This window comes from Pseudorca crassidens, chromosome 3, assembly GCF_039906515.1.
Source record: "Pseudorca crassidens isolate mPseCra1 chromosome 3, mPseCra1.hap1, whole genome shotgun sequence".
NCBI classification, from domain to species: Eukaryota; Metazoa; Chordata; class Mammalia; order Artiodactyla; family Delphinidae; genus Pseudorca; species Pseudorca crassidens.
Window position 1 is genome coordinate 1,584,942 of NC_090298.1, and position 69,522 is coordinate 1,654,463.

The 69,522-nt window shown below is 54.6% G+C and overlaps 2 protein-coding genes and 1 long non-coding RNA gene across 6 annotated transcripts; 1 reads left to right on the top strand and 2 right to left on the bottom strand.

Annotated features, from left to right (window-relative positions):
- Nucleotides 1-28,318: 28,318 nt before the first annotated feature.
- Nucleotides 28,319-35,507, bottom strand: LOC137221106 (uncharacterized). 2 transcript variants are annotated; one of them, XR_010941870.1, is made up of 4 exons: nt 35,166-35,507; nt 33,962-34,420; nt 31,680-33,444; nt 28,319-28,514 (listed from the first exon to the last, which is right to left on the bottom strand). It is a non-coding gene; the product is annotated as an uncharacterized lncRNA (long non-coding RNA). The 2 variants fall into 2 exon arrangements; XR_010941869.1 differs by having other exon boundaries at nt 28,319-33,444.
- A 13,121-nt stretch (nt 35,508-48,628) lies between these two features.
- MRPL36 (mitochondrial ribosomal protein L36) lies at nt 48,629-51,421 on the bottom strand. 3 transcript variants are annotated; one of them, XM_067730331.1, is made up of 2 exons: nt 51,359-51,421; nt 48,629-49,427 (listed from the first exon to the last, which is right to left on the bottom strand). In XM_067730331.1, the coding sequence occupies exon 2, from the start codon at nt 49,412-49,414 to the stop codon at nt 49,109-49,111; it is 306 nt and encodes a 101-aa protein (XP_067586432.1). In that variant the 5' UTR covers nt 49,415-49,427; nt 51,359-51,421; the 3' UTR covers nt 48,629-49,108. The 3 variants fall into 3 exon arrangements, with proteins under 3 accessions (XP_067586432.1, XP_067586431.1, XP_067586429.1); XM_067730330.1 differs by lacking the exon at nt 51,359-51,421 and adding an exon at nt 51,029-51,300; XM_067730328.1 differs by lacking the exon at nt 51,359-51,421 and adding an exon at nt 49,871-50,000.
- A 54-nt stretch (nt 51,422-51,475) lies between these two features.
- NDUFS6 (NADH:ubiquinone oxidoreductase subunit S6) lies at nt 51,476-57,445 on the top strand. Its single transcript, XM_067730332.1, has 4 exons — nt 51,476-51,642; nt 52,558-52,611; nt 56,481-56,603; nt 57,314-57,445. The coding sequence occupies exons 1-4, from the start codon at nt 51,511-51,513 to the stop codon at nt 57,377-57,379; spliced, it is 375 nt and encodes a 124-aa protein (XP_067586433.1). The 5' UTR covers nt 51,476-51,510; the 3' UTR covers nt 57,380-57,445.
- The last annotated feature ends 12,077 nt before the right edge of the window (nt 57,446-69,522 follow it).

A 69,522-nucleotide genomic window follows, 5' to 3' on the forward strand; every position in this document is an offset into this window, starting at 1 on the left:
AAATTTTTTTTAACAGCTCTGTATTCGGACACAAGCGTCAGTGCATTTCGTACCAGACTATTTGCCCATAGGAGCTCGGGAGCTGGCCTCACCAGGCGGCACCTGTCTCCCTGACCTTTCCTGCAGAGAAGCTCGGGGTAAGGCCAGGGGAGTGCAGGTCCATTGGCTTCTGGCCCCTCAGGTGCTCATGCCAGCAGAGCCATCACCACTTACCCACATTTGGGGTGTGAGTCGTGGCCCTCATAGGGAAGGGCGCCGAAAGACGAGACTATCCGGTCGCAGTTTTTTCTTCCCCTGCCTCAGTTGTACAGGCCATCTGATCTAGGGTTACTAAGCAAAACACAGAACCCCAGTTAAACTGGAATTTCACCTAAACAGCAAATACTTATTGTTGTTGTTTTTAGCATACGTATGTCCCATCGATATCTGGGACACACAGCCTGCAGAACTATTTGCTGCTGGTCTGGGAGACCTGTCTTGTGGCTCTTGCCCTCGTTTGCTTCTGCTGCATCTGCAGCCCCTGGGGATCGCACCTTTGGGGGAGCCTGCAAGCTTAGCCCCACTGTGGAGCATTCAGCCTCCTGCTCAGAGGCACACAAGCGTTCCTTCAGAGCATGTATCTGACATTTCAGAACTGCTTTGACAAGGCCCAGGGTCCCACTGGACGCCCCTGCACAGGAGGGATGAAGGAGGGTTACCTCCTGGGGCCCGACCGCTTCGACCTCACGGGGCTGACCTTCCCAGCATCCCTGTACAGGCGGCACTCACGTTCACTCCATGATCTTGGCCTGGCCCCTCCCTGGGCTTCCAAGTCTCAGCTGAGAAGGGAGGGGCCGACTGGGTGACCCTTAGTGTCCCTTTTTGTTCTACAACCTTCTGCGTAAATAGTCTTCATTTGAGGAGCTGTCCAGAAGCGTGCAGATGTATTAACGGGAACCAAGCGGTTGGAGTGATTTTATTTCGCTGTTGTTTTAATTTATGGATAAAAGGAATTCTAGTTTCTTTACTGTTTTTCCACTTATTATACTTCTGGTCCTTATGGTATTTTGTGGTCTGATCTGGCTTCCCTTTCTGTGGCGTTTAACATCCCCAAAGGCTCAGGGTGTACTCAGTGCTCCGGGGTCTGGGGGGAGCGGCATGGTTCCCTGCGTTCCGTGCTTTCATCTCAGGGTGGACGTGTGATTCTTGTGTCGTTAGTCTCGTTCTCTAACAGAAACACAAGAATCATTAGGGAAACTGATGATGAAATCTGCTTGCCTTATTTTCTAGAAACAAGAATCTTTTCCACTTAGGATCTGAGGACTTGTCGTTCTCCCTTTGTGATTTACTTCTTTTAGTCGCGCCGTCTGAGCAGTCACATGCGTCTCTTGGCCCTTCCTGTGATTCCAACAAGGGTTCTCACAGGTGGGCACAGGTGCCCCTCTCCCTCTCGACGTCCTTGGGTCCCAGGTGAAGAGTAGCTCATCGTGGGCTTGCCTGGCAGCGACCGGCTGTAGCTGCTGCGGAGGGAACTCGGGCATATGCTCCCGGTCCTGTGCGGGCACAGCTGACGTGCCTGGGCATGGCCCTGGCTGGCCCTCGGCCCAGCGGGCTTTGGGGCCAGACCCTGGCAGAAGCGTCCTCGGCGGCGCTCCTCCAAACTCAGCTCAGAACAGGAGAACTTGATGTGCCGCCTGAGTGAGGCTCTCCAACGATGATTCCTGTGGGGACCGACTAGGGTGCTGAGACCCCCATCCCTGCCGGCAGCGGGAACGTGGCCCTGTGGGGACGCACCAGGGTGCTGACTCCTGGGGGAGCCCAGCGCAAGTGTCCACACAGAAAGGACCTGCCCTGCAGGGGAAGAGGGTGCGTTAGGCTGAGCTGCGGCAGATTCCTGAGGGGCACGTGTTTCGGGGCCTGGAGAGATAGGAACGGGGGCAGGGCGGCCCAGAAACCTGTCGCCATGGAGGTGCCCGCTGGCATGACCATCGGGCCCCTGATGCAGCTGTGGAGGGAGACCCCACTGTGCCGGGTGGAATTGTGTCCCCAAAAGACGTGTTGGAGTGCTAACCCCCAGCACCTCGGGTGGGACCTTCTTTGGAGAGGGGTCCTCACAGAGGTGACCAGTTAAAATAAGGTCATGGGGGGGCCTGATCCCACATGACTCATCCAGAGAACATGCAGAGGGGAGAGGATGGAGGCAGAGATGCCCAGGGCCGGCGGGGTCACCATGGCCGGCGGGGCAGGTTCTCTACCTTGGGTCTGTCTGTGCTGGGGGGCCGGGCACAGACCCTCCTCAGCCTCGGAAGGACCAGCCCCGCCCACCTTGGAGAACAAATTTCCGCTGTGCCAGCTGCCCGGCCTGTGGTGCTGACACAGCTGGGGTCTGTGAAAAGGAGAAAGAGCTTCACAGGACGTGCTGAACAAGAGTCAGATGTGAGGCTTGAAGGTCCATTATTGAAATTCTAGTAACGACTCAATTTCTCTTTGCTGTTCCCTTGGAAACAGCTGGTGGTGGGGTCTGGAGTCCCTGCAGAGCCCCTGCCAGTTTCATGGTTCTGGGCCGGGTTGGACCCGCTGCTGCGGCCGAGAGGACCGGACACCCCTATGTCACTGCCCCACTCGAGGCCCTTGCTTGGTCTCCACCTCCATCCCTTGAGGCCAAGACTGTGGTGCGTGGCAGGTCAGAAGCTGCATTTCCTCTGGTTAGCAGAGTCAGATGAGTGCGGCGCTCGGGCCATTAACTTGGCGGCTGCGACATCACCCAGTGGCTTTCCTGGGACCTTCGCAGCTGACCTTGAAAGAGCCGCCAGAGCGAGACTTTTAGCAAACCTGGGGAAGAGAGGGTTTCATTGCCTACCTCTCCCCTGCCCACTCGGGGAGACTCAGGGTGCGGTGGGGACAGGACGTGCTGGGAACCCCAGGAGGCCTTTACCCAGAAGAGGCCCGGCTGGTCCCTGCCTGGAGCAGCTCGGACCAGGAATCCAGGCCGGCCCGGGGCAGCAGCACACAGCTCTCAGGGGCCCCCCGCGCACCCCAGAAGCAGACCCACCACCGTGCGGTGGGGCCAGCCGAGCTGGTGGTGGGATGGCGGCAAGGAGGGTGCGTGTGAGAGCAAGCTGTGTGGATATTAGGATCTGCAGCTCCTCGCAAGGTGCCCAATGCGGGGTGCCCCCCCCGGGGCTCGAGTCCCCCTGGCCAGTTAGGGGGTGCCCATCACGGAGCTGGATCTGCCTCCCGAGGTTAGAGGTCAGGCGTCCCTCCTGGCTTTGGTGTTTGGCATCGCTGTGCAATACAGTCCGTCCTGGAATTTCTCCAGACGCCAGGCCTGAGGGGCCAGCCACAGGTCGCTCTGACTGCTGCGTTCGCGGCCCCGGAGCCAGGCCCTGTCTCCCTGCGGCCCTCACCCCACCCACACCCGGCTAGTCAGGGTCCTGAGCAGGAGAGCAGCCGCTCCTGGGGTTGAAGGAGCCGGGTGTCCAGGGAGATGGGGGCAGAGGCCTCGGGAGGGCAAGTTTGGCCGGGTGACCTGCGGTGGGAAGGACGGCCACTCTGGCGCCCGAGGGCGCGTTGGGAGCTGTGGGCTGGGAAGGACGTGCAGGGTTTTCTCTCTGTTGTGAAACAGCAGGCAGCCTCTGGCCCCCTGAGCCGGGCACCCACAGCTGGCTAGATGGGCCCACTGGATGGTCAGAAATCTTCACCGTCTCTGAGACAGTGGCCATCGCCCACTGGGTGAGGAGGAGGGAACGGCCGACCTGCCGACACGGCCACAGGGGGTGGGACAGCGAGGAAAAGCTGTAGACCCTGGCTCTACTCTGAACCCAGGGTCCCGACCGGACACGGGAGGGCAGGGCAGCCTGAGGCTCCTTCACGGCTGCGAGGTCGGCTTCAGGGGCCTCCCCATGTGGTGGGACCCTAAGACCCTGCCACCCCTGCGCTGGGCGCTGGTCCCCACCTGCCTGCACCTGTGTACGCGGTCACCGTCCTCCCTAACCTGCTGCCCGGGGCCTCCCGAGCCACGGCGGGGTGGGGTGCTGCATCCATCCCAGAACGCCCAGGTGTGAACATGGCCAGGGCCAAAGAGCCAGCGCACCTTCTGTGTCCACGCGACATCGGAGGGAACAAAGCCTGGATGAGCGGAGCTTTCAGAGCAAGAAAGGAGCCCCGTGGTCAGGCGCCTGGGCCAGGACTCAGCGGCTCTGACAGGGCAACGCGGGCAGAGTGGAGGGGACCAGTGGGAGAGGACACAGCTCCCAGGGCAGCTCTCCAGTTCCAAACACTGGACAGCCGGGATGCAGTCTGCCTGGGCGGGGCACACCGCACTCAGCGTGGTTTGTCCCAGTTCCCGACTGAATTTGCACCAGGCATCCCGAGGGCAGCGCCCTCACCCCTCCGTGGGGAGCGCACGGGTCATTAATCACCTCTTGTCAGTGGCGGGGCTCAGAGGCCACACCCACATCAGGTCCGGGGCCCGCATGCCACTCGGAGGCCCTTCTGGGGGTGGACGCGACTGGTCTGTCTTGTCCGGAAGCATTTAAGGCAACCACACTGTCAAATAGGAACAATGAAGGGCACCAGGTGGACAGACGTGTGACAGTCCCCGTAGGCCAGGCCACAGACCCCCACGATTCACACACCCCCCACATACACCCCACGCAGACATAGCTCGTGGGGGACCCACATGCCTGATTTGTACACGCTCCACACTTACAGGACACACACTTCGAACACACAGTTCACACGTGATCCATGCACACGGTTCACACATACACCACGCGGGTCCTCCCCCGACCCCCTCCTGCCCCCTCAGGTCCCCGTTCCAACCTCCCAGCCTTGCCTGGAGACCTCACGGCACTCGTCTGCTTTGCTCCCCTGAGAGAAATCCAGGCCACTTTGAAACGCCACCGTTTTCCTGGGACTTTTTCCATCTCCTGCTCTGATGCCTCTTCTGCACCACACGCACAGAGGCAGGCGAGTACACACGCATGCACACATGCACACACACACGTCCGCCTCTCCCTGCTGCTCTCTGTTTAGCCATCCTTGATTGGGGGTCTTCTGGGCACCTGCACGCCAGCAGCCAGGGCCATCCTCTGAGTCCCCAGCCCAGGGATGCCAGCAGAGCCTGTGTGATGGCAGCCTGGCCCGGCCAGCATCTGGGGGCTGCAGGCTGAGGAGGACGGGGCCTGGGGAGCTGGTGTCTCTTCCCCAACCCGAGCCCTGCGTCCAAGTTAGAGCGTGGGCTGGCCTCTCAGCTCCGCCCTGCAGGACAGGCCCCCTCCTCCCGGCCGCCTCTCTTCATGTCCTGCGTCCATGCGCCCTCCGGTCACTCTGCCCTCAGCAGGGCCTCCACCCACCCTGTGCTCCCCTCCTTGAGATGAGATGATGCAGAATCAGTCTCGGGCTGGAAGGCTGTCGTGTCCGTCCTCATCCCTTGCTCTGCGGGTAAGGAACGGAGACCAGGGCCTGGTGGCCTCAAGCCCATTGCTGTAGAGCTGGGGGTGGAGGGAGGTCAGGGTGGGAGTGCCTCGGGGTCCACAGCTTCCATCAGGGCTGAGGGAACTGAGTCACGCTCTCCCGAGCTCAGGGGCACCTGGGGCCACAGGAGGTATCGCTGGCCTCGAGGCCTGGGCGTCCCGGGGTCCCGCCTGTGTCATCCCAGGAGAGGCAGCGAAGGGGAGGGGCTGGCCTTCCTCGTACCCTGGAACCTCGGCTGCCCTGACCTGGCATCTCCGATCCAGGACAGCCGGCCACCAGCTCGACTCAGCTGGGCAGACCTCACCTCGTGTTCAGTAAAGACAACACGGGAGATTGTAAGAGTAACTGTGTCAGATTAAATGTGTTTGAATGTGTTTAATCTGTGTCAGATTAGATGTGTTTGAATTAAATGTGAATGAGAGCTGGGCCCTTTAGGAACGCCTGCACTTTTCTTTGTCTTGCTGAAAACAATGTTTTCCCCGAAGACCCCAACACGAGGGCCATTACACAATGTGAGTCATCCTGCATGAGCTCCCACGCGCTCGGCACAGAGGACCAAGCGGCTTTAGCGAGGCCTTCGTGCGCTGCTGTGAGCGCAGCAGCTCTAAGTCACGCGGGCCCCAGGGCGCTCGGCCGCCTCCTCAGCGTGGGGGCCTCGCGGCTGAGGCCGGGGAGATCCTGCCCCTCCCCTCACGGCCGCAGCGCTTTGCGGTGACACCGCGCAACAGCCTCAATTAGACCAACGCGCGCTTCACGCCCGCTGCCCCTTCACACAGCACACCTGGCCCTTGTCCAGAGACGGGCTCTCTCATGGTTATCCGGGGATTATAAGAGGGAGGGAAACAAGAGCAGGGCACACTCTCAACATAACAAAGGGTTGTACTCAGAACGTCTGAGAAAAGGACAGACGACCTATTAGAGGGACAAGAAGAAGATGTACAGGGTTTACACAAATATTGAGTCACTGTGTTACGCCTGTGAAACTAGTATAATGTCATGTGCTGACTACACTCAAATTAAAGAAAGACAGGGCATTTCACTGCGGGAGAGATTCAAACGGAAACTAAACACGCAGGAAGGTGCGAGCCCTCCGTGTCTCAGGGAATCCACATCGCAGTGAAACGCGTGCCAGCCCCACAGCGGGCGCAGTGGAGGTGCTGGTGAGGACAGGGGCAGCGACTACCCACTACGAGGCCTGGAGTCACCTCGAGGTGCAGCACGCCCACGCCCAGACTCCCACCCTGGAGAATCGTGGGCCCTTGGGCCAGGATGTCCACTTGTGACGGCCTCACGATGGAGACGGTTCAGACCAGCCCTGGGATAGATAAACAAACCAGGGACAGTCAGGGAGGGAAAGACCACGCAGCCACGAAAATGGACCACGTGGAGCCCCAGGCCACGCCGTGGATGGCTCTCACACCCAAACATGGAACAAAGGAAGTCAGGCCTGAGGAACGCACGGACGACACAAGGCTCAAGATGGGCAAGGCCAAGTTCACACGCTCGTCCCCTTGGCCCAGCAACTCCACTCTCAAAACTCTACTTTAAAGACATGCTGGGAGAAGCCCAAATGACTTGGGTCCAGGGCCATTTGCTGGTACCGTGTGCAAGGGTGGGCAGCCCTGGACAGTCTCTGGTTTCCGTGGTACGGAAAGAGGAAGGCCAGTACAGGGCAGCCCACGGGACACCCCCGGTGTATAACAACCCCCCGTGAGGTGGGGTCCACTTCTCACCCTTTGCCCCCGGGCAAGCCTGAGACTGGGCTAGAGGATGCCGGGCGATTTCCAAAGCTAGGTCACCAAAGCCCACCCTTCAGGGACATTTGCCACGCCTCCAAGAGTCCAACCAGACACAGGGGAAGGCCAGGGAGGGCGGGGCCTCTGGCCACAGCCCCTGCGGGCACTTGGGACACAGCCGCCCAGCGGCCTTGGGCGGAGCAGAGATGCCCGGTCTCCGCCCTGGTCCATCCACGCTGCACGCTCTCCAGCCACGGCCCCCAGGCAACAGGAGACCCGCGTCGTGACTGCAGCACTGCACAATCCATGCACAGGTTGTGAAAGGAAGCGCAAGGAGGTTGAAGCGAAAATCGACCGTCTCCTAACACGTCCTGTTCTATGGTTGCCTCTGGATTCCTTTATGCTTTCTACCAACAAAGAACAAAATTAAGGCAAAAAAAAGAAAATGCAATCCCGAAAATTGAAAACAAGCTAAAACAAAAGAACCTAATTATGTATCAAGTTGGTGACGGGACCCCAGGGAGAAAAGCATTATTTCAAGTAACTCGAGAACACAGCGTTTTGACTGTTTGTCCTCCGTGGAAAACACCTGAAGGAAGTTATCCTTGGAGGGGGCTGTGCGAGGGAGACCAGCCAGCCCCTTCAGAAATAGAGGAGGGAAGGGGGGACACAGAAAGAGAGGGAGAGAGAGGGTAAGCCGGACTTTGCGGGGTGAGCATGGACGCCCCAGGAAAGCGGCAGCCCAGGCGAGCCTTCCTCGCAGGGACCACGGTGCTGGCGCCCTGCCCGCTCACAGAGCTTTGTGCGTGCTTCCAGGCCCTGGCACAGGGCTGCCCTGTTTGCAGCCCCCGTAGCTCTGGGCAGTACCCTCTCACCTCCCTGTGCCTTTCCCTCACCCAGTGCGGCACCCCAAGGCCTCCTTCAGAGCCTGTGCAGGCCCAGTCCCCAGAGGTGCGTCTGCAGCTCTGACCCTGAGAAGCGAAAGGAGGGGCTCTGCTCGGCCGCAGCCCGAGTCACTCCTGCCAGGCTGGCGGCTTTCACGTTTTACTGTGAAACCAGGAGCCTCGGGAATGAGGCTCTCGTGCAGGTTCTCAGGGAAAGTGAGGGAGCGGGTGGAAGTGGGGGGCGAGATCAGGAAACAGCGGAGAAAGAATCTTCTCTCAAGGAAGGTAAACCAACCCAGGACCTGCGAGCTCAGGGCGCCAGCGGTCGCACCCCTGCCCTGGACCGAGGGCATCTCACCAGCGATGCTGCGCCAGTCCCATTGTCCACAAACCTTCACTGGCACTCAGAGACGGGGATGAGCTCTCCAGAACCTTCCGCTGGGTGCGAAGGGGACACACGTGGGCACACGAGATTCCCGTGGAGAAGCCACATGCCCGCCTGTCCTGGGGCAGCTCTCGGCACCGGCCGCAGTGGGAAATCAGGAGCCCCTGCTGGTCTGGGTTGCTCTCCCCGGTGCTGAGTGGCCCTCTGGCTGGTACTTCACCAGCCACATGGCACCCGGTGTCCTCTGAACATTCGTGTCACACTCCAGGTCTCCTGGTCCCGAGGTGTCCCAGCTGCCGACTTATCTCTCCTGGCACCAGACCGCCGTCCCCTCTCCTGAGACGCTGCGCCCTCACAAGGCTGGAAAGTTTATCCCCAAATCAAGCCAATATTCCCAGGAAGCAAGGGCTTTGTTTCCCTTAAAAAAAATAAGTCTGCGCTCTACACTTGGCTTTAGATCCTCATGTTCTGACCTAGCCGTCTAGGCACCATGATGCTTTTCTCACTCCATCTAGTTTTTGCTTTGCTCTGTTTTACTGGATGTCTTAACTACCAAAGCAGCGTATGCTCCTTGTAGCAAGTCAAACAGGATAATGAAAAAGTTAGCCATCTCCGCACCAGCCTTCAGACACATCTCTTTCAGGTATGATGTTAAAATGGGCTATTATCTATGTACATTTCTCTACATGTGTACAAACAAGAACACAATTGAAATTGCACATAGGAGTGGGTTCTTTTTCTGTCTTGTTGCTATTTTAAAACAAACCAGAACCCATGCACCCATTGCTCAGAACATTTTTTTTTTCTCTAATACGCTTCTCGGGCTGCTTCTGAATCCTGCTTTTTGCTGAAAGTAAATATATTAGGAGGACCTTTTGAAAGTGACTGTACATCAAAACTATGAAAACAGGCAATTTCATGTGGTTTAACGCAGTATCTGGAGGGCTGACTGTCAGCCCCGTTCTAATGCTCTACCGGAGGAGGGCTGACTGTCAGCCCCGTTCTAATGCTCTACCGGAGGAGGGCTGACTGTCAGCCCCGTTCTAATGCTCTACCGGAGGAGGGCTGACTGTCAGCCCCGTTCTAATGCTCTACCGGAGGAGGGCTGACTGTCAGCCCCGTTCTAATGCTCTACCGGAGGAGGGCTGACTGTCAGCCCCGTTCTAATGCTCTACCGGAGGAGGGCTGACTGTCAGCCCCGTTCTAATGCTCTACAGGAGTGAAATGGTTATTTCAAGGGCTACTCACCTACTGCAACATTGTCGAGCACTCATCAATACTGAGGCTGCAGCGGACACAGAGCTTTATCCAGGGTCTTGAGGACTGTGGTTCGGGAGACACAGACCCAGGTGAAACCGGAAGAGTGTTTCAGGGAAGAGAAAGAGTCAGGGGGTCGTGAAGACAAAAGCCACAAGGTTGTTCACGTTGCCTGGTGAGAACTGTGATTGACTCTGGCCGGAAACATTTGTCCTTAAGGAAGCACGAATTGCTCTCGGGTAGGGGGTCCCATAAGTACCCTGAGTTTCTGGCAGATGTCCTGGATGCCTTCGTTAGGACAATAAGTGGTCAAAGGTCAGATTCCACCCAGGCTGAGACGTGCCTGGGTCCCCGTCCTCAGTGGCCTCTGGGCTCCATCTGAGAGACTTTGAGCTACCCCAACTCCATTTCCATTTTCCTTCCATAGCCTGGACCACCTATTCTGCATCCAAGGGTGCACGGACCATCTTCTATGCAACATCCAAGGGCACACGGACCATCTATTCCACATCCAAGGACGCATGGACCATTTTCTATTCAACATTTGCCGAGGGTAGATAGGGTGTTTCCACACGGATACAATAAACACCCTTAAACATTTATCATCCTATGCTAGTGCTAATATTTATGTGTGATAAATTCCCCAAAACGTGATTGCTGGGAAAACACACTCACTTCTAATTTAGTCGACTTGGCCAGATACCTTCTCAAGAAGTTGTTTCAGTTCTCGCTTTCCCTAGAAACCTGCAGGAGAACTGGCTTCCCACATCACCGCCTCAGCACCAGTGTGCGGTTCTTAAACGTGCGCGGCTCCAAAGGGGAGAAAATGGTCCTCTGTGACTGAGCTGCATGTCCCCAACCCTGGTGAGACGGCGCGTCTTTTAAATATTTGCCGATCTGCCCACTTTCTTTGGTGAGTGGCTAGCTCCTACTCTCTGCTATTCTCCCATTGGGTCTCTTGTCTTTCTGCAAATAAAAAATGAGATAATTTTGTGTAGTAAGGAGATTAACTCTTTGTTATACAACCTGCAAACATTTTTCTCAGTCTTTTCACTTTTGGTATTTCTATTGATATAACGTGTCCTTGCTGTATAAAAGTACACAACTTCATATAGTAAAGTGTACCTAATAAAATGTTCTTTAAGGTTTTCGATTTCCTGTTTTGATTAAGAAAAGGTCTTCCAACTTCTAGGTTATAAAAATATTATGTTAAAAGTTCCTTCTGAGGACTCTGTTACTTTATGTCACTGTGGAATCTTCAAGCCGTTGAGTCTTACTTCGTGGAGAGTGATGGGGGGTGACCATGCGTGCCCAGCTGGTACTGCAGCCCCACGTGCACCTGCAGTGGCCAGTGACCTCAGCCTCGGGTCTCAGACATCTGAATTCCCAGCTCGCTTAACCCTCGTTTACTCTAGATCCAAATGAAACCAGAAGACCGCGTGTGTGCATACGGCCCTTCCCACCCCCAATTCCTTCAACCGCTGGAAAGTATACTTCGAAAATACCGAATTCTTAACAGCACAGGAAAACAGGGTGGCCTGTCCTGTCCAGGAGACGCAGCACATTTCTGGAGACTGTGGAAGAGGTGGTATCAGGTTAAGCCAAAGAGAGGAACTTGCAGCCCCCAAGCTGGCAGGAGAGCCCACGGAAGGTTGGAGCCAGTCAGGGGTGAGGACAGCCCAGGACATCCCCACGGAAGGGCCAGAGAAGGGGCGCTGCTGGCAGCTGCAGAAGTATACCCTCTTCCCCTGGGGCTGCCGATCGAAGCAGAGGGAGCTCGGGGAGCAGGAAAGCCCCATGGACCATTCAGACCTTCACCGGAGACTTGAGACCAAATAAATACGACAGTGCAGGAAGGCAGGGTTCCCGGGAGCCAGCGGAACGGGGGCCCCTAGCAGAGTGTACTCCTGTTTCCCCAGGACCGACCCTCAGCTGCCCCTGGGACACAGCCTGCAAGCGTCCTGCTCAGGCCAGAGCCTGCAGTGTTGGAGAAACAGAACCTCATGGGGACTCACTCCTCCCCACAGCGCAAACCCAGCACCGTCTCCAGGTTATCGGTAAAACTGATGCTGAAATTCAGCCTCCGCACACTGGTGCCAGATTAAATCTTGGAGACAGAGTTTCGGGTGAAGTAGAAAGAAATAGCTTTATAGCTTTGCCAGGCAAAGGGGGGCCGCAGCAGACTAATGCCCTTCAAAACTGTTCCCCGCTGGAGGGGGTAGTGAGGAGTTTTGAAGGAATGGTTCAGGAAGCAGGGCGTGGTCAGCTCGTGGGCATTCTTCTGATTGGCTGGTGGTGAGGTAATTGGGAGTCGGCGTCATCAGCCTCTCCGTCCGGTCTGGGGTGCACGTGCCTGTGGGCAGTAGTTTCCTCCCGGAGGGTGTCTGCTTCCTGCAGAAACAACTTAAGAGGTGTGACAGGCCTTTATCTGTATCCTTCAGGGAACTGGGAGTTCGTGATTCTGCGATGATGCGGCAGAATTATAATCTAAATTGTTACCGGTTCCCCAGCCCAACAGCTAGTCTTTGTTTCTATTGATACATCTTCACTTTCCCCATCATCTACCCTCGAGTCAGGCTTTTACTTCAAAAGATACGGACGCAGGGGCTTGTACACAGTTTCAAAACCAGCAGCACAGGGGCCTCTAGGACACACAGAGTCCAGGGGCCTAAATATTATTAGAAATATTTAAATTAGTGTCTAAGTGCTATCAGAGAGTCTAACACATTCATAAAATTAAACAAATAAAAGGCCTCACCAAAAAGAATCAGAGAGAGATAAAAACCTATCCGAAATGCGAAGTATGATTCCCTCCATCCCGACACAACACGCAAGAACGAGGCTCTCCATGGTGCGAACGTGGCTTGAGATCACGTCAGTGGACTGAGCCCATCTACGAGGCCCGCAGGACGCAGACACGGACACCTGGCCCAAGGGGTCTGGCGCTTCTGTGGGGTTTCCAGGAGAGAAGAGTGGAGAGAATAATCAGACACATCATGAAAGTTCTGAGAGTTGAAGAGATACAAACCGTAAGCTTTGACTCAACGCGGACTAGAGGTTAGGATGGGAGAAGCAGCCTGAGACCACCTTCACGCTCTGGGCCTGTATCCCACCTAAAGTTCGGAGCACCAACGTCAAAGTCCCAATACCTTCCAGGGAGGACGAACAGCCTACCTAAGAAGGAGGAAAGACAAACGTGCCTCAGACTTCCTGTCAGCCACACTGTACACCAGACAAATAGCGAGCCTTGGGCAGGGGCAGGTCCACCGTCCATCACGATGAAATCCGGCTCCTCCTGCACTTGACTGTTTCATTCCTGGGTTAGTTTCCTAGAAACACACTGGCTCATGGGCACGGAAGGACGTGTACAAGGGTGTTCTCAGAAGATCGTTTATGTATGAGTGAAAAACTAGAACACGAATATCCAGGAGTAGAAAGGTAAATAAATCTTGCTAAATCCTTATGAGACAGCATCACGTGGCCATTTAAAGGAAGAAATAGCGCTGCGTGTACAGGTGTGGAGAGCTTGTCAAGACAGCAAGTGTGTGATTACGGAACAGTAAGATCCCATCTGTACTTGAAAGTATTCTGACACACATACAAGCAGTATTCATACATACACACGTATGCACACGTGCACACGCATACACACACACAGACACAAAGGATCAGGAGGACAAGCACAGACCTATGACCAGAGACGACTTCTGAGGCCTCCAGTCACCTGCTGGGGCGGGGAGATGTGCTCTCACTTTCTATTTAATGAACTTCTACGTCGTTTAAATTTTGTGCTATGAAAAGAAAACCTAGGGGCTTCCCTGGTGGCGCAGTGGTTGAGAATCTGCCTGCTAATGCAGGGGACACGGGTTCGAGCCCTGGTCTGGGAGGATCCCACATGCCGCGGAGCAGCTAGGCCCGTGAGCCACAACTACTGAGCCTGTGCTCTGCAACAAGAGAGGCCACGACAGTGAGAGGCCCGCGCACTGCGATGAAGAGTGGCCCCTGCTCGCCGCAACTGGAGAAAGCCCTCGCACAGAAACGAAGACCCAACACAGCAAAAATAAATTAATTAATTAAAAAAAAAAAAAGAAAACCTAGTGATAATTGCAAAACCCTCTAATAAACTCTGCCGCGTACTCTGATGAGCCTCTGATACCCAGTCTATCCTAGAGGGAGTGTTTATTTTGAGAAGTGCAAATTCTTATTGACAAGTATTAAAAACTAATATCAAGTTCAAATCCAGAAACGACTGTCACGTGGGCAGTACATTCCACATTGAACTCTTGAGTATCCTTTTCTTCCAAACACATTTTTCATCCAGAATATGAACAGAGCACTAATTCTTTACAAAACGTTGTGTTTTTTTAAAGTTAAAAAAGTCCCTTCTTGTGTAGGGTTTGGCAACAGAACAAAATGAAATCCCTTCCAAATTAGATGTTTTACTGCGTCCACGTCCCTAATGAGAAGCTGGCAGAACCCATGGGACTGGAGTGTGGGGAGAGGAAAACCACATACGCGGTTTAAGTTACAGGAGAGAGATCCAACCCGACGCACTTTCAAGTTTGTGAAATACTGACCCGTGGATGTGACGCCAACCCCATGGGGATTTCACGGCCCATGGTACTCTGCTGGCTGAAAACCCGGCGACACGGATGACCCAGCCAAGGTGGTCTGGGGAAAGTACCAGCGAGTGGTGAGAGTAGATTACGTAGTGCAGAAACGTGTGGACTTAAAAGGGAGAATTGAAAGTAAGTATTCCCACCTGGTGGGCGTGACAGTGGGCTGACCAGCAGGGCGGTGCCCACAGGGACGGCGTCTGGAGGAGGCCGAGGCAGCCCGCTGGGGCGCCCGGTGTCCGGAGAAAGGCTGCTCTGTTGCTCCTGTTCTATCCGTCTGCAGCGGAGGCTCAGGGGAGACCCCCAGGCCCTCCTCCTTGGGTGCACGTTAGGGTCGCGTGAAGTCATTTTCAAGCTTCTGGTGGCTGTTCAGTCCTCTTACTAAGTCCGGGAAATCTGGCCTTTTCCCGCGGGGCCCAGCCCCACTCCTGCAACTGGGATTTGGGGAGGAAAAGGCCCCGTCCAGCCTCGGCCGGCCCTGGGGGCGGGGGAGGGGCTCATGTCACCGGCTGGTCAGTCCAGGCTCGCCAGGCAGCAGGGCCGTCTGGGTGCCCTCAGCCCCCTGCCCTCCGAGGCCTCGTCTGAGGAGCCCTCAGGGCACAGATGACACTGAGTTCCCGCAGCTCCGGGGACACCCTCCTCGTCCCCTCTACAATTGCAGGGACTACAAGTGCAGTGGCCTCCCCCAGGCCCATGACTCCCTGGCCCACGCACTTGGACCCCCGGCCAGCCGTCTAGGCGCACCTGAATGCCAGGTCCTGCGGCTCCAGGCGTGTCCATGCGCCCAGCGTCACACCCCCTGGGCACCTGTGGAAGCAGCATTTGCTCTGGCGCTGTCTCGCCCCCGCTCGCTCCGGAGCCTGGCCGGCCCGCTCCTGGGGGTGAAGGCATCACAGAGCTCCTACCGCCTTGGGGCTGGGCTGGCGGCCAAGGGCAAGGCCCAGCTCGGTCTCGGCTGCGGACACCGTTGGAGGGACCCAGGCTGGACACGTCACACTCCTGGGCCATTAGGGGAGGCCCACGCCCCCCCCAGAGCTGTGTGAGAGTGAAGAAAGGAAGGCGCCCTCCCAGGGGACCCACTTCTCCAGGTGCAGGTGATACGTCGCTGGTGGAGAGGAAGCCATGCGTGTCCGCGGCGGGCAGTGTCCGTGTACTGAACGGGCGCCACACCCAGAGCCGCGCTTGTTCTCACTCAGAGGAAATACGCTATAAATTTGCCGTTACAGCAAAATCAACGTCTTTTTATTAAGAATGTCACAGAGCCAATTATTTGTGTTCATGTCACCGCTGTGTATGTTGTTCGCTTCAGACCAAAAACACTCCCACTTTGCTGCAGAAAGAGCATGTGCTGGTTTGAAATGAAACCAAGTAGCTGAGAAGTTGAACGTTCCTGGACGGTGGTGAACACTGAGTGCAGCAGAGTCTCCACGGGAGGGAGCGGAGAAGCAGCGCACCTGCCCCCTCGGGTTTCCGGACGGGAAGAGCGAGTCCCTGTCTGCAGACACGGGTGTGCTGGGGAGCGCTGGGTGACGGGCCTGCCCGGTCACACCCCCACCGGCCCACCCCACTGCCACCACGACCACTGTGACCGCCGCCAGGTCCGCCCTGGCCGGGACAGAGCCTGCAGGTCAGCTCCGCAGGGGTGCACGCGGCCGACCAAGGAGCTGGGTCCTGGGGAGGCTGCTCCCCTGTGGTCCTGGGGGGCCGGCCTTTCCCTGCAAAGCACCGCCTTAGACCCACCATGTGAGCTTGATCTTTTAGAGGAAGCTGATGGGCAAAGGAGGGAGTACCAGGAACGGGAAGGGACGTGTGTGTGGCTGGGCTGCGTCCCCCGGGCAGTATCAGCAGAGTTTTGCCCTTTTGCTGGAGGACGTGCTCTTCGGCACCCACTGATGTCACAGCCTCGGTCCTGTATGTGACGTGTGGGATTCCTTGTGGGGCAAACGTGCTGGCGTTCTCCCCCGAGCTGCCCACGCCGCTGCCCGAGCGGGCTCTTTCGTCACCCACGACCCCTCCCCCCAGCCTGCTAGGCCCTGACGTCTCCCCTCTTGGAGCCCCTCCTTCTCCTATGACATTGCTGAATTCTTCCTCGCTACCAATTCAAACTGTGTCCCAGGATCACAAGCTAAGACTGTTGGCTGCTCGTTCGGAGCCAGGCCCAGGGCTGGTTAGTTGGCATGAACCTCTTATTTAATCCCCTAAAGAGGCTCCCCGGGGCGTCATCCTCCGGGCACATGGGAGTCTCCAGTCATAACCCACACGCCTTCTTCCCGACAGACACTGCTCCTCAAAGCAGGCCCCGGACTCACCGTCTCAGCCTCGGTCAGGGCCCAACACGTGGTAGAAACACAGTGCCTGCCTGGCTTCCAAGACAAAGGGTACGTGATGAAATGGATGAAAAGCTTTCGTCGTCCCCATAAGTGACCGCCTGTGTCTCTGGCTCTCTTTACAAGGGAGGAGGTTACACAGAGTAAGCGCTGAGCCTGCCAGTTGCCACATGCACCCAAGTGTAGGAGAAACCTTTGCTTTGGCTCTGAGCAGGCCCCGGGGGGCAGCTTAAGCAGACGCTGCTGGGTCAATGGCCAACGTCTGGGCATCCCATGAGGCCGACGGCTTCACAAGGTGGACCTTAGATCTCATCACTGGGCTCTGTGGGCCTGTTACCTCCACCATCTTTCAATGGTTAGGAAGGCTAAGGTGTTTTGTTTTTATTAAAGATTTTTTTTTTTCGATGTGGACCATTTTTAAAGTCTTCATTGAACCTGTTACAATATTGCTTCTGTTTTATGTTTTGGCCCTTTGGCCATGAGGCGTGTGGGATCCCAGCTCCCCGACCAGGGATCGAACTCACACCCCCTGCACTGGAAGGCGAAGTCCCAACCACTGGACCTCCAGGGAAGTCCCATGGAAGGCTGAGGTGTTTTAAGCACCTTTCACTGATTTCAATGGTATGAAAGGCCCTCAGGGACTAATCAAGCGAGCGTCTTGGACACACAGGGGTCTGCCCACCCCCCCGCCTAGGCTGGTTCGTGGCCCGGTGAGTTAAGGCCACTGACCGTCACGTCCCAGGCTTTCTCATCCTCGGTTCTTCATGGCTGCCAAACGGCTACTGGAGCTCCGGACGTGGACCCATCTCCCTTTCATCGGAGCCCATGTGGTGGTTAGTTTTATGTGTTAACTTGGCTGGGCCGTGGTGCCCTTTGTTGGGTCAAATACCTGCCTGGACGTTGCTGTGAAGGTAGTTTTCAGCTGTGATTGATGTTGAAACCAGTAGATTTGAGTAAAGCAGACGACCCCCTATCGTGTGGGTGGGCTTCTCCAATCGGGTAAAGGTCTTAGGAGCACAAAGAGGTTTCTCCTCACGCCCGTAACACTGACCTGCTGCTTGAGTTCCTGGTGGCCAGCCTGCGCTGCAGATTTCAAAGCAGCCCCCATGCAGGATCTGTTGCGCCAGCTCCTTGGAATCTCTGCGCGTGTGTGTAAGTGTGAGACCCGATGTATACACCACCGGTTCTGGTTCTCTGGAGAAGTATGGCTAATTCAGCCCTGAGTACACTTGTGTCCTCACCCAGAGGGTCAAAGCCGTGTCACACGGCCATGCCTAGCTGCTCTGAAGGTCTGGACATTGGAAGTCTCACCTGTCCTGTATCCAAGGTGAAGGGGAAAGGGAGGGGGCTGGGCGGTCTGCTGTGTCTTCCTCCATGGTCTGCAGTCCAGATGTGGCGGGGATGCGGGCGACCAGAAAGTCCGAGTTGTCCCCACCCCCTCCTATGGCGTGTCTGGGATGTTCCTGAGAAATCCAAGGTGACTTCCGGAGAACAGATTGCACGCTTAAAAGTTTTACCCCCAGCCGCTTTGCTCCAGATTATTTCAGATTGCTCACAGAACGGGGAGAAAAGCAAGCTTCCCAATATTTAGCAGCGCCTAAAATTCGATTTCTGTTCAGTTACACATGACCTCACAAGGAACGAGGCTGACGGAGCTTTTTGTGGTTTTTTTTGTTTGTTTGTTTCCAGTACGCGGGCCTCTCACTGTTGCGGTCTCTCCCGTTGCGGAGCACAGGCTCCGGACACGCAGGCTCAGCGGCCATGGCTCACGGGCCCAGCCGCTCTGTGGCATGTGGGATCCTCCTGGACCGGGGCACGAACCCGTGTCCCCTGCATCGGCAGGCGGACTCTCAACCACTGCGCCGCCAGGGAAGCCCGCTGACGGAGTTTTAAATTCCTTTCACTCACAGCCACTGGTGCCCCTCTACATGGCTGCGTTAGAAGGAAAAACACAGTGATTTTAAGAAAAAGAAGAAACCGTTCTTTTAAAAAAATTAAACATTTAAAAAATTTTTTTAGAATTTTTATTGGAGTTGATTTACAATGTTGTGTTAGGGTCTGCCACACAGCAGAGTGAATCATATATCCAGGAAACCATTTTTGATTGAATTGGAAACATTCCTAATTAAATCTGTTATGTTTCTAGATACATCAATAGTGTACTCTTAAAAATTAAATAAGGGCTTCCCTGGTGGCACAGTGGTTGAGAGTCCGCCTGCCGATGCAGGGGACACGGGTTCGTGCCCCGGTCCGGGAGGATCCCACATGCCGCGGAACGGCTGGGCCCGTGAGCCATGGCCACTGAACCTGCGCGTCCGGAGCCTGTGCTCCGCAACGGGAGAGGCCACAGCAGTGAGAGGCCCGCGTACCGCAAACAAAACAAAACAAAACAAAACAAAATTAAATAAAAGATTCTGCTAAATAGACTATGCAAGGTTAAGTTAGTGTAGTATTACCGATGAACAGAAAATCCTAGCACTCTAAACAAGCAGGAGATACGGCCTTTTTCAAAATAAGCTTTACGTTCTACACATAGAAACGGTTACTGGGAATTGTGAAAAGTCAGATGGCTGAAAGGCGAGCTTTACTATTTTTTCTTTGAAGCAGAAAAACAGGTATCTCAGTTTGGCTAAGAGATTATTTGGGTTGGGAATGAGAGAAAGAGATGAAAAAGTTCTTTATTAAAAAGCAGCAAAACCAACGGAAGTTAAGTCTTGTACGAATAGAAGAGCCAACGGGAAACCCCCACTGGCCGAGGCCGAGACCTCCCCCGGAGTCTTGCTGACTCACTGGGTCGACGCAGAATTAAAGGGCTCATTCTGAGCTACTCAAAGTGTCAGGCCTCGTTTGCAGGAAGGACCTCCCAGATGGGGATGTCGGGTGGGGCCGGGGTCTGTGAGAGCACCTGTGCAGGTTCTACCTGTGCAGGTGGTAGCTGAGGAGCTGACCCCTGGCCTGGGGTGTTGGGGTGGCAGCAGCATCTCAGAAGATGCGCTGGGGGCTTCCCGTGCCCCCCCAGATGGAAGCGGGCCCCTACAACGGGACAGGGAGCCCACCCAGCCCCGGAGGATGGGTGCAGGTAAGATGCCTGAGGACGGGGCCGGAGGGATGTGGGGTGGCCACATGCCAGATCAGGGAGCTGTGCCCACTTCTGGATTGAGGGCGTCTGGGCTGAGCCCCGACCCTGCTGTTGGCTGTCCAGGCCCAGCTCAGACACTCAGAGGCTGCCCGGGACTGAAGCTCCCAGAAAGCCCTGTTTGTCCGGGGAGGGGAGGACAGAGCCGGAGAAACCCTGCTCGCCTGCACAGCACAGAGTCCAGCCAGAGCTCGCGGTCACAGGTGGAGCTGCGGCTCCGGGCACCAGGCCCGCAAGAATGGAGACGTGCCGGAAGTGGGACTGGCAGGAAGGGGGCCTGATGGGGCGGCCAGAGTAGAACGAAGCAGCCAGCTTGGTCCCTTCGCTGCCCCCAGGCCTCAGTGACGGCCTCTGAGCCAGGGCCCCGCCTCCTATGAGGACGGCCAGGCGTCCAGTCAAGGACTCCACACTCAGTGCCGCCACCACGACCGTGAAGGCTCGTGTCTGGGCAGAGCCCGCACGTGGGCGAGTCGTCCACTAAACAAGCCGTGCCAGGGGCCCGTGTCTAAAGTGTGAGTCCGAAATGAATGTGCTGTGTGTTGAGCACAGGAAGCTGCCGAGTTTGGGGGGTCCCGGGGGCAAGGAGACGGGCAGACCACCTCCTGTGTGCCGCTCACTCGCTGGCAGGTCCGATGGCTTCTGCTTGTTCCCAAAACGAGCACAGGGAGGAAGAGCAGGGGTGACCCGGGCCCTCACTGCCTCAGCCCTGTAACAGCGGCTGTAACAGAACACAGGATGGGGCGGTTAAAACAGCCGGCATTTACTTCTCATGGTCCTGGAGGCTGGATGTGCAAGACTGAGGTGCCAGCGGATGTGGCTTCCCACGAGGTCCCCCTTCCTGGCGTGTAGGCGGCCACCTTCTCGTCCTCACGTGGACCTTCCCCGGTGTGCACGCCAAGGGGGTGGGGGAGCTGCTGCTGCCTCTTATGAGGCCACCTATCAGTTGGCCTATGAGCTCAGGGCCCCAGCCTTACGATCTCATTTAACCTCATCACTTCCTTAGCCTCTTCTCCAAATACAGTCTCACTGGGGGTTAGGCTGCAGCACGTGATTTGGTGGTGGGGGTGATGGTACAAGCCTTCAATCCACAGCATTCACTGAGTTTGCCATGTAAGTACCATTAGCCTCGAGACCTGGACTCCTAACTTTCCTAACTTCTTTGTCAAATCAGCACTTGCCCTGGGCATTCCCTTCTCAATCTGTGTCCCATGTGCCACCCAGGAGGAGTGCTGGAAGCTCTAATCCTGCTGTTCCAGGGGGCAAGTATTCAACACAGGGAGAGAAACTAGGGAAGGGAAAGGAAGGAAGGGGGGAAAGAAAGGAGGAGGGAGGGAGGGACGGGCGGCTTCTGGTACCTGTACGGTGACGCCTGTCGCTGAAATCCCAAATGCCCACATACTCTGAAAGTACAGCCGTCAGCAAACAGAACACATAAAACAATCCACAAGAAACCAGAAGACAGAGAGAACATGACATAAATTCATCTCACGTGTAATAGTGAAGTAAACCCCTGAAAGCAGCGTGGTTGGAAATTGCTCAGAAGGGAGGAGAGGGTAGCAGGGTCCCACAGGCAGAAAGGCAATTATAACACTAAGCAGTGGGGAAGTTTGCACCCTGACTGGGTGGACACAGAGAAGTCAAAAAGAAGGTGCCTGAAAAGTGGGCACCTTTGTGGGGCTGCTCCAGGGAGAGGCAGGTGCCTGGGAGGGTGGCGTCCCTTAGATGCTTGATGGTGAAAGGAAGGCAGGAAGTAGCTGAACATAAGGCACTACTGAGCTACGATGCTATCCAAGGATCACAGCAAAATAGACCCCAACGTTGCCATTTATTAAAGAGACTTCACTTCACTATAGCACATAAAGGGGCACTCTTGAACTAAGAAATTGAGTGAACCCTCCAGACCTCTACCACATTCTTTATGAGTCATAAGCTAATGCTGGCCCAGGAAAATACATAAATAGTCCTGGACAAAAGCTGTAAGAAGAAACTAGGAAACTGTAAGACTTATAAAATTATGAGAAGAAAACAGAAATTGGGAATTAAAACATTCCAGCAGAAGAAAACCCTACCTCAAAAATTCCTCAAAGCAAATGAAAAGTGTAACACAACAGTCCAGCATAAATGAATGTGATTAAACAAGCAATTGCATACAAGAAGGGACACCACAAATCAGAGGGTCAAAACTCAGAATATAAATGGAGAAGCACAGGGAGGTGTAAAATAACATCTAAGAAGCTGTGACAAAGCGAGAGAGTGGCATGGACATATATACACTACCAAGCGTAAGGTAGATAGCTAGTGGGAAGCAGCCGCATAGCACAGGGAGATCAGCTCGGTGCTTTGTGACCACCTAGAGGGGTGGGATAGGGAGGGTGGGAGGGAGACGCAAGAGGGAGGAGATATGAGGGTATATGTTTATGTGTAGCTGATTCACTTTGTTATAAGGCAGAAACTAACACACCACTGTAAAGCAATTATACCTCAATAAAGAGGTTAAAAAAAAGTTTTATAAGTAGACACTGAAGAAAAAGCTAAAAATCATAATAGAAAGAATAACTTATAAGGTACACAAGGGAAAATACATGCCACCAAAGCTATAGTAAGAGAGAAGACAGAAATAAAAAGATCCCCCCCAAAATTAAAACTAAAATAAAGGAGACAAAAAAGTGAGAAAACAGTAGGTATCACAGCCTATCAAAGAATACACAGCACACACGTAATTAGAGCATGTGAAGAGCAAACTAACACAATGGAACAAAACTCATATTTAAATCTATAGTTAAAGAAATATGAAGGAATCCAATTGTACATATTGAAAGATGCTGCTGTATACCCGGAAACATGGAGTTGGAACATTAAAATTAAATACAAAATTGGTGGGATGCAGCTGAAGCAGCTCTTACAAGGAAACTTGTGACTTTAACACCAAAATCAGACATAAAGAAAAGTATATCACCAGTTACCTTTGCTTCCCCCTTGAGAAGCTAGTAAAAGAAGAATATTGAGGTCAAGGTAAGTAGGGAAGAAGAAATAATAAAAACAAGCAAGGAAATGAATGAAATATAAAACAAACAAGAGAGAAAATCTGCAAAGCCAGAATCAGTTCTTTGTAAAGGTTAATGGAATTGGTAAGCCTTTAACAAGACAGACGAAAAAGAAAGGGAAAGCACAAACCAGCAACAGCAGGAATAAGAGGACATCACAACAGACCCAGCAGACACTGGAAGCACAATGGGGGATGTGATGAATAATTTTATACTCGTACATTTGACAACTTAGACAAAGCAGTCACATTCCTTGAAAGATACAAATCACCAAAACAAAGTCAAAAAACACTAGGAAATTTACATACCTCTGTATGTTAAAGACATTGAATTAGTAATTAAACAACTTCTTAAAAAGAAAATAAACAACATTTTTAATAAAGAAAATTCCAGGCCGAAATTACCTCACTGGTGAATTCTAACAAGCATGTGAAGGAGAAATAATATCAACCCTACAAAAACTCTTTCAGAAATTAGAGGAGGAGATATCACTTCCCAAAGTATTTTATGAGGCTACTATAACCAGGATTTCAAAACCAAACAAAGACATAAGAGAGTAAATTTATAGAACAATATCCTTCATGAATATAAATGTAAAAATCATTAACAAAACATGAGTATAGGGCTTCCCTAGTGGCACAGTGGTTGAGAGTCCGCCTGCCGATGCAGGGGACGCGGGTTCGTGCCCCGGTCCGGGAAGATCCCACATGCCGCGGAGCGGCTAGGCCTGTGAGCCATGGCCGCTGAGCCTGCGCGTCTGGAGCCTGTGCTCTGCAATGAGAGAGGCCACAACAGTGAGAGGCCCGCGTACCGCAAAAAAAACCCCAAAAAAAACAAAAAATCAAAAAGAGTATATGAATTTCAGTAATATGTAACAAGAATAATATACCAAGATCTAGCTGCGTGTATCCTGGGAATGCAAACCTAGTTTAACGTGAGAAAATCAATCAATACAATTCATCATATTAAGAGATCAAGGGAGAACAATTATACAGCTATTCCAATAGATGCAAATAAACCATCTGACAAAATGCAACCCTTTTTTTTTTTTTTTTTTTTGCGGTACGCGGGCCTCTCACTGCTGTGGCCTCTCCCGTTGCGGAGCACAGGCTCCGGACGCGCAGGCTCAACGGCCATGGCTCACGGGCCCAGCCGCTCCGCGGCATGTGGGATCTTCCCGGACCGGGGCACGAACCCGCGTCCCCTGCATCGGCAGGCGGACTCTCAACCACTGCGCCACCAGGGAAGCCCGCAACACATTTTTATAATGTTTAAAACTCTTAGCAACTGAGAAGAGCAGATTTCTCAAGGTGATCAAGAGCTCTCACAACTTCTAGCGAATATTGTTTCAGTACAAGCGGTCTCAGCCAGTGCAATAAGACAAGAACAAGAAAAAAGAAGTCAGATTCAAAATAAAAGCAAAAGTGCTGAGTGAAAGAAGCTGAATACCAGCTAGCTTATACTAAATTATTCCATTTATATGGAATTCTTGGACAGGCAAGACTAAGCTGTGCTGATAAAACCAGCCCCTTGGGTCCTGGGGGAGTAGTGGGGCGGAGCTGATAGTTCACTCAAGACTTGAGCACTTCACTGTGTGGAAATCAGTCCCCATTTCCAGAAAGTCCACATCTGTTTTCTCAGAAGGGTGGGATAATATTAAATTTTATTTTTTTAAACCCTGTCTGTGCTCTGTGAGTTTTCTGAAATGACTATGAATTGTGTTTGTAATTCAAAATATCAAATGATCCAATGTAATCCAAAAAGTACAAATGTGATTTGAAATGATCTCAAGTTACAAATTCTTATCAAAGAGCAATTTACGGTGACCTGTCTTCAGAGCTATTAGAGAGCTCTTTCTAGAAGAGTGAGGTCCTTAGAATGAACTCAGGTCAGGGAGTGAGAGGCAGGAGGAGCCGGGGCCCTGACGGCCATCACGTTACTAAGAAGTTGGGCCTAAATCCTGAGCGTGCAGGAAGGTGCTGGTCAGTGCCACCTCCTCAAACCAGACCCTGGAGGCAAGGACCACAGGGCTGGCATCTTACACAGCCAGTGTCTCCCACCTTTTCAAAGGTCACGTTATCTCCTTTCTTCTACGGTTTAGGGTCCTCTGGCGGCCTTTCTACTGCCCCAGGGTCTCCTCCTGCCCTCCAACCAGAAACACGGCACCTGTGGGGTAACCACAGGCTGCCCTGAAGACAAACCTCTGTCCACTGCTATCTGTCCCAAGCCAGCCGTATGTCCCGGAGAGGGCAGGATGTGTGTGTACATATACACGTGTGTGTGCATGTACGTGCACATGGTATATGCACGAGTGGGTGCGTGCATGTGTGTGCACGTGTGGTGTGTGTGCTTGTGTATATGGTACCTGGCATGTGCGTGTGTACATAGTGTAGGTGTGTGTGCATGTGAATGCGTGTGGATGCGTACATCCATGTATGTGAACATCCATGTGCACACCTGTGCGTGTTGTCTGGGTGCCTTTTCCCAGCTCATCCCCTGTCCCCGGCGACCAGCAGCGGGGGTCTGTGGTGAGGACGTTGTTTCTGTCCTCTAAGCCCTGGGGGCCCGGTTTCCCCAGATACCAGACAAATCAAGCCGGCTTGGCTGGCGGTGACCAGTTCCCCGAATTGACTTGTTTCTCCTGAAAGAAAGCTTCTGTTTGGTTCTAATGAGTGGCTTTTCCTAAAGAGAAGCAGTAATCGCGCCAGGACCATAAGCAGGTTCTGTAAACTTGTAATCGCAGGTGTCAAACACTGCGCAGCATTTTCCCTGGAAGACAGAAGCCCTGGGAAATAACACGGAGCGGGCGCAAAGCGGTGTTTCCTTGACAGAAGTTAATTCTAAACTAACTATTCCCGGGAAGGAAAGCGGGGAAACGTTTGTACATGTCTATCATTTGTCCTTGGAGGGCACAGAACAAATATGTGTTTTTAACGTGTGACACCAGCGTTATTCTGGGTGGTCTCGGGCTATATGCTGTTTTTCAGGTTACAGAATTGGAGGTGAAGAAAACAACTCTGCATTAAGAGGAACACACAGCACAGGCTAATTGCAACCACACGGAATCAGATGCTGCAGCAGAGGACGGGGCCCGGGTGCTCGGGGGCCCGAGGGAGAGGCCAGAAGCAGCCTGAACCGGTGGGTGACCCCCAATGGCGCACTCTCAGATCCCGAGAAGCAAACAGCATGAGTGGAGCGGGGGTCGCCCTAGGGCCGGGGAACCTGAAACTGTCCCCTTCTGCAGATTTGGTGAAAGCTACAAACAGCCCCCCAGAAAGTGAGCAGAGGCGGCAAACTGCACTTAAAGTTAGGGGCGACAGGGCCCGGCTCTGGCTCTGCAGCGTCTGCCCAGGGGCCCCTGCGGGCACCCTCTCCCGGCTCCTGCCCCATCTCTGCCAGCTCCCCTTCCCAAGGCCCAGAGGTGCCTCACCTGTGTGTGGGCCCCGCCCCACCCTGGGTGTCTCCTCTGCAAACCAGCCTTTGGAAGTGTCCACGTGGCGGTTCTGGCTTTGAGCCACGCCCATACCTGCACTTTACGGAAGAAGCTGGGGCAGCCCCCGGGGCGGCGGCTGGGCGGGGGTGCGGAGCTGCTGCCCCACGAGCACCTGGAGGTCCCTCTCTTCTCCTGAGGACCACGTCTCCACTCGCCTGCCCTGGGGCCGAGATCCAGCCCTTGAGCCCAGAGTCCCTCCATGGTCATTGCTGGGGGGTCCGCGGCGGCCTTCCTCCCCGGCCCCCAGCCCAGTCTGGGAGGGGACGGTGACCAGGGCCCAGCTCACGGTGCACAGACGGGCACCAAGGACCCCGTCACGGGGGAGCCCCCACTGCATACACCAGGCCCAGGGGGGCTTCGGGGGCTGGGGTCCCGGGCCAGGTCCCCCTCCCTGCCCTCTGCCTCCTGAGTGCAGGCCCTGCCGCTTCCCTGGACCCTCCGCGGTGGGGCTGGTGGTTCGGGCTGAACTTGCCTGGAGTGTGAGTCACAAGGAGTCGGGAGATGCAGCTCGGGGATTTCCCGTCGGAACGTTCTAGCCCTCAGCAGCCCCCTTCCCCCCCAGGCCTTTCATCTGACCCCATCCCACCACCACCAAGTGTCCCTGGATGCGCTGCACGCACGTGGTCGCACTGGTGCCCACAGGGATGTCTCCCCCCTCCCCCTCCCTCTCCCTCTTTCTCTCTCACACTCTTGCACATTTATTTGCACACATGCACTCACGCAGCACAACAATGGGTCCAGCCAGGAGGGGTTCTGTGGCCCCTTCCCCTTCTAGGCTGCAGCCTGACCATCACTCATCTTCCTGGCCTGGAGGGGACAGGACGGGTGCTCTGCCCTCATTCCCAGGAGAACCACACCCAACTCTGTCCAAATGGGGCGTTGGACCCTTGTCTCAGGAGTGCGCCCAGGGGACACCACAGGCAGCCCGACTAGGGCTCAACGTTGACAGCGATCCCTTGGACAAGGCTGCAGGATCCTCAGGGCTGTATCCTGGCCGCTCACCTCCCCTCAGCACCCCAAAATCTGCACCCCTGGGCAGAGTGGCTTCCCTCTGCTTTGCGATTCAGATTGGCAACACACACATACACACGTGTACATGCATGCATATACCGCATGCACAGACACGTGCACACAAGCACACACATGTGCTCACACCATATGCATGCAAGCACCATACATGTGCACACGCACACGCCACACACATATCACACAATGCACGCCCACATGTGTTCACACACCACACACACAGGCACACGCATGTGCAGACCCCACACAGGACATGCAGACAACATGCCTATGCACTCACCCCACCCACACACGCAAACACACCACACACAGGAACACCACACATGTCGAGGACACACGTGCCACCCTTCTAAAGGAGACCCAGTGGGTCCCTCATCAAAGGTTGGCCCTGCCCTGTGGGGTGACCGTGTCCCCAGAAGTCCCTGTGGGGCGGTCCTGAGCGTGCATCTGACCCTGGGCTCTGCACCTGGCGCTCCTAACGGTCCCTGGGAGAAGCCGACCTGCCCATCCCAGCTCTGCTAGTGAGGCCACGGTTCACGACAAGGCTTTGCCAGCAGGGTCATCCCTCGGTCTGCAGGCCACGAGGACCAGAGTCTCTTCGTGTCAGCCCTTGTCCACTGCTGGAAAGGGTGGGGTTAGCAAGGCCACATTCCTTATTACCAAGGGGGCTCTGGGGCCTTGCAGCGCCTTCTCTGAGCCTGGAAGCTTGGAGTGTGGCCCAGGGCGCTTGCTCCCAAGCCGGCTCCCACCTATAAATAACAGCGATGGCAGGTCCCCTGTCAGCACCGCTGATGGACGTTCCCTTCCCCGCCATTACGGCCTGCGACTGTGGGAAAATTAATTTAAGTGGTAGTTAATTTCTAATGAATTCCACTCAAGCGGTTAATATGTTCCCTCGGTGTTATGGTAACCTTCACGGATCACTGCACTATGTAAATAAATTCGACTTTACACTGGTTTATTAGGAAAGAGAGTGAGGCTGGGGAATCTGGCTAAATCTTGTCTGCAAATGCACACGATGAACCTTCCACAAGAAATTTAAAAGGGGAGGAAATAAAAGCCATCAGGAGTTTTCCCGGGTGCTGAATGTCCCCCGATGACTAAATTACCCGTCTCCATGCTCTGGGTGAATATCTCCAAATCCGCTTTGTTCCTGTGTTCCAAGGAGGAAGAGGAGAATGTTTGCCTTAAATCCCGTGTGGATTCCTTAACAAACCTGAAAGAATGTCCTCTCTGAAACCTCTGCCTGAGGCCCAGGCCGGCCCGGAGCAAGCCTGGACAGAGGGAGGAAAAAGCTTGGCGGGCAAGTGTGCACAGGGGCCATGTGCAGAGCAGGGCTTGGGGGCTTCCGCACCCCCGAGTGGATGAAGATGGACCCACCGGCTGACCTTGCAGCAGCCGGTCTGTGTGCAGAGGCGGCAAGAGGCTTGGAGCAGAATCGATGGGAAGCGGCCTGCAAGCAGCACCCAGGGGCCTACGGAGTTTACGTGGGTGACCCAGGGTCAGCTGTCTGTGCTTCTAGCTCAGGCAGCCCTAACACCACCCCAGACGGGTGGCTTAAACCACGGGCGTTTATTTCTCACAGTCCTGGAGGCTGGCCGTCTGAGACCAAGGTGCCAGTGGACTCAGTCTCTGGAGGGAGCTCTTCCCAGACCCACAGAGGCCACCCTCCCACTGTGTCCTCACATGGCAGAGCGTGAGCTCTCTGGGTCTCCGCAGATCAGGGCACTAATCGCATGGAACCAGGGCCCCACCCTTATCACCTCATCTAAACCTAATCACCCAGAGCCCCACCTCCAATGCAGCCACACTAGGGCCAGGGCTTCCAGGTGGGGTTTGGGGGCCACAGGTATTTGGCCCGGCAGTGTTGTGCCTACGGTGACGATGTCCACGTTCTTTGCTCTCATGCGGTTCACGCCTCTGGGGCAGTTTCCTTAGCTCGTTGGGGTCTCCCCTGCAGTGGCTGTCAGATGCAGTTGTGGCAGGGTCACCTCAAAGCCCCTTCATCTCACACAGGCTCCTGGCTGGAGAGATTGGCACCTGGGCTCCTCGCCTATCTCCCCATAAATGGCCTGTCCACCTGGTGGCCCTGGGGTCGCTGAACCTCCTGCATGGCCGCTGAAGGCTCCCAGGGCAAGTGCCCGAGAGAAGCCCGCCGAAGCCGGGTCGCCCTCTGCGAGCTCGGGAGACGCTCTGGCCGAAAGCACACGTGGCTGCACCCTGACCTTGGGCCTCCCGGACGTGGAGAAATAAATGTGTACTGTCCACAAGCCACGCCACCTGTGCTTCTCTGTTACAGCAGCTCGAATGGACTGGACAGGGCTCTCCAGAGACACAGAACAAACAGCATATGTTTTAAGGAATTGGCCCTTGAGACTCGGGGGCCGGCTCGTGGGAACCTGAGGGAAGATGTGACGTCACCGCTGAGTCTGACACCTGCAGTCTGGGGACTCAGGCAGGGCGTCAGTGTCCCAAGCTTGGGCCGAATTCCTCCTTCTCAGCGGAAGCCGTCTTTGCTCCTAAGGCCTTCCCCCGAATGGGTGAGGCCCGCCCACGTCAGGAGGGGGGTCCGTGGAGCCCAGAGGCCGTGGTTTACGCGCTCATCACGTCCGCAGGGGCCTGCGCTTCCCGTCTGGACTAGTGTCTGCCCCACAGCTGGGCTCCTTGCCCGGCCGCCCTGATGTGCCGACTGTCTTAGCGGCCACTGTGCTGGGCCGTCAGGCAGTCACCATGGGCACCGGCTGCTGCTGCAGAGCCGGCTGAGGGTCTCCCCAGAGAGCGGCCTGGTCACGACCCCTGACTCAGAAGCCCTCCTAGTCCCCCAGAGGCTACAGAATGCAAGTGGGACCCCTGCCAAGAAGCTCCTTGGAGCCCCGGGCCCCGCCCAGCTACCCGCACGCAGCGTCCCTCTTGCGGGGGCCGCAGGGTAAGCCCTAGCCTCTCCCAGCCACCAGGCACCTGTCCCCTCCTCGCCTCAGCACAGGCTGCTCTGTGTGGCACCTCGGTCACCGAGGGCCATTTCGGGAACGGGCGGGACAAACGTCTCCCCATCCACACACCAGACCACCCTTCCCCCCATGAACACGCTCCGGCTCATGTCACGCTGATGTCAGGCTTCCCTCTCTCACTGCCCCGTCGAAAATCCCCTGAAGTCCCGGATCAGAAACTGCTCCCGCTTCTTCTGCTCTGCGCTGACCTCGACAGCATCCCCCGCCAGGGTGACGCTACAAGCGTCCAGGCTGCAGCCTGACACGCGGGGATGCCCCAGGCAGGTGTCTGGACACCCCACTGACAGGTGCCTTGCATCCAGGACACCCACGCGGCTCGCTTCCAACCGCTCCACGTTCCCTGTCAGCCCACAGAGTCTATTCCCACGTGGGAACCCAGCAAAGAGTTCGGCCTCTGCCGTGACCCAAGATGCGGGCTTAGGGCGTTGACGGGAACGCCTTCCCCATGGCCGGGCAGCTGGAAGCTTTCCCCTTTCACAAAGACCGCGGGAGCCAGCAGCCCACCCTGCTGTCCCCCGAGGCCTCCTGCTCTCCTGGGCCTCCCCACTGGCCACACGCCAGCCACGAGTGTCCCGCGTTCTCTCCGCAGGAAGGTCAGGTCCAGGCCCAGGCAGCGCGCCCCTCGGACGTCTGGGCACCTCCGTGTGGCCCTGCTTCCCGGGCTCCGCGGCCCGGCTTCAGGCTCCCGTGCAGGCGACTGACTGTGCCCGGCAGCCTCCCGGGAGGCTGGCTCTCTCGCCAGCCCAGTGCCCGATTTGACTGGGAAGGAGGTGGCTCTGGTTGTCCCAGCCGGGCACACAGCCTCCCTGCGCACTGGGCTTGGCCGGGGCCGCACCTCACAGATGCGGGCGCTGGGAGCTCTCTGCAGTGGATGTTGCCGGGACCTGAGAAAACACTGCAGGGGGAGCCCTGTCCACTTAATTTCTCCCAGATGCCATTCACTCACTGTCAAGTGGCAGTAACGTAGGTAACACACCGGGCAAACCACAGGCACTTGCTAAACCGCAGCTGTAACACAGGGAGTGACAACAGTGCTGTCGACAGCAGTGCCTGTCCTGCACCCATTCCCAGACAATTTCCTCAAACTCTCGCTCTGCAGGGTCGCAAACACTTCTCCCCGCAAAACCAAGACAAAGCCCCAGCAGCGCGCACACCTTGCTCCAGGCAGGGCTGCGGGTGCCTCTGGTCCTGACCCCGGTGGCTCTGGGACCACAACGTGGGCGTGTCCTGGACATCACTAAGCGACCCCAGAGTGGAAGGAAAAAGCACAAGACGGGGTCAGAAGCTCGAAACAGCCGTGTGTCGTCTACCAGGACTTAAGTCAGAGAAACAAGGGCGTAAGATCAGCTCCTCCAAAATCAGAACCCACGCTCCTGGCAGGTGTCTCCGCGTAGAACAGGTGGGCATCCACATCCCGTGGGCGGCCTTCCCGCCTCTCCCAGGGCCTGTTTGCAGCGAGTGCCTCCCGGTAGGCCGGGGGTGGGCAGCCACACCACTTAAACCAGACATTCCGTGGATGCACTTCAGGAACTTTCTGTGGCCGCAGAGGAGATGGGAGCGTTTCTTAGCCATCGTCATCACTGAGGATGCAGTGAGCGGAGCGTGGGGGCCGGGCCATTCTCTGGGTCCCATGACGAAGTGGCTGTGCTCTGTCCCGGTCTCCCCACGTCTGTTCAACCTGAGGGCCGTGGTTTCAGGCAGGGAACTCGGCTCCGGGGTCTCCTAAGCGTCACGTCACCGTCCACTCTGGATTTCCAGATGAGATGGATCTCGATGCTGGTGGTAAAGAAAAGCCAGCCAGGCCCCGGCCAGGGAGGGAACCTCGGCCGCTGCCTGGTGTGAGCCGGGTGCCTCCAGGCAGTGGCTCCTTTTGGGGTCACACTAGGCCCCTGGGGGGAGGCTGGGCTTGGCCTTCACCTTCTGACCCCAAGAGCAGCCCCTGCTCCCCCAGGGAGGCCCCAGAGGACGTGGCCAGGGAACCTGGTGCACAGCCATGGCTGCCACGTGGAGGGCAAACCATCCCCCATCCCCAGGACGTGGGTCCTCACAGGCCAGCATCAGCCTGCGGACTCGAGACCAGCACGGTCCCCTCACCTGACCCACCGAAGCTTCTGGCAAACCCACAGCTTGGACTTCCCGGTTCCCGGGGAGGCAGGGGGGTCCTGGGGGCAAAATTGAAGGAGGCATTTCATCGTTTTCTGGGCCAAGGGGTGTGCCTGGGGTCTCATGCCTCCTTCAGGCTGGCCAGCTGTTTCCTGTGTTAAAACCACACACACACCAAACTGTATTAGCTAGCGGAGTCATTAACCAAACTCCCATCCAAAGGAGACTGTGCCCCTAGTGCCCCTACCTCTTCCCCGACTCTCTAGCTTTCCAATGGCCTCCCCATCCCTGTCCTGGAAGAGCTGCATCCTCGCCCTGGTGCCAGGGCTGTATCACCTCGTGCAGACCCCCAAGAACATTGGACGGAGCCCCACGCACTCAAGTGCAGAGCCTCTGGGCAGACACAAGCAGGGAGACGGGTCATGCCCTGGGAGCGTGAACGCTGAGGGTGCAACCCGCCGGCCTGGGACGGAGGGAGGGAGGCATGCGCGGCCCAGCCTGGAGACAGAGCCGCATCTGGAAGTCCCGCAGGGCCCGGAGGAGCTGGTGACTGGGGACGGGCGGGCTTCCTGGGTTTGCTCCTCACGGAAGCAGGGGTCTGACCGGAGGTGGAGGGGCCGGGCCCTTCCGCACAGGGGCAGGTGCCAGGCGCCCGAGTGTGCGGTGCCGGGCAGCACCCACCCGACCCTGGGGCTCGTCTCCAAAGGCTCAGCTCCGCAGGCATCAGGTGCTCCCGGTGGCTGGAGGAGGGTCAGGAAGCAGTGAGCGAGGGCGGGATGTGGAGGGTGGAGGCAGCCCGGGTCAGGTGGCTGAAGTCCCCAGCCACGGGGGCTGGGGTGCTGCTGTGTGCCAGCCGGGCACTGATGGCGTCCGGGGCGCACACGGGCCCCACCTAGGGTAGGCGGCAGGGCGGCAGCTCTCGGACCTCACGGGCAGCACCTGCCACCGTGGGCTCAGGTTCGTTTCTGGCACCTGGAATGGAATTCATTTACAGAAAAATTAGATCTACCATTGAGAATATGCAAGAAACTGCAGAAATGTGACAACAGGCGAAGGCCCCGGCCCCAAACGGCCCAAGACTGCGGCCGGCAGGGAGAGCAAAGCCACACGAGCTCCCCAGTGGCTCCCCGGGGACACCCCCACCCCGGCCTGTGCCACCCGAGCAGGACCGTCCACCTGGTGGCCTGGCCGGACGGCTGACCTGCAGGTCAGACTGTGACCGCACTCATGGGAACAGGGAGAACCCTGAGGACCCAGAGGTCTTTCCTGAGACGGCCACAGGCAGACGACGGCCACAGGCAGACGACAGCGGGAGGTGCGGGCCGTCCAGGGGACCGGGGGTGCGGTCAGGCCGGAGGAGATGGCGGCAAGGACGGGATCCTGGGGCAGGACCCGTCTCAGACTTCAGATGCCGCGGGACCCGACGGCCGGTGAGCGGGTGGCTCAGGCCAGTGTGTCCTCGGGTGACCCGAGACTCACCCTGGCTTACCTGCGGTGGGGAGACCGGCTCAGAGGCAGGTGTCGTCACAAGTTCTCCCTGTCTCTCTCTCATGGGTGGTTCAGAGATTCCACTTGTTAAGCGAGCGTCCCCTCGGGCAGCAGAGATCTTATTTTCCTGGGGTTGTCTCCGCCGCGTCCTGACGCCGGTGTGTGTTTGGACTGATGCTCTGCAGCTCACGGTGCGGATGTCACTCCGGGAGCACAGCTCTCCGCGCCTGGCCTCCTCCCCGCGACCCCAAAGTCCCCGCCTTCGCCCTTGGCCACCGGCTCACGGCCACTCAAACCGTCTTTGCGAGTAAAAATGCCTCTCACATGGGCTTCCCTGGTGGCGCAGTGGTTGGGAGTCCTCCTGCTGATGCAGGGGACACGGGTTCGTGCCCCGGTCCGGGAAGATCCCACATGCCGCGGAGCGGCTGGGCCTGTGAGCCATGGCCGCTGAGCCTGCGCTCTGCAACGGGAGAGGCCACAACAGTGAGAGGCCCGCGCACCCCACCCCACCCCCAAAAAATGCCTCTCACAGGATCTACTGAACTTGGGGGCAGCCTGAGGAGCGGACGGCTGGTCACACATGCTTCCCCTCCTGACGCTGGGGGCCATCACCCTGTCGCCCCTGCCTGGTCCCGCGCCTCCCCCCGCGCTTGCGGGCTGGTCCTGGATTCTCCATACTGACCCCCCCTCCCCAGCCCGGCCTGGGGCCTGGGTAGAGCCCTGCTGTCTCTCAGCTGGGCGACCGCAGGACCTCTCGGGCCACCTCAGCTCCCTCCGGTCCAGCCCCCGCCAGGAGTTGCAGTCGCCATCCGCCCCAAGCACACACGGGACCGGCCCCTCCCTGCGCCAGCCCCAGCTCTGCCCCTGGCCTCCAGCCACTCTCCCTGCCTCACGGGGATTCTTCTCCCCTTTGGGGGTCCCTGCGCTGTCTCCCACCCTCTGTTACTCTCTACCTGCAACCTCCCCCCACGCCCAGCTGGCAGGGTCTCCCCAGCTGCTAATGCAGTTGAGGGGGGCTCCAGCCCCGCCCGAGGGGGAGGGGACGCTGATCCAGGGCTGCGGGTGGGGTCGTGTTAACTCCTTCCGACTCTCAGGCCCCAGCTCACAGGAGAGCTCCCCGCAGTAACTTGAGAAAAGAACAGGTTAGAGTCCTCGTGGAGAACAGAGGCAGCAGGAGAACTGTGGCCGAAAATAAAATAACTTACGTGTGTAGGTTCAGAAGAACTCCGGAGACCAAGTTCAGGCGCTGCAGCGGGGAGAGAGACAGGCAGAGCTGAGGGTGAGGGAGGAGGGGGGAGGCGGAGAACAGATCCAGTCTCCCGGAGGCCCTGATCCCCTCATTTCAGAGCTGCGCAAATCTGGAACTTAAAAAAGGTCTTTGTTTTCTTAAATGGGCAGATGTTTCCAGTAGCTGAGACTTGGGAGAAAGAAAATGACGCTCGGCCACCCTCCCTTCCCTGGTTTATAAGGACGTCTCCAGGCTGGGGTCGTGCCATCAGCATCGGGCAGTGACGACAAGGTCTGATTTCTCACTGGAGCTAAACCAGAGCTCAAATGGGGAAAAGAGAAAAAGAAAGAGCCTGTTTGGGCAGGGAGAATAACACCCCCGCACACAGTCAGTAACTTCACCAAACAGTAAAGCCAACAGCAAAATCTGCCCTTCACAATAGTAAAGGATCTGCTCAAATTCTGAAAGCACCGAGAAACGAAAAGCCAAATAAAACCCTTCCAATGAAAAGTATTAGAATATCAAGCTAAGAATTATTATTGGAATCCTACGAACTGCAATTCCTAATCAGCAAGTTTCACTGAAAGTTCCTGGAGTGGGATGAAGCCTTTCCTCACGGAGGGTCCCATGGCTCAGGGACGCATGGAAGGTGCTCGATGAAGATGTGTTGTGAGCGACTGCGAGCTGGGCATCTGTTTCCTTTTGCTCCTTCTGTGTGAGCAGCAGAGCCCCGTACACAGCTGAAAGGCAGGATTTCTCCTCCTCCTTTGCATCTAGGGGCAGCCTCTGGCAAGCAGGCACAATGTCCTGGGTGAACTGGGGAGAGCTGCTTAAAAGGATGAGAGGGACAAGGACAAGGGGCAGCTGGTGTTTGGTTTGTGCTCCATCCCTTCCCTGTCTGACTGCCTGGAATGTTGGACATAATAGCTGGAGCTCCAGCCACCAGCTTGTGCCATGAGGTTGCCATTAGAAAGGAAATCAAGCACCAAGAATGACGGGCGATGAGAGGACAGAAAGAGACAGGGAAACTCAAACACGGAGAGCTGTTGTAACAGCCCACAGTGCCTTCTGATGGCCCTCCTCAATGTATGTGGGCAAAATACTGTGTATTTTTTTTAAACCACTGCTCTTTCCAGCCCCTGTCTCTTGCAGTGGACATAATATACAGCTGATTGCATATTGTCAGGTGATCAGGCAGGACTACTTCAGTGAATGAATCCATACACTTACCAAGTGTCTAGCACAGTACGTGAAGCAGAATAAATGGATAAATAAATGATGAGTCACAAAGCCTGATTCACTTACAAGATAAGACTCCTCGATATCTCCAACAACAAGCTAGGTAATTAAACCGATCAAAGTTATAAGTGAGAAACTGTGGCTTCGTTTTAGAATAGGTGATTACATATTATTAACCACTGAAAGAATTGTTGCACCTTTAGAGAGAAACCTTAGGAGAAAGCCACACTCTGGACTTCCTGAAAGACGGCAGATGAACTGCTAGGATTTCTGCACAGTAATTCTTATTATGTTTAGTATAGTATCATCACTATGTAAGGAGAGACATGCATCACTTTCTGAGGAGAAGACAATGAATCTTTCATGATGCCAGCCAGACGAGGAATCTGTCTGAGCCCCTACGCGGGAGCTGCTCGGCTGGGTCCCGGAGGCGCGCCAGGGCTGGCTTGCGACAGCTCTGTTTCTGAGTAAGTACCTCACGGCCACAGTCAATCTCTCATGCAATGCAAAACAGCTCTCTTTGTTCTGTAAATTTCTCATTTTTTTTTTTTTTCTGTGCTTTTTAAAACAGGAAAATGACAAGTAGGAACCTGGAGAAAAAAACAGCTGAGCTCTCACTGTAAATCACAACCACCGATGACAAAATAGGACTAAATGCCTTGTAAATCAAAAAAGGAAAAAGAAAAAATGGATACAGATGCAGAAAATTGCCCTAAATCAAAAATAACACTTACAATATTCTATGTCAGCTTGTTGAAGAAATCACCTGGGGGCAGAAGGAGGATGCCCCGTGGTTGCTGACATGAGCCACTGCCCAGATGTCCTCAAGTTTAGGATGCTGCCCAGACGGGGCAGGCACGGGAGTCACAGGGATCTGCTTGTAGATTCTCAGGGCTTAACCAAAGGATGATTGTGTTTGCATCCAGGGAGAGAACCCTGGTCTGGGGTTCGGGACAAAGACCAGCAGTGCATCCTCGGGCATCTTCTGCATGCTGGACAATTTGAATACATCATCTATTAACAGTAATTTAAATGAAAATTGTTTTTAAAAGTATTTGATACCACTTGTAGTAGATCAAACAGCACCGCCCCCAAGGTTATATATGTCTCCTCAAAACCTGAGAAGGGGACTTTATTGGAAATAGGGTCTTTGCACGTGTGATTAAGTTAAGGATGTTGAGACGAGACCGTCCTGGATTAGGGTGGGAGGACGCATTTCTCTCGCTTGAAGCCACCAAGCCTGATTAATTTGCTACAGCAGCTCCGGGGAAATAACACGCCTGCTTTATCCCCCCTAAATCGCCTTGGCCTCTAGTGAAGAAAATCGCTTGAAAAACAATGAATGAAATAAGTTAATGTCTTGTTTACTTTCCATCTTAAATTTGTGCCCATTTGGAGTGAACAAGGGAGGGCGCTTTGTAAAGCTGGTCGGCACACAGGCACAGGAAAATGCGATTTGATTCCTGTGCTCCCGGCCACTGCGGAGAACAGCCACAGAGAGCTGCTGTATCAGAGGAAGGCTTCTACTCTTAAAGCACAGTCCCCATGTCTTTTTCTCATTCTTCCTGGAGAATAACTTATTTTATCACGATGAGGAAACTGACCCGATGAGCTCTTAAGGCTCTACGTTTTAAGTTAAGGGAAAGACCATCTCGCTTCAAGATTTAAATTTTGCAACTGACACCAAAAGTCAAACACAGGAAGGAAGAATGGGTTCCTCCTTCTCCTTGGGAGGACTGGAGGACGATTTCAGAACTGCGCACCTGTTGTGTGATTTGGTTCAAAAATACGCACGTGTTTAGTCGGGCAGAGAGGCAAGTGCATACGGGGGGAGGCAGAAACCATGGCAGTTCCTCTAACCTTTGACTCTTTACTCTTTGACTGTTTGTGCGACTAAGTGCACACAGGTCTTTAGAGAGAAATGAAAACCCCAGGCCCTCCGACTGCTGCTTGCTCAGCTGACTGACCGTCACAGCCACTCACACACGATGTGGGCTCTGACGGTCAGGGGCTGCGCTTGCCGTAGAGAATGTTCCAGAACAGTGTCGGCAAGTGTCTTCTGTAAAGGGCCAGAGAGCAAACATTGCAGGGTCTCCCAGAACTGCTCAGCTCTGCCCCTGCAGGTGAGACAGCCCACCAGGATGCACCAATGGGTGAGCGTGGCTGTGTCCCAATAAAACTTTATTGACAAGATCAGGCAGTGGCAGGGCTGCCCACCTCTGGCTAGGACAAGCAAGAGACAGCTGTCTTGTCCACTTCATGTTTTAAGATTAAGGAAGGGCAGTAGGGGAAAAGAGTAAAAGAGGGTCCTCGAAAAAGTAAAAATAGAACTACCATGTGATCCAGCAATTCCTCTTCTAGTGTTTATCCAAAGAAAACAAAAAAAAAAACGAACTTGAAAAAATATCTGTACCTCCACACAGCATTATTCACAAGAGCCAAGATATGGAAGTAACCTAAGTGTCCGTCAATAGGTGACTGGAGAAAGAAGTTACAAAATATAAGTTATATACCTAATTTATGTACCCACACAATGGAATATTACTCAGCCATGAAAGAGCAGGGAATCTGGCCCTTTGCCACAGCAGAAATGCACCTTGAGGACTTTATGCTGAGATAAGTTAGATAGAAAAATGCAAATACTCTATGATCTCTCTCATACATGGAATCTAGGGGAAAAAACACCCCAAACCCGTAGATACAGAGAATAAATAGGTGGTCACCAGAGGTGGGGGTGGGGTGGAGGAAATGGGTAAAGGGGAGTCAAAAGAAAAGGTACAAACTTCCAATTAGAAAAGAAAGAAACGCTAGGCCTATAATGGCGACCAAGTTAATAATATTATACTGCATAATTGAAAGTCCTAAAGAGTAGATCTTAGAAGTTCTCAGAAGAAAAAAAATTCTGTAACTATGTGCGGTGACGGGTGTTAACTAGACTTACTGTGGTGATAATTTTGCAATATATACAAATATTGAATCTTGATGTTGTGCACCTGAAACTTATATAATGTTATGTGTCAAATATACCTCAATCAAAGAAAGAAACAAATGCTCAAAAAAGGGTTATACTGGGTTCCAATATCTAGTGGATTCCGTGGCTCATGGTCCGGGGACCCCACAGACCCCCAGGGAGAGAGGGCGATGGAAACGGCCTCGGAGGCGGGCAGGTGCCTGAAGCCTCGGGCTGGCTCTACGCAGCGTCTCAGCTAAGTCACGTTAAGCCCAGAAAGTGAGAGGGTCCTGGTAGGGAGGGCGAAGGGGAAGGAAGCTGCTCGTGGAGAGCTGGGCCCCCGCCAGGTCCTCTTCTGCAGGACCTGGAGGCTCCGACTCCGGCCCTCACACACACATGGACCCTGACCAGTTGGAGCCCACGGGGTGGGCGGCTCTGCCCCATGGGAGGGCAGGGGACCAGAGGGGCCTGCAGGGGCCGAGGGTCACTTTTCCTTTCCCGCTCTTACGAGGCTCAAATTCTTTTCAGTGAGCAGATTGTTCACAAATGTTTACGGTTTCCTCCTCGATATCAATTACCAGAGTAAGATGTGGACCTAACTCCTTAAAAAAAAAGACACCAAAACAGTAAACGTTTCATTTTGTTCCCGCCCCATCCCACTCTCCCATCTAGAACTACAAATAATTGCTGTGTTGGCGTGGGTTGGCCCGGAACTTTTCTTACAATGTTACCTAAATATTTTTACTTGGAAGAAACATGTGGTTGGATTTATAAGAGTTTAATTTTTACATAAACGAAAACATGCTTTGTACACTGAGGTCCAATTTTCTTTTTATATTTAATACTTAGAAATGTGTCTGGGCTGGCGTCCGTCACAGCGCAGAGAGGCCTGTCGTTTTTCCAAGGGCTGCGTGCCCCACCCTCCTGGGATCGTGGATTTAACCGTCCACCCCCTGGAAATGAGCGTTTGACTCGTTCCCGGTCTTTGGCCGTGGCCAACGCTGCTGCTGAGGCCAGCCTTGCAGGCTCCTGTCTGTGCGCGAGTATTTCGCTGAGAGGACGCCCAGAGCGGCTCAGGAAGAACACGTACTCTACATGTAAGAGTCTGGAGGCACAGCTACCCACAGTTCATGGAAATTTCTGTTCGCAGGCAGTGTTCCACCCGGATAACATCCTTTTTAACTTCTGCGAATCTGACGGGCAACGCGCACTTCACTTTTATTTTATTCTCATTTTCCGATTACTAGTGAGATCAAACGTATCTCCACGCATGTGCTTGGACACTGCCTGTTCACGTCTTTTGCCCACTTTTGTCAGCCTGTTTGACCTTTCTTCAGGGTTTGCTGTGCCTATTTTGTACCTGAGATCTTCACCCTGTTATGTGTGGGCCACCCTCCCACGGGTCCCCTGGTCTGTCTTATTCTGTAGGATGTGGTGACAGTCTCCCCTTGCCCTGGGGAGTTGGCTGAGGCCCCAAGCTGAGGGCAGTGAGAGGAACGTGTCCACACCTTCTGAGGAGGTTATGGACCCTGACCTTGGCCCTGGCTCTGGGCTGTCTGAGTGAGAGGACCCTGGACCCCCCAGGCAGTACTTCTCGGAGGGGAAGCAGGAGGATGGGCAGGGCCGTGGGCCCAGTGTGGAGGGAGCCCCTTGGAGGCGTGGGACCACGTGCCCTGGACTTGGAACCTCGGGTCTGGTGCCGGCTTCATCTGGGGACTGAGGGTCGGGCGTCGGGCTGTCCTCTCCATGACAGGAGGGAGGCGAGGCCCGAGCCAGCCTGGGGGAATCTGATGCTCCTTCCATCAGAGCGCAGGGCTGATGCACGTCTTAATGATGAAGCCATCAATTCCCAGATATTACGGAGCAGACAGAGCCTGTGAGGGGTGTCGGGGAAGTTGCATAGGAAAAAAACACAGCTGTTCCCGGCGCACCACAGAGCATCTGGGGCTGGCGTCCTCCTGGCCCAGGTGTGGAGTTTACCTGCTGAGTAAGCCTGTCCTGCATCTTCCTTTCTGACCCCTGGAGTCCATGTCTCGCTCAAGAGCAGGTGTTCGCGCCCCAATGTTATGCAAATACTTTTCGGTAATTCTTCTCATAATTTATATGGTGATTTTTGCTTATTTTTTGGACACGTATGAAATTTACCGCAGCCTTTGCTGCGTGGTGGTAACTCTGACTCCCCCCAACACCGTCTGCCGCATGCTTTATGCCTCCTGCACCGACTTGAAATGCTGCGCTCACCCCGCTGCACGCGATCATTTACGTAGAGATTCCTTCTGGTCTCTGTCTGTTTCCTCACACTGTTTAATGATCCCCCTTTACAATGTGCTTTCATACCTGGTAGAGAAACCCCGTCCAGTTTCAGGTATAAAGAGGTTGCCTGACTGTCTGCTTACATTTCATCTTCCAAACAAATGCTGAAGCCACTTGCCAAGCTCCACAAACGCTTTCCCACCAGAGGGATCAGTAGATAAGTGCCTTAGTTTGGGTCCCCCTCAAAGTGGAGCCTGAGTCAGGGAAGGGGGTGCAGAGCTTATCTGAGATGTGATTCCGTCAAGCAGAAGTGAGGGAAAGGGGGTGAGAGAGGGGTCGGAAAATCCCCTAGAGGTGGGTTATTGCGCTTGTCAAAACGTGGAATTACCTGATTTTTCAATTCTAGACATCCTGGTGGAGAGGCTGGGCTATCTCACCTGATGATGAATGGTGTGGGGCGTCCATCCCGTGCTCACATCTATCATCACTGGGGAGGTTCAGTTTTAAGAACCGGGTTGCCTAGGGCTCACCTCCACAGGGGCCCTGGAGAAAATCAGGTAGGATGCACCACAAGCTTTCCACCGAAGGACAGGGAACGGGGTGTCCACCCACTGCTTCCCTTCACACGGGTTGAGGTTTGCGGCATTAACTCTCATGCTCTGGCCTCCTGCAGCTTTGGACCAAACCCCAAGGAGGGAGAGGGACTGCGTGGACTCCACGGTCCAGCGCTGGGGTAGACTGTCCGGCACGGGTGTGCCCGTCAGGGGACGTCAGGGGGCACAGCGTGCCGCGGGAGGGGTGCTGGGTCTGCTCCAGGGTAATGTCTCTAGATTGTCCCCTGCTGCTGTGCCCGTGGGGCCGCCAGCCCTGTGCTCCAGAGCGATCCTGCTTCCAAGAGCCCCACATGTGCACCCAGCCCACTGTTCCCACCCAGGAGTCCCCAGACACTTCCTTCCCAGCAGAGTTGTTTTTAAATTTTTTTAATTTTGTTTTTTAATTTTAATTTTTTAATTTTTAAAAATTAAAAAAATTTTTTTTTAAATTTTGAAAATTTTAATTGTGTTTTAATTGTTTTTTAATTTTTTAAAATTGTTTTTAAACTTTTTTAAATTTTGAAAATTTATTTTATTGAAGTATAGTTGATTTACAATGTTGTGTTAATTTCTACTGTACAGCAAAGAGATTCAGATACATATATATATTCTTTTCCACTATGGTTTATCACAGGATATTGAGTATAGTTCCCTGTGCTATACAGTAGGACCTTGTTGTTTATCCATCCTAAATGTAATAGTTTGCATCTGCTAATCCCGAACTCCCAGTTCTTCCCTCCCCCACCCCCTCTCCTCCTTGGCAACCACAAATCAGTTCTTTATGTCTGTCTGTTTCTGTTTCATAGATAAGTTCATTTTAGATTCCACATATAAGTGATGTCATATGATATTTGTTTTTCTCTGGCTGACTTATTTCACTTAGTATGATAATCTCTAGTTGCATCCATGTTGCTGAAAATGGCATTATTTCGTTCTTTTTTATGGCTGAGTAGTATTCCATTGTATATATGTACCACACCTTCTTTATCTATTCCTCTGTTGATGGACATTTAGGTTGCTTCCATGTCTTGGCTATTGTGAATAGTGCTACAATGAACACTGGGGTGCATGTATCTTTTTCAATTATAGTTTTCTCCAGATATCTGCCCAGCAGTGGGATTGCTGGATCATACGGTAGCTCTATTTTTAGTTTTTCGAGGAACCTCCTTACTGTTCTCTGTAGTGGCTGCACCCGTTTACATTCCACCAACAGTGAAGGAGTGTTCCCTTTCTCCACACCCTCTCCAGCATTTGCTATGTGCAGACTTTTTGATGGTGGCCACTCTGACCGGTGTGAGGTGGTACCTCACTGTGGTTTTGATCAGCATCTGATAATTAGTGAGGCTGAGCATCTTCTCATGCGCCTCTTGGCCGTCTGTATGTCTTCTTTGCAGAGATGTCGAATTAGGTCTTCCTGGCAGAGTTTTTAACCTTAGACATCTGACTCCAACACGCGGACTTGCATCTGGGGCTTTGGGCGCAGGACGGAGAGATATAAGCCTTGTATTTTTCTCAATCCATTTTTTTAAAAGATATAATTTGCATAAAATAAAATTGACTGGTTTGATGAGTTTCAACAAGTGTACGCTGTGACCACAATTAAGATTTCTGATATTGATACTTGGTGTCTTCTCCCTTTTTTCTTTTTTTTTTTTTTTTGCGGTACGCGGGCCTCTCTGTTGTGGCCTCTCCCGTTGCGGAGCACAGGCTCCGGACGCGCAGGCTCAGCGGCCATAGCTCGTCGGCCCAGCCGCTCCGCGGCACGTGGGATCTTCCCGGACCGGGGCACGAACCCGTGTCCCCTGCATCGGCAGGCGGACTCTCAACCACTGCGCCACCAGGGAAGCCCCCTCCCTTTTTTTTCTTGATCAGACCAGCCAGAGGTTTTTCTTACGGCCCATTTCAAAGAACCAGCCTTTCGGTTCATTTTCCCCATTGCTATTCTGTTTTTTTTTATCCCTTTGATTTCTGTTTTTTAGTATTTCTTTCCTTCTACTTACTTTAGGTTTCATTTGCTCTTTTTTAGTTCCTTCAGGTAGAAAATTAGACCATTGTTTTGAGTCCTTTTCTTTTCTAATGTAAGCATGAAATGCTATACATTTCCCTGTAAGTAACTGCTTTCCACACATGTCAATGTGCTGTGTGTTCATGCCTGTCCAGTTCTACTTACCTTTCTAATCCTCCTTTGACCCGTGGGTTATTTAGAATTGTGCTGTTTAGTTTGTTTCCAAGTATTTGTGTGATTTTCCAGATATCTTTGTGATTAAATCCTAGTTTAGTATCGTGATCAGGACATATTTTTTATAATTTCAATCTTCTGAAATTCACTGAGACGTTCATGTTTTGAAATTCATTGCCCCAGAATATGGTCAATTTTGGTACATATTCTGCCTGAACCTAAAAAGAAACCCCAAAAAACAAACCTATTCTGCTGATATTCAGGGGGAGTGTTTTATAAATCTCAATTAGATTAAGTTGATTCATAGTATTGTTCAAATCTGCATGCTTATTATTATTTAATCTACGTGTTCTATCAATTATTGAGAAAGGAGTATTGATGTCTCCGACCATAATTTTGGATGTGCCGATCCTTCCTTGCAGTTCTATAAATGTTTGCTTTATGTATTTTGAAGCTCTGTTATTATATGCATAGACATTTAGGATTGCTATCTGTTCTTGATTAATTAACGCCTCTATCATTATACTTGGTAATAGCTGGTGATCAAAAGTCTATTTTGACAAAGATTAGTGAAACCACTCCAGCTTTCTTTTGATATTGTTCGCATGATGTATCTTCTTCCATCCCTTAGCCTGTCTGTGACATATTTAAACTGGATTTCTTGGAGACAGCATACACTTGAGTCTTGCTTTTTTAATACAATCTGACAGTCTCTTCTGTTTGATTGGGGTTCTTGGACCATTTAGTGTGATTATTGATAGTTGAGTTTAAATTTACAATCTTATTTTTTATTTATCATATCAGTACATTGCTCCTTTTCCTCTTTGAGTTTTCTTATTTTAAATTAATTGGATATTTTAATATTTTGTATTTTCTCCATTATTGACTTACTACATATGTCTTTTTGTTTTATTTTCTTAGTGGTTGGTCTAGTGTTTACAGTATAAAACTGTGACATCACAGTTTGCCTTTAAACACGACTTACCAGGTCAGGATTGGAGTGAGACCCTTAGGAGAGCAGGTTCTCATCCTTTGTGCTGTTGTGGTCACACGTGTCAGAACTACATGCGTCAAAAACACCACGAGATGTTGCTACTACTTTTCTTTAAACAGTTATCTTTCAAAGGACGTTTAAATGAAGGGAAATATCTTTTATGTTTATCTAAACAGTTACTACTTCTGGCTGTCTTCATCTCTTTATGTAGATCTACGTTTCCATCTGAATTCTCGTAGCTTTGGTTTATCAGAACAAGTCTTGTCTCCCACCTTCCTTTTCAAAAGATATTTTCAGTGGATATAGATTTCTAGATTGGCAGTTCTCCCCAGAACTTTGGAGAGGTTTTATTGTCTTCTGGCCTGCATGGTCTCTGATGAGAAGTCAGGTGTTACAGTATTCTTATTTTTTTTCTCTTTATGAGGAATGAGTCTTTTTTTTTTTTTTCTCTGAAGTTGAGGTTTTCTCTTTATCTGATTTTTAGCAATTTGATAAAGATGTACTATTATGTAGTTTTCTTTATGTTTCTCCTGATTGGAGTTTGATAAACTTCTTGGATTTGTGGGTTTATTGGTTTTACCAAATACAGAAACATTCTGGTCATTTTTTCTTCAACTATTTTTTTCCTGCCTCAACCCTCCCGGGACTGCAATTCCACTTAGGCTAGAATGCTGGCTATTCTCCCACAGCTCACTGAGTTCCATTGTTTGCTTTTGTTTCTTGATGTTGTTGTCTTTATTTATTTGAGTTCCATTTGCTCCAGAAATTCCATTTGGGTATTTTTTTTTTTTTGCAAGTGTTATTGAGGTGCAGTTTACCTCAAGTAAAACTCTCACTTTTAGTGTATAGTTCTATGAGTTTTATAGGCAGGTACAGTCATGAAACCACCGCCATAATCAAATTGTAGAATATTCCATCACCCAAAAGCATTCCTTCATGTCCCTTTGTAGTCAATCCCTTGTCCCCATCCCCAGCTCCTGCCAACAGAGCAATTGTCTGTCCCTGTAATTTTGGCTTTTCCATGATGCCATACCCTTGGAGTCATAAAATATGCAGCTTTTTGAGTCCAGGTTTCCATCAGTCAGAATAATGGATTTGAGTTCATCCATGTTTTCATTTCTACCAGTAGTTCTTTCTTTTTGCTGCTGAGTAAGGACGTACACAGCTGGTTCATCCATTTGCCACCTGCAGGACATGTGGGCTGTTTCCAGTTTGTTGTGGGTTTTTTTTTCTTTTTTCATTTATATGTAAAACCACTATAAACATTCACATAAAGGTTTTACTGTGAACAAAAGTTGCCATTGTTCTTGGACAAATACCCAGAAATGAGATTGCTGAATAATTGAATACTTACCTTCATGAGAAAGGGCCAAACTGTTTCCAACATGGCTGTACTAATTTTTACTGAGTTACAGTTGCTACAATGCTCACCATTAATTGATTTTGCTATTTGTTAACCGTTCTAATAGGCAGGGGTGCGGTCTCATTGTGGTTTTCATTGGCTTTTCACTCGAATCTAGTGCTGAGCATCTTTTTTATGTGCTTCCTTTTCATTAGTACATTTTCTTTTGTGAAACATCTCTTCAAGTCTTTTGCCCATTTTTAATTGGGTTGTTCTCTTAGTATTGAGTTTCAGATTTCTTTATATATTATAGATCCATTCCTTGATCAGAAATGTGTTTTGCAGATATTTCCTCCTAGTTTTTGCCCTGTCTTTTCATTTACTTAACAGCGTCTTCTGAAGAGCAGGAGATAGTAACCTTGACGAGAACTAATCTAACAGTGTTTTCTCTCATGGATCACGCATTTGGTGTAATGTCTTTGCATAACCCCAATTCACATGTATCTCCTCCCATGTCTTTATAGTATTGGGTTTTACATTTAGGCCTATGGTCTCTTTTTAGTTAAGCTTTGTATAAGGTGAACGGTGTGAAGTTTCTTCTGTGTATCTGGAAATCCAGTCTTCTAGAATCATGTGTAAAAAAGACTATCCCTTCTACACTGAATTGCCTTTAATCCTGTTTCGAAAATCATTTGGGCACATATGTGTGGGTCCATTTCTGAGCACTCTGCTGGGTCCTATTGGGCTATGTGTGTACACGTTCGCAGGTACTACACCGTCTTCACTGCTGCGGTTTTACGTACGGTGAGCCTTGAAATCAGGGAGTGTGCGTCCTCCAGGTCTTCATTTTCAAAATTCTTTCGGCTATTTGCTTTACCTTTCCATACAAAATTTTGAAGAACCATGGCCTTCTGTACAAAATCGTATAAAAATCAGGATTACATTGAGTCTGTAGACCCATTTGGATGCAACTGACAGTAATAGAGTCTTCTAATGTCAATATTTTATTTAGATTTTATTTGAATTCTCCAAGTGTTTTACAATTCTAAGTATACAGAATGTGCCTAATCTTGCTATTTAAATATATCATGGTTTTGGTGCTATTATAAATAGTATTTAAATCTCAGATTCTATTCGTTCCTGGCCAGTATATACAAAGATCTCTCTCACTATATGGATAATACAGAAAACATGAAATGTTTCTGGTAGGTTGTGTCATAGTGAAGTCAAATCCTAGGATACGAAACTTATTTAATGATCTGAACAGGGGATTGGTACTCTTTTCCTGAAAATACAGCCCCAATAGTAAATATGTTAGGTTTTCCAGGTCATAAGGTCTCTGATATAACTACTCAGCTACTACTTTGGCTGCTGTAGGTTTAACAAAACATAAATGAATGGCATGGCTGTTTTCCAATAAAGCTTTATTTACAAAAATGGGTTGCAGGCTGGATCTGGCCTGTGGATTGTAATTTGCTGCCTTCTGACCTAAACCAACTTTTTTGTTGTGCTGCAACCTCAGGGCTCTTAATGCTGGTCCATCCAGGTATCGGGAAGTAGATGAGCTGCAAGGGGTTTGGTCATGCTCTTATCTTAGATCAAACAGAGGCTGATAAGCCCAGGAGAGAAGGATGATTCAAAACTCATCAGGCTGTGACCCCGTGACAGGCGACACCAGGACACTGCGCACCACTGGCTCCAGGTCAGTCTGCAGAGTCCACAGCAGCAGCTCATACCCAATGCACACACGTGCGCGCACACACACACACACACTGCACCCATGCATACACTGCACACAGTTCACACATGCATGCACACTGCACCCATGCACCCATGGACACACGTGCGCGCACACACTTCTCAAGTCTCAGACTAAGGATGACAAACATATTTAATCAATGCCCAAAATACCTTTATATATGTATAAACAAGTTAAATTTCCCTTGACTTAAAGACTGCTATCACGGCCTTCCCTGCTTATCCTGGAGATGGGAACGTTGAGAACACGTGTCTGAATCCACAGGGAAGCAGCAGTGTGGCTGAACGCAGAGACAGGGCCGAGAGAGAGCCAACGCACAGGGTGGTCTTCTAAAGGACCTGCATTCTGACGTGGGATAAAGCCAGCTTTCCCTCCCTCCGATGTTCGGTCCTCTGCCCGAGCGCAAACACAGGTTGCGCAGGCGCTAAGAAGGACACGTTCCCAGGTGGGCCTCAGGCTTGGCTGGATCCTGAGCCAAGGAGGTGAGACGCAGGCCGCAGAGGCCACAACACCCGAAGGTCAGCAGAACGGAGGCTACACAATGTTTACTTGTTATTTTCCTTTCGACGAGGCAGCACCGTCTCCCGGGCAGGGATTTCCCAGTCCGAGGGCTACATTTGTCTCTGCTTGTGCTTCGGGTTGGTCTTGCAGTAGACGAACCAACGCCCGCGCCTCTTGACCAGGTAGCAGCCCTTGCACCGCTTCTTGAGGACGCCCTTGGTCTTGAAGCCCAGGGCTGGCTGCTGCAGGCCGAGTACCAGGCGCGCGGAGAGGAGAGCGGCCGCCGGGCTGGGGGGCGCACCGACCTGACGGCAGGCGCGCGGGTGGCACGGCGCGAGAGAGGAGAGCGGGAGGCCACCCAGGTGCAGCAGGGGGCCCACGGCGGAAACCACTTTCCTTAGGAGAGCGGTGGCCATGTCGCGGCTGGATCTAGGGAGAAACAGGAAAAGTTGTCACAGCTGCCGGTGGCTCCTGCCCCCGAGAAAACCTCCTTCCCCACGTCCCTGCCCTCGGGACACAGGCCGCGGGTCCGGGAATCTGCGCGACCCCCGGGAGGGCACGAGAGCGGCGAGCGGCACCGTGTCTCCGCCCGGCGCCGAGCCCCCCACCCGGCCGCCGGGGCCAGACGAGGCCCGCGTCCACGTGACCCCGTGGCGGCCGGGCCGCGGGCTGGAGCAGAGGGCACGAGGTCCAGAACAGTGCCCGGCTAGAAGGGATCACCCGTGCGGCCACTTCCCACCGCAGTGACCTCCGCCCGCGTCCCACCCGGGCAAGCCGAGGCCAGGGGTCCCCAGAACGCGCCCTTCCTGAGCCCGGAACCCCCGCCGCCTCCCCTGCCCCTCGGGACCCCCGGAACACCCCACGACCCCCACCTGGAAAGAGTGAGTCCAGGCCCGCCTGCAGCCCGCCTCGCCAGCCCCTGCGCCTGCGCCCTCGGCCGCGCCTGCGCAGTGGGGCGGAGATGCCGTCGCCCTGAGTGTCCGCCAGGAAGGAAGATGGCAGCAGGGTCACGTGGCGGTCCCCTCGGAGCTGGGCGCAGAGGCGGAGCCACGTGGGTGCGGGAGTAGCGGAGCGCCGGGTTCCTCCCCGGCTGCTTGCCTTTCCCCTCCCCGGTCCCCTGCATACCCAGCCCGCCCCCCACTCCCGGGACCCTGCGCCCTCCTCCCGGGACTCCCCCAGCCCTGTGGGCCACCGGGCGGCTAAGGTTTGGGGAGCGCTCCCGGGGGCGGGGGAGGGATGAAAAATGGGAACAAAAGTCGGTATTTTGAATGAAAAAGAAGTCACAACCAAGTAGACTTTTTAAAAATCTGATAAATATCAATGTCAAAACAAAATCTAGAAAAACCTCATGTTTGTATTAAGTGGACATCCTGGGAGAAATGTGGCGAGGCTCAGGGGAACGCATGGCAATAAGCCCTGCTTCTAAGTGACTGCAGTTAAATTTATTTCCTCCAACATACTTTCAAAGGCAGAGAAAAGTTAAAAGACACTGATGGCGAACACCCACGCACCCACTGCCCAGATTCCACAGTGAAATCGCCACGCATGTCTTTCCAGGCTGTGTCTGCGTGGACACAACTACTTTCCACGCACACGAAGGTGAGCTGCACACGGGGTGCACCTGCGCGCCGCCCTGGCACCGCACGCGCACCCCTGACCCGGCTGCAAGCTGTGGCCCCTGCCCAGGTGAGCTCGGGCCTGCCTCTGAGCATGCGTCCGTGGACACCTTTCCGATCCGGGAGGTATTCTAGGCACTGTCGCCTCTCATCGCCACACCGCCCTGGAGTCCAGGCTGTGGGTGCCCTCAGCTCCTGGGCAGTGGGATGCGCGACTCCACCCCAGCTCTGGGACTGCTCCCTGTGCCCACCGCCCTCGCCCATCGGGGGCTGGCCGTGAGCTGACCATCCCGACGGGTCTCTGCACAGGCCGTTTGGAGGAGGCCATGAGGGGCAGGAGAGAAGCAGGGCCGGGACCGCGAGCCAGCGTCCTGCTCAGGTGTGCTCCAGAGCAGCGGGCCTTTCGGGGCTAACCTGCATGAGGGATGCCATCGGCTGCGCTTTACTGGCAGTTTCATTGGGCTCTGCCGCAGAAACCCCAGAACCACAAAGAAATGCGCTCTGTCCAACATGATGTACTTCCAGTTTCCTCTAAGCAAGGACTCATCTCCAACATTCACAACATTCAACATGTAACTCCCCATGATTATCCGTTACCATCGAAGGTAAGCACTGCATCTTCCGTTTCCATCCTCCCCTGCCCTGCCCCTGGTAAGTGGAGCATCACTAAGTGCTAAGGTTGCGCGGAGCGTCCCCCCTTATCCGGGCTGAGGCCCCGCCCGCCGCTGCACCAGCCGGCCGCACCTGCCTGACCGCACCGCGCGTGCGCGCCTCACCGGGCGAGCTAAATCCGGGCCGAGGGGGTGTGTGTGTGTGGGGGCGGGTCCCTGCGGACGCCGTGCGCATGCGTCGGCGCTCGGCGCGTCGGTGCGCGGGGTCGAAGGTCAGCCTGAAAGATGGCGGCGGCGGTGACCTTCTTCAGGCTGCTGGGCCGGGGGGGCGCGGCGGCGCGGAGCCTGCCCGGGGCCGCCAGGTGCTTCGGGGTGCAGACCTCGCCGGCCGGGGAGAAGGTCACGCACACCGGCCAGGTAACCCCTGCGGCGCGGAGAGCGCCCTCCCCCTCGGGGCGCCCAGGTGGGCGGAGTCCCGGCTCGGCCCCCGTGTCCCCGGGGTCCAGCGCCCCGGTGCCCCGTGTGCCCCAAGCTCAGTGCCCGTGGTCCAGTCGCCCAGCACCCCGGTCCCTCCTCTTCCCGCGGCCCAGCACCCGGGTCCCACGGTCCAGTCCCTCGGGGCCCCGAGCCCCGTACCCGCAGTCCAGCCCCCCAGTGCCCCAGACGCCCCAGACCCAGCGCCTGCGGTCCCGTCCTCGGTCTCCCCCTCCGTCCGGGGCCCCGGGCCCACTACCCGCAGGGGTACCGAGGGGCTATCTGCAGCCACTGTGGCCTCATCCTCGCAGCGAACTCGGATACAAGACTGTTATCCCGGGGTAGCCCTTGGTTACTGTGGGGAGCACTCCGGTGGAGTCAGAAATGACCAGTTCTGTGCGTCCGATCTCCTCGTGTTTGTGCAATGTTGAATACCACATTGTAGTAACTCGAGGGTCCGCTGTCGAGTTACCGAAATACAAACACGGCGCTAGGCTGTGATCCGCAGCCCAAAGATGAGGGAGTGAGTACCTGTGTCGTTAGAAAAGGCCACGGAGCAGGTTCAGAGAGGAGGGGAGCTCCGGGGCCTCTGAGGTCGAAGGCGGGTGTCCCCCTCCGCCAGGACTGCGCTCCTCTGCTCCTTCCCTACCGTTTGCTACTTCCAGTTCAGACTACTGCCTGATGTCCCGTTAGGAATCCTGCTGAAAAATGCCCCGGGTGCGCAACTACACGTACTCCTGGTGTGTGTGATCGTGAATGGCCGGAACGTTAAGAAAACACTTTTCCTGAAACGTTTATGATTGGTATAAGATACAGCATCGGGCCGTAAAAAATCCCATACGGTCTTTTTCTTTTCAGGTTTATGGCGATAAAGACTACAGGAAAGTTCGATTTGTAGGTCGTCAGAAAGAGGTGAGTGAAAGGTCTAGCGAAAGAGAGGTGAGCTTTCTAAAACTTTTTATAACGAAGAAGAAATAAATACTAATCTGAAAAATTTAAGTAAATTCTCCCCAGATTGTGAGCACTTTAGAATCTCTGGAATTCTCCATTTCTTCTGCATGTTAAACATGTCTAGTTCTGTTTTGGTTTTTTCCCCCTGAGACATGTAACACGACATCTCGCGAGTATAGTTTTAGCTTACGTGTAAGTGGGCGTGACCTTTTCTTTCACTTCTGTGCCTTATACTTGCCAGACTCTCAGGTTAAAGCAGAGTCACATCAATGTTTTAAAATCACTCTTTCAGTCACTTTTTGGAGTATGTTTTCTGTGGTTCACAGCGTATAGATTAGCCTGGTTCTTTCAGGGTCTTTTTTTTTTGTTTTGCGGTACTCGGGCCTCTCACTGTTGTGGCTTCTCCCGTTGCGGAGCACAGGCTCCGGACGCGCAAGCTCAGCGGCCATGGCTCACGGGCCCAGCCGCTCCGCGGCATGTGGGATCTTCCCGGACCGGGGCACGAACCCGTGTCCCCTGCATCGGCAGGTGGACTCTAAACCACTGCGCCACCAGGGAAGCCCTTTCAGGGACTTTTGAAGACAGCACATGGGTGGGTCTTCCCTGAGTGGGTCTGAAACACCAGTGCAACCGCTGGACACTGGAATCCTTTCGCCTCGGTGGCCTGCGTTCTTCCCACTTCCTCTCTCCCGTGCCTGCCACCTCAGAGGGAGTCCTCACCGCCCTGGCTCAGGCCTCCCTCCACCCCTCCCCAGCAGTCACCTGGCATCACTTCTCCCCTTCAGGCAGCCTGTTGATTCTTCCTGCCACCCTCAGCTGTCCCTAAGTCGCATCTCCCCTCCCTTTGACCTTGGTTACGTTGTCCATCCCCAGGGTCTGGTTTACTACTTCCCACTTTGAGGGTGTCGTGGGGTGAGGAGTCTGGCCCCCTGGATGGAGCAGTTCCAGCAGGTGCGTCCTGAAGCCCTGGGGTCGACCCTGCCCCCGGCTTTCCATCTCAGCCTGTCACACTCCTCTCTCCTGGGAATTCTACCGTGGCTTCTGGTTTCTGATTGCCCTCGCTGGGGACAGACATCAGGGAGCAATTTAAACACCGAACCAGACATTCCAGAGTTCGTGAGGCCAGTAACGTGTGAATGGAGGGGGCAGTGCTGGTGATGTCGCCTCGCTCAGACCGTCAGCTCACCACAGTCCTGAGCCGGCTGCAACCCTTGACCTCCCCGCTCGGGATGTCTGGGGCCTTTTCCTGTCCGAGATCGTGAGCGTCCGGGGGCCCACGCTCATGTAAGGTGCGCAGCAGGTCTCTCCGGCTTTCATTCTTGCGACAAAAGTTTGGCGTTCAGTAGTATTTGAAATTTTTTCGGTTTCCAAGAGACTGTTGTTTTAAAAGCCCTTTAGGCATGCTGCAAAGTTGCACAGAGAGTAGGAGCTCCTACATCCCTCCCCCCTCCACAGCGTCCCTGTGATTCTCCTCTTGCCTCAGTGCGCTGCCTTTGTGAGAAGCGACAGGGTTGCACACTTGCTGAGTGCTGATATGTTGTGTTAACTCAAGTCCTCAAGTGGTTTAGGTTTATGTGGTAGGCTCACGCTTGGGGTCGCATGTTCTGTGGGTTTGGACAGGTGCATGGCGTCTCGTATCCACCGATCTTACTGTCTCTACGGTTTCATTTGGGTGAATTTTAAGAAGTAAGCTGAACGTGCTCTTAGTCTGAGGAGCGAGGAGAGCAGGAAGCTGGGCGGTCGATCCGCCTTCGCAGGAAAGGTGGGAAGCGTCCGCGTGTGGCTGCAGCGAGCCTGCCCTGGAACCCACGGCCCTTGGCCTAGGGCCGGCCTTGTGGAGAGGAGATGCTCATGCAGAAGGGGGCCCAGCCGCCGCCCCCGGGGAGGGGCAGCCGTCGGCCTGCAGTGGTCCTGTGTCACTGGAGGGGCTAAGGGCCCAGCCGACCTCCTGTTCCTCTGCGGCGATGGAAGTATTTTTGTTACTTCGCGGTTACACACGTGGAATTAAAAGCCGATGTTTCTTGCCCGTGAGTGACGGGCGCCCGCGGCATCCTCAGGCGGAGGTGGTGCTGGGCCCGGAAGTTGGTTAGCATGGCTGTTGTGCCGTGTTTGTCGGTCGGGTGGACCCTGTGGGGCTCCGTTTTCGGGGCGCGGGGCCCCCGGGCGTGGACAGCAGTGGGGACAACACAGCCACGTGTGTTCCGAGGGGGCTGCACTTCCTCACTCCCTGCTCCCTTTCCGGAAATAGGAATCCCAGGGAAAGCTTTGGGACGGCATCATCTCTAGCCGACACAGCTTTCCAAAAGCAGGAGTGTCACCCCCGCTCTGCGGGCTCAGGATGTCAGCACCGCTGGGTGTCTCGGTGGCAGCGGGTGGGCGGGCTCTGCTCCGCGGTCGGTGCTCCTGGGTGCAAGTGGATTGGGCTCAAATTGTACTAAACTAAGGGCCTCTCCCGCCGTTGTTTGTGAAGATCGATCCTTGTTCTCTTCTCTTCACTGCAGCCTCGGGCCCCTCTGGGTGCACGTGGGGTTCTGGGTGCCAGAGCGGGGAGCCACGTGGCCTTGGTCCTCCGGGCCTGACGGAGCACAGCGCTTCTCACCATCGTGATGAGCAGATACTGGGGTTACTCACGGAGCCAGAATCACAGTGACCTCGGGCAACGTTTACACCCCGAGTGTCTCGTCTGCGTGCTTGTCCGCAGAGGAGTCTGGAAGGGGGAGAGCGGGCCCCACCGCTGCCCGTGTTTGTCCTCTGTTACCGAGTTCCAACCCCGTGGACGCTTTGGCCCCCAGAGATGGGGACCTTCGAGATGATCTTGCTGTTTTGCACCCTGAGTGTGTCAGCTGGGGTGGAATCCCGCAGCCCCATCAGATCAGGTTGGGGTCTTCGTAGGTCCAGCCGCTGCCCGTAACGTTGGGCTTCTGCCGGGCCATGCGTGGCGGTTCCGGTTCTGGTTCCGGTTCTGGCTGCTGTGGGTGAGCATCTCCAGCTTCCTCAGCTCAGACGACATTCTGTGCCTCCCAGCTGAGTACCTGCCCCGAGAGAAGCTGGCTCCCCGAGGAAGGAGGAGCAATACGTCGCTCTCTCCCTGCATTTACCAGCTTGAAAGTCATGAGTTGATTCCTTCCAGTGAGGAAGGCAGTGGATTTAGCGCATCCCCGTGGAAGCGCGGGGTCAGGCATCTTGTGTTTCCGTGCTTCGTGGTTATGGTGCCGTCGTTGCTCCAGTGTCCCACGTGGAGCAGCCCTTGTAGTCCGAGGCTGCCTTTCCCTCCGTCGCAACGTGGCTCAGCCTCATCTGTACGTTTCCTGCTCGGGACCCCGAACCAGCTGTTAGTTCAGAGCCCGGTCCCCAGAGGGAAGTGGTCATGGAGACAGCGTGGCTCCTGGCCCCGGGTCGGCTGCTGCTTCTGGTCTTTTCCAGCAGATAGAGTAGAAGAGCATGTGTGTGCCTGTGTGTCCATGTGCAGGTGTGAGAGGGAGGGTGGGGCAGGGCCAGGAGAGAACAGGCGACGCTGCCCGCGGGGCGGGATGTTAACAGGGGAATCCAGGTGGAGACAAAGCAGAATTCTTTGCATTGTAATTCTCGCAGCTTTTCTGTGAGTTTGAAATTCTATCCAAATGGAAAGTAAAGGTGTGTGGACATGTTTGTAACTACTTGTGTATTTTGAGGATCTGCACTGATAATATTTGAATGAAATGGTACAGAACGTGCCTTTGCTGGCAGTGTGTGCGTGTATGTGGGGGGCGGTCTACGTTGATTTAAATTCCGTGAGAGCGTCCAGTGTTTGTGCTTGTCTGTACGAGCTTCTCCTGTCTGTCTTTTTCCAGGTGAATGAGAACTTTGCCATCGACCTGATAGCAGAGCAGCCTGTGAGCGAAGTTGGGAGTCGAGTGATATCGTGTGACGGCGCGGGGGGGGCCCTGGGCCACCCCAAAGTGTACATAAACCTGGTAACGTGCCATCCGTCCCCGGACCCCCGTCCTCCTGTCCTGTCCTCACCCCGCTGGCCTCACCCTCTCCCACTCGGCCTTGCCCACAGACCATACGACAGGGGCTGGACACAGGGCGTGTCCAGGGCAGCTTTGACTGTGCCGTGTGTGCAGCGCCCTTAGTGTCACCAGCACTGCTTTCCCTCAGGCTTGTAGGCATCTGTCTTTCCCAGGGAACCCTCGTGTCGGTGCCTGTGTGATCGTTTACTTTGTTGATAACTACACGCACAGAGCCTTTGAGAAGGAGAACAGTACACTGGCTGTTAGAGCAGAGAAGGATGCCTGGGGATAAAGCTCAGGTGCACGTGGTGTAGCGACAGGGCAGGACCCACCGCCGCCCCTGCTGCTGTGTCCGGGCTGGACCCCACCCCTGAGGGGTGGGCCTCTGCTCCGCGCCCCACCCTCCAGCCCTTCCAGGCCCCTTCCAGGCTTGGGGACCGAGCCGTGTGTTCCAGGGCAGGGAGCCTGCATCCCAGCGAGTCTGGGTGGAGCAGGCTGGACCCAGGGCCTCCGGCACAGCCACGTCCTGCGTCAGCAGTGACCCCGGAGCTCCGTGGGCGCCCCTGATTGGCTGTGTATTTCCAGTGTCTGCTTTTAGCGTCTGAGGTCTACCTGTCTCTAGATTGACGTAGAGTACGGAAATAGGAGCTCTTTCCCTTTGAATTTTCCAGGACAAAGAAACGAAGACGGGGACGTGTGGCTACTGTGGCCTGCAGTTCCGGCAGTCCTGCCACTAGGGCCGCGTGGGCAGCTCGGTGGCACGGACTCTGTCTCTAGTGCCGAATAAAGGGTGTTGTTCTCTAGGATGCCGCGCACAGCTGTTTCTGTCACACAGGTTCACTTAGGACTGCGGCTTAAGGTGGCGCCCCCTCCCGGGCCCCTGCCACATGCTCCTTCCACCCGCGGGACCACAGCGGGGGGCTGGAAGAATCCGGGGGCTGGGGACAGGGGGGACGTGGCTGCTCGGGGGCTCAGGCTCCGGCCCAGCTCCAGCCCCGTCACTCATCTGCTGTCACTCTTTCTGTCCATCTGATCCTCAGGCTCCGTCTCGTGTCTTAAATCCCAAGAAGTTAAGTACCTATTTGAAGGTGTTAACAGTCACATATGGTCCAAATCAAGTACAATTTGTGTATTTAAAACAGTAGTGATTACAATGTATTGTAACAAAAATAAAAATGAATATTTTGCGGGAAGAGAATGGAGGCTTGGTGGGGTGATGGGAATTCCAGGAGGAAAAAGCGATGCATGGGGGGCGCGGGGAAGCGACACCTACACCAGAGAAGATTCCTGAGCTGAGGGAGAACCCACAGATAACAGGGCACACCAGGTGCTCAGCAAAACTGGTGAGAAGAGACACAACTGGGTGCATTCTGGTTATAAAAACTAAGTTGATGAAACTCTAAACTTTATGGAGGCTAGAGAGGACAAGACCGTTACAGCTTCCGGATGAAAGGAGAGATGATCATAGTGGCAGAGTTACCGGAAGGGCGTCCGGCATCTCACCTTCAACCCTGGAAGCTGGACGTGGTAAGTGGCTCCAACAGTCAGGAATCCTGGGCACGACCAACGTGACATACACTGGCAGAGGAGCACTGGATGTGGAGAACTCAGGGAGCCATGCCTGGGCCCCAGCCAGCCCGCAGCAGGGGAGGCGGGGGCCCCTCGGCCTGAGCCGGCTGACACGGAGCGGGTGCGGCCCCGAGTGCAGGGCATGCTCACCGAGGCTCTCGTGGAGCCGGAGCTGCAGGCCCAAGACCTCAGGTAGTGGACTTGGGGGCTGGCTGTGCAAAGCAGGTCTGCGAGGTGGGGGCAGGGTGGGAGGAGAAGGAGGTCGGGGGTCCTGGGGGTCCCGTGGGTGGAGCGGGTGGGGATGGAAGGAGTCTCCAGGTCTCCGCTGGTTTCTGGAAGTGTCTCACATCTGCTCACGAGGAGCGGGGGCGCAGTACGCCAGAGGCGTGTTGAAGGCTCACACCCACCGGGGGTCTGCGCGCCTCCCAGTGTTCTCCAGCTTGGCGCCCTGTTTAAGGCGCTGCATGAGGCTCTGCTGTTAGTTTCTGCGGCTCGCCTGTTCACTGTTCCGTCTCTAACAAGACATCTGCCTTTGAGTCTGCTCTGCCTGTGCCTTATGGGGCCACAGCTGCTTCATTTGCTTAGTATTTGACGTTAATTTTCTTAGTCCTTTCTTCTTCACCATTAATGTGTCTTTATGTTTTTATTGTATCTCCAAATATTATGTCTCCAATATACTCTCTAATATATAATATATTGGTACTTGGTATATTGTATACCAAATATACTTAGATTTCTTACCCAGTTTAAAGTCCTTCATCTCCTAATTGGACATTTTAGTCCATTTCTACTTAGTGTAACAGCTGACGTCTTTAGATTTAAATCCACCATCTCATTCTGTCCCATTTGTCCCAGCTCTCCCATGCTTCCCTTTCTCCTTTACATGAAAGGATTTATTTTTTCACTCTCTTTTCCTCTAATATGGTACAAGTTGATTTTTCTTCAAATCAAAAAAGTCATTTGAAAACGGGAAAATAATGGCAGATCATAAGATTTAAAAAATTCCTAATAAACCAAAATACAGGTCAGTATGAAAGACACCCAATTTTGAGGGAAAATGGGAAAAGGCATAACAGACACTCTGTAAAAGAAATAACAGAGGGCCAGCGCATGTGCGTGTACAGACAGACCCCGGATATCTGATACAGGGCCAGACCCAGGGGGCTCGGCTGCACGTGCCCAGGGGAGTGAGTTGTGCACCAGAATGGGAAGGTCCTAAGGCAGGGGTCCCCAGCCCCTGGGCCACAGACCGGTACCAGTCCATGGCCGTTTAGGAACCGGGCCGCACAGCAGGAGGTGAGCAGCAGGCAAGTGAAGCTTCCTCTGTACTTAGAGCCGCTCCCCGTTGCTCGCATTACTGCCTGAGCTCCACCTCCTGTGAGGCCGACGGCGTTAGATTCTCGTAGGCGCGAACCCTCCTGTGAACTGCACACGCAAGGGATCTAGCTTGCACGATTCTTATGAGAATCTAATCCTGATGATCTGAGGGGGAGCTGAGGCAGTGATGCTAGAGCTGGGGAGCGGCTGCAAATACAGATTCTCATTAGCAGAGAGGTGTGACTGCACAGAGACCATAATCAACTGCTTGCAGACTCATATCAAAGCCCTATCAGTGAGTGGCAAATGAAAAGTCTCAGGCTCCCACTGATTCTGCATTATGGTGGGCTGTGTAATTATTTCATTGTATGTTACAATGTAGTAATAATAGAAATAAAGTGCACTATAAATGTAGTGTGCTTGGATCATCTCAACCACCACGCCCCGCACACGTCCGTGGACACATTGTCTTCCATGAAACCAGTCCATGGTGCCAAAAAGTTGGGGACCGCGGACCTAAGGTGTCGATGCCAAGTGTGGAAAAGGTACATGCAAGGATGTTCATTTCACACTCGGCAAATTACACAAAAATGTGGGCCTGGTGAGCGAGGGTCTTTTCTTTATATGTAGATAGTATGAAGCCATTAGAAATGATATGGGTCATAGCAGCACTGTTCACAGTAGCCAAGACATGGAAGCAACGTAAGTGTCCATCGACAGGCGAATGGATAAAGAAGTGGTACGTGGATACGGTGGAATACTACTCAGCCATAAAAAAGAATGGAATAATGCCATTTGCAGCAACATGGATGGACCTAGAGATTTTCATACTAAGTGAAGTAAGTCAGAAAGAGAAGGACAAATATATTACTCATATATGGAATCTAAAATATGACACAAATGAACTTATTTACAAAACGAATAGACTCAGATGTAGAAAACAAACTTATGGTTACCAAAGGGAGGGGATAAATTAGGAGTACGGGATTAAAATATACACACTATATAAAGTAGATAAACAACAAGGTATACTACTGTACAGCACAGGGAACTATACCCAATATCCTATAATCAATAATGGAAAAGAATATGAAAAAGAACATGTACGTATATCTGAATCATCTTGCTGTACACCTGAAACTAACACAACATTGTAAATCAACTATGCTTCAATTATAAAAAAGAAAAAAAGGTCCTTTTAGTTCTGTCCCCTACAATACAGCAACATTAGGGAGAGTTCACAGTGGTGTCTGGGGTCATTTCTGCAGTCCTGGGGTAACAATCTCTTTCCCTCCTCCCATATCTCAGCTTACTGTTTCTGCTTTTGCTAACGCTCTGTGCACTAAGTTTATGAAACAGAATCTGAATGGAGAGAGGAGCAGTCGGCAGGTGGAGAGCTTGGCTGGGTCTTTTCAGTGGTGGTCACAGAGTGGCTGCCGTCACGGCAAACTTGCCACACGCGTGTGCTCAAGGGACCCTCCGGCTGCCGTCACACAATCAGGTTTAGAACGATTCCCTCAGAAAGTTCACCATCACTGAAGTAATAAAACATTTACATCGTAAAAATAGATATGGGTCGGTATTTATTGCCGTGGAATACTGGCCGGCTCTACAGTAGGTAGAACTCATTTGAAGGAGCTTCTCTAACACCAGCAAGCCATTCGGAATGAGATTTGGGTGATCTCTACTATCCGTTGTGTACTTTGAAATTTTTATGATAAACGGGTCTTAAGATCCTAACTATTCTGTTTCCATGAAAGAATCTCCATGGGGACAAATACCGACATAATGGGCTGGAGATTACAGAGAAGAAATGCACGTGCAGCTTCGGCTTCCCGGTACTCACAAAACCCGGTGCAGCTGCGGCCATGCATGACGTCCCAGTTTCACCGTCCTGACCTGCGTCCTCAGACCCCATCCTCAAAACCCCTGCGTCCCGACCCAGCCTCCAAAATGAGTGCCGGGGGGCAGCCGCTCCCACAGCCAGTGAGCTGCGCCTGCGGGCGAACCCAGGAGCCCCACCCGGGCGGGGCAGGGGTCCTGGTGACATCATCCCCAGGGGCGAGCCCGGCCCCTCCCTCCTGTGACGTGCAGGGCCGGTCCAGGCTGAAACCACAGTCAATTCTCAGCACAGCCCAGAGGGAAAAGGCAGGGTCTGATTCTGGGGGAACCCCTTACTCAGGCCCTCCTTCCGAAAAACGAGAAAAAGCAGGACCCTCGGACACCTACTACACAGGTGGGGTGGGTCCGGAGGCGCTGCCCCGGTTTGGAGGGCAGATGGGAGGCTGCAGGTGGGGAGTGCCGCCAGAAGGGACTGCAGTCTTGCAGATGGGTGGGCATGGCCGTGGTCTGCAGGAAGGAGGTGGGGGTGTCACCTGCCCAGCGGACCTGAGGAGGGAGCCCAAGTGTTCGGGGAGGCGGTACCCGGTGAAAGGGAGCAGGACCCTATGGGGCTCCCCAGGACAGACCTCCCCGCCATGTCCTCCACCTGCCTCGTGCAGAAAAACTTTAGTCAAAGAAGAAACATAATCAGAGAAGTGAGAAAGTGCAGAAGCAGAGAGAAACAGACGGGACAAAACAATAGTAGTTTTGTTAGTGAAAGTCAAGGACCTTTAGGGCTAGAGAGAATATTCTGAGCCCTATCCTGTGAGCTGTCCTATAGGTACTGAAACCCCACCAGGTGGACGAAGTTAGCTACATGATGGTCAGCCTGTAGCCGTGACATAAGCTGCCACAGTTACGCAGACTGGTCTCAAGGAAATGGGAACAAACTGACCCTGGGACTGAAGACTAAATGTACTTAAAACAATCAAGAGGCTGCCGGTCAGACCACCGATGACCAATTTCAAGACGGCTGTCAGAGCTGACTGTGCTGTTTCTGCACGTAGCCCCTGCCCTCCGTCTATAAAATCTCTTGCCCCCTGGTTGTCGGTGGGGAGGTGGCCTTTGGACATGAGTCCACCCTCTCCCCTGGTTGCTGGCCTCAGAAATAAAGCAAACTTTCCTTTCCTCAAACCTGCCTCTCGAGTACTGGCTTTCGAGCGCCAGCAGCTGGACCCGACTTTTGGTAACACCAGCAGGACTATTTTCCCAGACGGCGCTCTGTCCCCGGCTCTAAGTGGCCACCGCACTCCTCAGGGAGGGCCGTCCTCCGTGAACCCGGACTGACGTCAGTGGATGCTGCCTTTTTACGCTGTTTTACTTCCCCTAGTCTCTTTGTCCCTGACTCCCTGTGGGTCACCCAGCAAGCGTTAGACCTCCGTTTCCACCGACCGCCAGTTTTCGAGCGCGTCTCTCGGAGCAGCTCTTCCCGGGGTCACTCCGGGTGGCGTTGTGCGCGTGTTATGAGCGAGCTGCGGTCCCCGTGCTCTCCGAGCCCCTGTTGGGGCGTGTGCCCTGCAGCTGGGCAGGTGGGAGTCTTGCCCCGGCCAGGTCTGTGCTGGCATGTGGGCTGCGCCATCTCGCTGTTCAGCTCTGTGTCGGGGCCCCGGAGGCGAAGAGGCCGCCCGGAACTCCGTGCCGTTCCTCCGGGGGCGGAGCGCCCGGCTCCCCTCCCCTCGCAGAGTCTCCTGGCCTTCGTTCGTGCGGCGCATCCAGGGTCCCCAGCTGCACTGAGCAGGACAGGGAAGTACGGCCACCCCACCGTCCCGGAAGCGGAGGGCCACACCGCTCCCTCGTAAAGGAGGGACACCCAGTGAGGACGGGCGACGCCTGGGCCTTTGGAAATGACCGCTTGGTTGTGGGCCGGGCCTGGAAGAGGCGGGATTGGATGACCTGAAACGGAGAGGTGGCCAAGGGGATGGGGTGTGAGAGGCAGCCCCAGAGCGGCCTCAGGGCCGGGAGCGGGCGGGGGGCTGTACAGAGCGCTCAACATCAACGAAAAAGCACGGCCCGCCTGGCGCTCGGCCCTCGACGGGGAGGGATGAAGCCCCCCGCGGGGGCTCCCTCCCCCCAGGCCTGGGCGAGGGCCAACTCGCAGGCTTGGAGCCCAGCGCTGAGGAGGGGCAGGTGGCAGGGGCGTGACAGCCACACGGTCACCTGCGTGGCGGGACTGTCCCCGCTGGCCCCGGCCGTGAAGGGGATGCTGACCGGTGGTTGACGGAGGGCAGGGCTGCGGGGCGGGCGCCGGGTCCCTGAGCAGCTCCCTCTCTGACTCTGGTGGGTCCCTGAGCAGCTCCCCCTCTGACTCTGGTCCCGGCCCCTGCACAGCCGTCTCTCCTCGGGGCTTGGTGGCTGCCACCATGCAGACACACACAGAGTATGGAACGTGATGGCCCCACGGATCGAGTGCAAGGATCGTTTTCTAACGCCGAGTTCTTTAGCAAAGGGAACCTCTAGCCACCTAATTTAAAGTTTCTCCGGGGAATCAGTACTGTCCGCTGGGGGAGAGAGGAGGGCTGTCACCCAGAGCGAGTTGCCTGCCAGCGTGCGGTCGTCCTTCTCCATTTTCTGTCCAGACGTGGACGCACATGGCTTTCAGACGTGAGGACCTCAAGGCCGGGTGAGAGGCAGCGGAGCGCACGCGTGGCCGCCTCCTTCTGGGGTGCGAGGGCCTCGGTCCCGGGGGGAGCGTGGGCGGGCGACGCGGCTGGCTGGGCGTCAGCTACAGAAACGTGCTTCAGGGCAGAAGCTGTCTTGGGGCGGCTGAGCGTCTCACCCTGGCATCCGTCCCTCGAGCTTCTGGCGGCGGGCGGGACAGCACGCGGCGGGCAGGACGTGCGGGGGCATCTCTGCACAGGCCAGCCCCCACCCGAGGCGGCCGCGTCTGTCTGCCGGGGTCTTGGAGGTCCTGGGTCGCCGTGTCCGCTGGGCCTGAGGGCCAGGACTGCCAGCCTTGGACGGGAGCCCGTCCTTGGGGGACAGCGCACCCTGACTTCTTGAGGGTCACATTGCCTCTCGTCTCTCCTTAGGGGTCGAGGACTGGCTTCGTTGAGGCTACGAGTGGACAGGGCGCCAAGGCCAAGCGTCCCATGCCAGTGAGAGTGGACCCGAGAGAAGTGGGGGGCAGGGGGCCTGGCTTTGAGGTCAGACTGTCCGCGTGGGGACCCCTCCAGCTGCTCACCTGTACACAGCCGAAGGCCTCTCTCTGCAGCTGGGGGCGCGGGGGTGCCCCCGAGTCCGGGAGGGAGGGACACGTGCCAGCAAAGGTGTTTCAGGAACAGACAGCGAGCTGGGGCAGGAGGACCTGGACTGAGAACAGGTGTCAGAGCGGCGGGGCGCAGGTGTCTCCTCTGAGAACACGTCTGCACGTCGGGGGGTGGGCAGCGCTGGAGGGGCCGGGGACAGAGAAGGCTGGTCACTGCGTGGGGGGAGCTCCCGTCCCCAGAGGGCCCTGGTCCCCGGGACCCCCCGTCCCCAGAGCGCCCTGGCCCCCGGGACCCCTCGCGCCCGCCTCCCCGTTACCCGAGGAAGCCCCTTCTTAGCGTCTGCTCGTTTTACAGCTCAGGAGTCAGGAAGACAGAGATAAACACCTGATTCTCTACGTGGGATGCTCTTCAACTCCAGATTGTCACTTGGGTCGTGTTTGCCCTCCACCCCCTGAAAGCCTGCAGCATCGGAGCGCTGCCTTATGCTATAATCCTTGAGAGTTTTCCCTGAAATGGGTATTAATTTCACTGTGACAAACTTAAAGCAGAAAACCATTTGTGGTTTCGTAGTTTACAGACAGGGTGAAGGAAGACCCCAGAGCCATCCCAGAGTCGGCCTTTCCCCGACGGGCAGTGCCGTGCTGCCCACAGCCCCGGAGATGGATCGGGGGGCAGCTCGGAATGGGGAGGCCTCCAGCCACGGCACGGAGAGCCTCTGTGATGTGGTCAGAGGAAGGAACTTCACTTAGACTCGGTGAGGTGCTCAGCGAGGCGCCTGGCCGTGGACTCACCTGCTCACCCCGTAGGGTCTCCCAGTTCTGGGCCCTAGAGGCAGCCCCTCCCACCAACAACCAGAGCAGCTGTGTAAACATCGTCATCGCGACCTGAGAAAAAGCAGGGAGAGAGGAATGCAAATCGGTCCTTCTCGCGAAAGGCAGGTGCAGGGAGCCCCCGCGGGGTGGGGGTGGATGCCCTCAGTCAGCCTGAGGACCGGCCGCTAGACAGGGTCTGAGTGTGGCCGCCGCCAGCCCGGCCTGTCCACCAGGGGGCAGTGGTGCATAAACATGGGCGCGGTTCCCCCGGGTTGGGCCCTGGCCTGTGACCACAGAGCCGGCAGCCCTTTAACCGCCGAGACCCCGACAGGTCCGCGGCAGGGAGGCCAAGACCATGCGGAAATGACGCTGCCTTTCAAGCCCACCCGGGGAAGAGGGAGGGAGGATTGGGGTCACGTCCTGTGAATCCTTAGCTCCATTCTGCGGACAAAACCACCAAGGGCCCTGCAGCAGGCTGGCCCCTGGCCTTGACCCCAAGGCCACTGCGGAATCCCTCGGTCCCTCATCTGGTGTCCTTCATCTTGGACGTCCCCCCAGAGCCATCTGGCGGGACTTGCTGCCCCCGGGGAGGTTTCCCTCTGGCCAGGAGAGCAGCACGGCCAGTCTAGTGGGCCGTCGGCAGGGAGGTGACTGCAGAGAGACGGCCGGTGGGCTGAGGCTCCTGCGAGGCCACGGCTGCGAGGGGCTGAGTTTCCACGTGCGCACAGCCGCCGCCTGGTGTCTTAGCCCAGAAGCACCTCCTTACCTGAGGGTGATGGGCCTGGCCTAGAAACGGCCTCGCCAGGCCAGGAGCCCCCGACACGACGGTGGGACCTCCTGCTGGACGGGCTGGGCTGCTCTCGCCTTTGCTGACCATTGAGCATATTCTTCAGGCGTTTCTCACAGTTCCGAGCTGCTGACACTCTGATCCTCGGGGGGTCTGGCTGGTGGGGTTTGCTGGGATGGAAGCTGGGTCCCTGGCGGCCCTGCGTGACTGATGGCCGGGCCCTCGTGCCCGGCAGACGCTCTGTCCTCACGCTAAACTGTGCCAGGTTCCTCAGAGGCTAATATCAGTATTGCAGTACTAATTTATTAGACACGGGGAGATTTTAAATTTCATTTTTGTGCAGTTATTTAAAATTTAAAGTGATAACGTCTAACCCAATTAAATTTCAGCTGATCACTCTCCAAACGCAGTCTTATAAAATATGAATTAGTCTTATAACAGCTTAATCTCCATGTAGATGACCTGCCTTTGGGGTTGTCCGGTCACAAAGCAGACCTTAGGAAATAAAGAAAGAAGATGGAAACCAGGAAGATCCAACGCTGAAAATTATCTCAACCATCCGACTATCTGGGACTATTTCACGCACATCAAATTCTGTCTCCTGTTTTGTAATAACTACGCTTTTTAGTTTGACCTTCCTCTTTGGGGATTTCTGGCATCTTCATAATTTAGAGGCTCCAGCGGAGAGAGCCTGCCCCGGCCTCTCGGCAGGTCACCGGGAGGCAGCCTGCCCCAGCCTGTCACCCCGTGGCCCTGCCTCCCCACCGGTTTGTGCGTGCGGACCCACCAGCCCGCCGACCTCCGACAGTGAGACTCCCTCTCCAGAAACAGCACACGTGGCCCCTCTTGAGGGCCTGGAAATCCACCTGATCCCACCAGGCGGGGAAGCCAGCAGGACCTCCGCCCAGACCCTCGACGAGACGCCAGGAGGAGCTTGGCGCCTGGGTTGGGGTCAGGACAGGACTGGAGGCCCGGCGGGCTGGTGACCAGCTGGGACTGGGCACCTATGTGGGTCCCGCTCCCTCATCTGTAACACGCAGGTCATAGAACCTTCTCGGTAGGGTGGTCTGGAAGCTCAGAGCCGGTGCCACCAGTGGGTGTGGACAAGGGACCCAGGGCTGCAGTACCTTCACCCGCACGTCCGCAAGTGGCAGGACCGGGGTGGCCCCGGGCGTGGGGGGCAGGGAAGTTAGGGCACCCGATGGGGCAGTAGGAGTCCCCTCAACTGGAAACTCAGAAGCTTCAGAGCTGGGAGGAGTCAGTTCTCTGTGGATGGTGACTTTGCCCAGAGCACCACGGAAACTTGGCGGCCAACCGAAGGTTCGGGGGTTAAGTTGTGCTCGGGATGTAGCCTCAGAGGGCCACGGCCGGGCCACAGCTGCCCCGCCTGGCTCTGGGGGCTCCAGCCTCTGGGGGCTCCAGTCTCAGCCACTGACTTTGCACCTGCGGCCCATTTAGAGACTCAAATAGGGATCTAGTCAACATTTAATTGCCATTTTACTTGGATTGTGACGTTACGTGTCCCCTGATTTGACAGGCAGGTTGGTGGGAGATGGTCCGGGCTTGGCTGGAGCTCGGAGGGCAGGGCGCAGGGCCGGGTGTGGGGGGTTCGCTCTGTAAGGGCCGGGGTTGTCTCCCAGGTGTGGCCATTGCATCCCTGGCGCTGGGACCCGCAGCGTGCGGCGGCCCTGGACCTGCTTCTCTCTGCCCTGGCGTCCTGGCGCCCTGCGGCCACCTCCCTTGGAAGCTACTGGGGGGCCACCAGACCTGGCACCGCGCCCCACTTGGGCCGGAGCCTCCTTCGTTTGGTTCCCGTACAGACTGACTCTTTTGGTTGGATCTAGTTTGAAGAAGCAGTTCCTCTGCTGACAGGAAGTTGGAAAGCTGCGTTTTACGTTTCATTTTGCTTTTATTGTTTATAAAAAGGAAAAAGAGAAATTGCTGGTACAGGTGGTGATCAGCACAGGTCTGGACCTCAGCACCAAGACAGAGGAGGGAACGCTCACGCCGAGGAAAACGCCGGCACTCTCCTGGCTGCGCTCCATAGACGCGTGTCGCCTGAACACACCATCCCGTGAGAAGCTAACGCACCCGCCCTGGCGCCGGGTCCTGCAAACTCGCGGGGAACCTCCCGGCCGGCGGAGGCTGCGGTCAGTGAAGTGGCAGAGAGGGGCTAAGTCCTGAAGGGTGGGCCACCCTGAGGGCAGCGGGCGGCCGTGGAGACAGCCCGGGCGCTGAGACTGGGGGTGCCCTGGACTTCCAGAGTGGACGGGGCGGGGGCTGGGTGGGGGATGCCCGGGACACCTCTGGTACCATTTCTCCTCACCTCACACACAACCTGGGGACAGAACCTGGCAGGATCGGGCATGCCACCTGCACCCTCCTTCTTCCCGACCCCTCCCCAACCCAGGAGGGACACAGCTCCCTTTCCATCAATATCCTGACCATGAGAGGACACCCAGCTCACGTCCTCCTTGCTGCTACTTCCTGCGGCCCCCGCCCCGGCCCTGGGCCCCTCCTCACCTCCGGGGCCTTCCTGGCCATGTGGACACCACACAGTGCCCCCCTACGGTGACAGGGGCCAGCCTGGGGGTAGATCGGCCCCGCGTGGACTGAGGGATGCAGCTTTGGCCCCAGATGGCATGACGTACTTCATAGCCTCTAACCGCCTGCGTTGGTCTCTGAACCCTGGATGGACGCCGGGCCATGGATGGCTCATGTCCCGCTGGGGACTCGGGCCCTGGGGGCAGGGGGTGCTTCTGTCCCTCCACCCCAGACTCTCTGTAGGGGGCCGGGTCTCCCAGCACTGTCCCCGCACACTTGTCACTTCCACCCTGCCCCTCAAAACCCACCGTAAATACTTAAATACTCCCCACCTCAGATACTTCTGTCTCACTCCCAGCTCATCATCTGAAGGAACGCTAATGTCCGTCGTGAGGAGAGTGGTTGTCTTTCCTTACGTCTTCTGTCTCTGCCACTTCCTGGCCTTTGCCGCCAGCCCGGCAAGCCCGGGGTCCAGGGGCTGAGAACCGGCTCTGGCAGAAGCTCCTTCCAATGGGCCGCCTGCTCATCTGCCGTCGGCCGAGTCCTTTCAGCTGGGTCCCTGAGTTTCCCTCTCTGTCAGCACGACCTTAGAGGCCTGGTGAGGGCAGGGTCGCGGTGGAGACTCTGGGGTCGCGCCCTCCGGCTGCCCCCCGGGTGACGACGCACGGTTTGGACGTGACGCAAGGCTCACCTTTTGGGGTCCTGATGAGGAAATGCATGCAGCGGAGCCGGGGGGCCCCAGATGGACGCGCGTAAAGAGCCAG

Excerpts from the sequence above, each read along its gene's own strand:
- MRPL36 (XM_067730330.1), bottom strand. The coding sequence starts at position 51,198 with ATGGGGAGTTACATGTTGAATGTTGTGAATGTTGGAGATGAGTCCTTG. Across the intron at positions 49,428-51,028 it reads CGATGGCATCCCTCATGCAG|ATCCAGCCGCGACATGGCCA; the intron begins GTTAGCCCCGAA and ends GTTTCTCCCTAG.
- NDUFS6 (XM_067730332.1), top strand. The coding sequence starts at position 51,511 with ATGGCGGCGGCGGTGACCTTCTTCAGGCTGCTGGGCCGGGGGGGCGCG. Across the intron at positions 51,643-52,557 it reads AGGTCACGCACACCGGCCAG|GTTTATGGCGATAAAGACTA; the intron begins GTAACCCCTGCG and ends TTTTCTTTTCAG. Across the intron at positions 52,612-56,480 it reads TTGTAGGTCGTCAGAAAGAG|GTGAATGAGAACTTTGCCAT; the intron begins GTGAGTGAAAGG and ends GTCTTTTTCCAG.